Raw genomic sequence first — 72,089 nt, 5'->3', positions numbered from 1 at the left:
TTAGTTTTCAATCGAGATGCAAATTCTGTGTCGCATCATTAATGCGGAGGTGCGTGGGTTACAGTAAACGGGCAGTGTTGCAGTGGGTATAAGCTACTGAAACCCCGGGAGAGATTCCATGCTGTGCCCGAAGCCGCGTTAGTCTTTTCTAGAGAAGTTGGCATGTAGCCAGTGGTATACAATCGCAACGTAGTTACAGTAAATGGGCAGTGGTGCATCGTTTATAATCTGCTGGTTTCTCAAGAGAGATTTCATGCCATGACTATAGCCGCGTTAGTCTCTTGGAGAGAAGTCGACATATACCCTGTAGTATTCATTAGAGATGCAATTTCTGTGTCGCATCGTCTAAGTGAGTCTGCGAGGGTTACAATAAATGGTTAGTGGTGCATCATATACAAGCTGCTAGGCTCCCAGGAGTGTTTCCATGTGGTGACTGTAGACACATTTGTCTCTTGGAGAGAAGTTGGTATGGAGCCTGCACTTTTCATTCGGAATGCAATTTCTGTGTCGTATCGTCAATGTGAGGGTGCTCGGGCTACAGTAAATGGGGATTGGTGCGTCGCATAAAAGGTACTGGAATCGGAGTAGAGGTCCAGGTGGTGACCGTAGTTGGGTTAGTCTCCTCAAGAGAAGTCGTCATGTAGCCCGTGGTATTCAATTGCGATGCAATTTCTTTGTCGCATAGTCAATGTGATGGTTCGAGGGTTACATCAATGGGCAATGGTGCATTAGGTACAAGGTAATGGGCTCCCAGGTGATGTTGTACGTGGTGACCATAGACGCGTTAGGCTCTTGGAGAGAAGTCGGCATGGAGCCTATAGTTTTAATTTGCTATGCATTTTCTCTGTGGCATTGTCGATGTTAAGATGCGAGGGATACAGAAAATGGGCAGTGTTGCATCGTATACAACCTACTGGCTCCTAGTAGAGGTTGGTTTTAGTGGCTGTAGCCTCATTTATCGCTTGGAGAATTGCAGGCGAAGCGGTTGTAGTATTCAATCTCGATGCAATTTCTGTGTCACGCCATTGTCAATTTGAGGGATACAGTAAATGGGCAGTAGTGCATTGGATACATCCTACGAGACCGCCAGGAGACGTTCAATGCTGTGACCATAGCCTTGTTTGTCTCTTGGAGAGATGTCGGCATCAAGGCTGTAGTTGTCAATCGCGATTCAATTTCTGTGTCACGCCATCAAAGTAATGCTGCGAGGGTTACAGTAAATGGGTGCTGATGCATCGGGTATAAGCAAGTGAACTCCCAGGAAAGATAACATGCGTTGATTGTAGCTGCGTTAGTCTCTTGGACAGAAGTCGTCATGGTGCCTGCATTGTTCAATCATGATGCTGTTTCTATATCGCATCATCAATGACAGTGACTGGACCATGGTGCATTGCATACTGGACTCCAGGGAGAGGTTCCATGCAGTGACTGTAGCCACGTTACTCTCTTGCAGAGAAGTCGGCATGAAGTTTGTGGTTTTATACCGCAATGAATTTTGTGTGCCGCATCGTCAATAACAAGGTTTGAGGGTTACCGTAAATGGGCACTGGTGCACTGGGTATAATAGGACACTCAGTAGGGTTTCCATGTGGTGACCATAGCCGCAATAGTCTCCTGGAGAGATGTCAGCATGGAGCCCATAGTTTTCAACTGCGATGAATTTGAGTGCCGCATCGTCAATGTGAGGGTGCGAGGGCTGTTGTGCTTCGGATACAAGCTACTGGGTTCCAGGAGAGGTTCCATGTGGTGACCATAGCTGAGCCGTGTTGCAGCTCGCGTTGGTGCCGTTGGTAGGTTGGCATCGCGTAATAGGGCTTGTGGCGTCTCGTTTTCTTCTTGTGTTTCCTGGCGCCACTACATTTACCAGCGTTGTCTGTCCACGAGCGTCGGCCGCCCGGGGTGGCCGAACGGTTCTAGGCGCTACAGTCTGGAACCGCGAGACCGCTACAGTCGCAGGTTCGAATCCTGGCTCGGGCACGGATGTGAGTGATGTCCTTAGGTTAGTTAGGTTTAAGCAGTTCTAAGTTCTAGGGGACTGAAGACCTCAGAAGTCCCATATCGCTCAGAGCCATTTGAACCATCCACGAGTGTCAGCAACAACAGTTATCGATATCTAGTACGGTGGTACTATCTTTGGAAGGATGTTAGTTGTTTTCTGGGTCGGGTGTGTCGGGGAGTTGGGTTGGGACGGAGTAGCAGTGAGGTCCCACGGCATGATGAACCTGCCGGGGTTGCTGGCGGCACGCAGGCACTGTCGGATCGAGGGGCTGCAGTTGCGAGGGCCACAACATCGTAGTCCCCTGGAAACAGGACGTTTGAGTTGAGTGAACATTAACCCAGTATTGAAACCTCCACTCTTTTGAGAACAGGCCATTTGTTCACGGGTTGGTGCTTGCAGGGTCGCTGAGATGAAGAGTAACGAGTGCAGTGTTTGGAGTTGGCGAAATTGATTAGCCATCCTACACTTCTTATTATTTATCATTTAATTCCTTGTGTTATTATTGGTGAAGTTCAACCAGTGGTAATTTTCTGCGTAGTGACCGCTAACGCCCCAGTTACCTGCCCTGGAGGTAGCAGTGTACCTTTCCTCACCTTGCCGCTGCTGTCCGGTAAGGTGTGTGGTTCGACAGCCTCTTTAATTGCGGTTCGGATATTTTGTTTATTTTGCACAACTCTGGTCGAAGTGGTTCCTTCTGCTTCTGAATGTTTTAAGCACCGGATTCTGAAGACGCAGTGCTGTCCGCTGCTTCCACCTTGACAGGGTCATTCCATTGTTGTATTGGTTATCAGCCGTTAGGTGGATTTTGAAAGAGTGTTGGTCTGTGTTTAAACTGTCACTAGTTTGAATGGTCATCTGGTTAAGTGAATACAACTCTTGGCAGCCTGTCTCATCGTTTATGAAGTTGAGCGACTTTCCCAGGTCGATCCTTGGAGCACTGTCTGAGGCCCACTTACCTCTTGATTTGGTCGAATTGTGATGATTGTTTCTCTGAAATAATTTTAATCTTGACTTATTACTGTTTGGGCCTTCAGCTGACAAAGAGTTTGAATTTCTTGTTAATAAGGCCTTCAGCCATGAGTGTAACTTGTCTTAAGGAATTTTAATTAGACAAAATATATTAACACTGAAATGTTGATGATTGTTCGTTAAATATTTCTCGAAGAAGTTTAATTATTTCTCAAAAATTTGCGTCCAGGCCTTAAGCCGTCTAACTGTATTTGAGTTGTTACTATTGGGGCCTTCAGTCGACAAATAATTTGAATTTCTTGTCAATAAGGCCTTCACCCGTGAACGCAATTGGTCTTAAGAATTTTTGATTACATGTTGTCTCTTAATAGTGAAATTTTCATGACTGTTTTTTTTTAAATATTTTAGTATCTCTTGGAGAAGTTTAACTGGTTCTTAAAACTTTGCTATCCAGGACTTCAGCCGTCAAATAGTTTTCTGAGTTATTACTACTGGGGCCTTCAGCCGACAAATAGTTTGAATTTCTGGTCAATAAGGCCTTGAGACATGAGTGCAACTCGCATCGTCTATGTGAGGGTGTGAGGGTTCAGTAAATGGGCTGTTGTGGTACAACAGATACAAGCTACTGGACTCCGAATAGAGGCTCCATGCAGTGACCACAGACATGTCAGTCTCTTGGTCATCATGCAGCCTTTAGTTTCCTGTGTGTTGCAATTTCTGCAACGGATCGACGTTGTGAGGGTTACACTTACGGGGAATTGGTGCATGAGGTATAAGCCTCTGGACTCCCAGGAGAGCTTCTTGAGGTGACAGTAGCCTCGTTAGTCTCTTAGAGAGAATTCGTCATGCAGCCTGTAGTGTTATATCACGATGCAATTTCTGTATCGCATCGTGAATGTGAGGGTGCGAGGGTCACAGTAAATGGGCAGTGATGCCTCGGATATAAGCTACAGGACTCCTAGGAGGGGTTCCATGCAGTGACCGTAGCCGTGTTCATCTCCTGGAGAGAAGTCCGCATAATGATTGTAGTTTTCAGTTATGATGCAATTATTGTGTCGCATCGTCGATGTGACGGTGTGAGGGTTACAGTAAAAGTGTAGTGATTAATCAGGTATAAGCTACTGGACTCCCAGGAAAGCTTCTAAGAGGGTACAATGGCCGCGTTAGTCTGTTGGAGAGAAGGAGGCATGGAGCCTATAGTTTTCAATCCAGATGCAATTTCTGTGTCACATCGTCAATATCAGGGTGTGAGGGTTACAATAAACGGGCAGTGGTGCTTTGGATCCAAGCTACTGGCCTCCCACTAGGGATTCGATGCGAGGACTGTAGCTGCTTTAATCTCTCGGAGAGAAGTCAGCGTGGTGCCTGTAGTTTTCAATCGTGATGCAATTTCTGATTCGCATCGTGAATGCGATTGTGCCAATATGGTAAACAGACAATGGTGCATCGGGTATAAGCTGCTGAACCCTAGGGAGAGGTTCGAATCGGTCACTGTAGCCACGTTAGTCTCTTGGTGAGACTTCAGTATGGAGCCTGTAGTACTCAATCGCGACGCAATTTCAGCGTCGCATCGTCAATGTGAGGGTGTGAGGGTTATAGCCAATGGGCAGTGGTGCATCGTGTATCAGCTACTGGACTCCTAGGAGAGGTTCCATGTAGTGATCACAGCTGTGTTGGTCTCTTGGAGAGAAGTCATCATCTAGCCTGTAGTTTTGTTGGTGATGCAATTACTGCATCGCATCGAAAAAGTGTGGGTAGGGGTGTTACAGTGTAGGGGCATTGGTGCGTGGGGTATAAGCTACTGGACTGCCAGTAGAGCTACCTGCTGAGACGGTAGCTTCGATAGTCGAAGCCTGCAATATTCAATCGCGATGCAATTTCTATGTCACATCATCAATTTGAGGGTACAAGGGTTACTGTAAACGTGGATTGGTGCAATCGGTATAACCTAGAGGACTCCCAGGTGAGGTTCCATGCGGTGACCATAGCCACGTTAGACGCTTGGAGAGAAGTCGTCCTGGAGCTTGCACTATTGAATCACGGTGCTATTTCTGTGTTCCATCATCAATGTGAGTGTTCAAGGGTTATAGTAAATGGGCAGTGGTGCATCGGATTAGAGATACTGGAGTCTCAGAAGAGGTTCCATATCCTGACCGTTGCAGTGTTAGTCTCTTCGAGTGTAGTTGGCATGGAGCCTGTACTTTTCAATCATGATGCAATTTCTGTGTTGCGTCGTGAATGTGGAGTGGTGCATTGGGTATAAACTACAGGATACTGAAGAACGGTTCCATGTGGTGACCAGAGCTGTAGTAGTCTCTTGGAGAGATGTTGGGATGGAGCCCATAGTTTTCAATTGCGATGATTTTCTGGGCAACATCGTCAATGGTAGGTGTGTGGGCTACAGAAAACGGGCTATTGTGCTTTGGATAGAAGCTACTGGACTCCCTGGAGAGGTTCCATGTGGTTCCGTAACACAGTAGCCGCATTAGTCTCTTGGAGAGAAGGAGGCATGGAGCCGGTTGTATTGAATCGCTATTCAATTTCTGTGTCGCATCGTCAGTGTGAGGGATTGAGGGTTACAGCAAACAGGCAATGGTGCATCGGGTGAAAGCTACTGGAGTCCTAGGGGAGGTTCCAAGCGGTGACCGAAGCCACGTTAGTCTATTGGAGCGAAGGTGGCATGAAGCCTGTAGTTTTTAATCGCTATTCTATTTCTGTGGCACGTCACCAATGTGATGGTTCGAGGGATACAGTAAATGGTCAGTGGTGCATCGGGTGTAAGCTACTGGACTCTGGGGAGTGCTTCAATTCAGCGACCGAATCAACGTTACTATCTTGGAGACAAGTCATCATGGCCTTGCACTAATCAAACGGGAAGCAATTTTTGTGTCGCATCGCCAGTGTGATGGTGCTAGGGTTACAGTAAACGGGCAGTGGTGCATATGGTACAAGTTATTGCACTCAAAGGAGAGATTCCATGCGGTGACCACAGCTACATTAGTCTCTTGGAGAAACGTTAGCATGGAGTCTATAGATTTCAGTGACGACGCAATTTCAGTTTCGCATCGTCTGTATGAGGGTGCCAGGGTTACACTAAACAGGTAGTGGTAAATCGGGTATGAGCTACAGGATTCCAAGGAGAAGTTCCGTGTGGTGACCGTATCCGCGTTTGTCTCTTGGAGAGAAGTCGTCATGGAGACTACAGTTTTCAATCGCGACGCAATTTCTCTGTCGCGTCGTCAATTTGAGGGTGCGAGAGTAACAGTAAATGGGCAGTGGTGCATCGGATACAAGCTTCTGGACTCCCAGGAGAGTTTCCATATGGTGACCGTAGCTGAGTTAGTCTCTTGGAGAGGAATCAGCATACAGCTTAAAGTTTCAAATGGCAATGCCATTTCTGTGTCGCATCGTCTATGTGATGGCGCGAGGGTGCGCGGGTGCGAGGGTGCGAGGGTTAGAGTAAATGGGCAGTGGTGGATCGGATACAAGCTTTTGGACTCCCGGGAAATTTCCATTCAGTGACTGTAACCACCTTAGACTCTTCAAGTGAATTCGGCATGGATCCTGTAGCTTTCATTCGCGATGCAATTTCCGAGTGAGGATGGTTACAGTAAACGGGCAGTGGTCCATCAGATACAAAATACTGGATTGCCAGGAGAGGTTCCATACCATGGCCGTATCCACGTTAGACTCTTGGAGGGCAGTCGGCATGGAGACTGTGGTATTCAGCCACAATGCAATTTCCGTGTTGCATCGTCAATGTGAGATTGTGAGGGTTACAGCGAGTGACCAGTGGTCCATCGGGTATTAGCTATTATAAACCCAGGAGAGGTTCCATGTGGTGGCTGTAACAGCGTTTCTCTCTTGGAGAGATGTCAGCATGGAGCATGTAGTTTTCAATCACGATGCAATTTCTGTGTCGCATCATCAGTGTGAGGGTGTGGGGGTTACAGTAAACGTTCAAAGGTACATTCGATACAAGCTCTCGACCCAGGAGAGGTTCCATGCTGTGACCGTTGCGACGTTAGTCTCTTGCAGAGAAGTCGGCGTGCAGCCTGTAACTTTCAATCAGAATGCAATATCTGTGTCTCATTAACAACGTAATGTTTCGATGGTTACAGTAAACGGGCAGTGCATTGGGTATAAGCTAATGGACTCCCAGGAGAGCTTCCATTTGGTGACCATAGCCGCGATAGTGTCTTGGAGAGAAGTCGTCACGGGGACTGTAGTGTTCAATCGCCATGCAATTTCTGTGTCGCATCCTGAATGTGAGTGTGCGAGGGTTTCAGTAAAGAGGAGTGGTGCATCAGATTCAAGCTACTGGACTCCCTGGAGATGTTCCATTTGGTGACCGTAGCCGTGTTACTATCTTTTAAAGAAGTCGGCATTGAGCCTGAAGTTTTCAATCACGATGCAATTTCTGTGTAGCATCTTCAATGTGATGGTGCGTGGGTTACAGGAAACAACCAGTGGTGCATCTGTTACAAGTTAGTGGACACTCGGGAGAGGTTCCATGCAGTGACCGTAGATGCGCCATGAGCATAGATGCACAATGGTCGAATGACTGAAACATTGTCCTTGAGGCTTATGGAATAACGCAGTACCCGCCTAATGGCGAGACAAGTCCTTTGGTGTGCATTAGTCCCTTCAGGACACTTCGGCAGGGAGCCTGTAATATGCAATGGCGAAGGCACTTCTGTGTCCCGTCGTCCAAGTGAGTGCTCGTGGGTTACAGGAAACCGGCAGCGGTGCATCTGTTAGAACTTACTGGACACCTAGGAGGGGTTCCATGCAGTGACTGTAGCTGCCCGAGCATCATTGATGTACACTAGAAGATTGAATCTGGCAATGTCGTCTAGGCTTAAGCAATTGCGCAGCACCAGCGAATTGACAGAGCAGTTCCTGATGACGGTATTAGTGCAGTGACTGGACGTCCCAGTGTCATTGAGAGGGTGCGAGCGTTACAGGAAACCAACAGCAGTGCAGCTATTCAAATGGTTCAAATGACTCTGAGCACTATGGGACTCAACTGCTGTGGTCATAAGTCCCCTAGAACTTAGAACTACTTAAACCTAACTAACCTAAGGACAGCACACAACACCCAGCCATCACGAGGCAGAGAAAATCCCTGACCCCGCCGGGAATCGAACCCGGGAACCCGGGCGTTGGAAGCGAGAACGCTACCGCACGACCACGAGCAGTGCATCTATTAAGAGCTAATGGACTCCCAGGAGAGGTTGCGTACAATTACTGTAGCCGCACAGTTGTCATACATGTACTCTAGCCGAATGACTCTGACATTGTCCTCGAGGCTTATGCAATAGTGCAGCACCGGCGTAATGGCAAAATAACTCCTGAGGGCGGCGTTTGTCTGTTGGAGAGACGTCAGTAGAGAGCCTGTAGTATGCAATGGCGAAGCAATTTATGTGTACCATGGTGAATGTGAGGGTGCGAGTGTTGCAGAAAACCGGCAGTGGTTCATCGGTTACAAGTTAAAGGATGTTCAGGAGAGGTTGAATGCAGTGACCGTAGCCAGTATCATAGATGTACACTAACAGAATGACTGCGACAATGTTCTCTAGGTTTAAGCAATAGCCCAGCACCCGCCTATAGGCGAGGTGTACCCTAAGGGTGGCATTGGTCTCCTAGAGAGACGTCGACAGGGATCCCGTAGAACAAATTCGCAAAACAATTCAATAACGCATAATCAATGTGAGTGTGCCAAGGTTAAGTAAACGGTCAGCGGTGCATCGGTTACTAGCTAATGGACTCAGAGAACAGGTTCCATGAGCTGACCATAGTCGCGCCAGTATAATGGTTGAACACTATCAGAATGTCTCGGTTAATGTATTCGAGGCTTATGCCCAATGGCGACCCAATTCCTGAGGACGCCATTAGTGGCGCGAACAGACGTCGGCAGACAAACTGCAGTATGCAGTCGTGAAGCAAGTCCGGTGTCCAATCGTCAATGGGAGCCTGCGAGGGTTACAATAAACAGGCGACGGTGCATCGTCTACAAGCTCCTGGACACCCAGGAGCGGTTCCACACGATAACCATAGCCGCGCAAGAATCATATATAAGCACTAGCTGAATGGCTCAAACCATATCCTCGAAGCTTATGCAATAGGCCCACACAAGCCTAAGGGCGTGGCAACAACTGAGGGCACCATTATCCTCTTGGAGACACGTCTGCAGGGAGACTGTAGTATGCAATCGAGAAGCAATTTATGTGTCTCATCGTCAATGTGAGGGTACTAGGCTTACAGATAACCGGAAGCGGTGCTTCAGTTACAAGCTACTGGACTCCCAGGGGAGGTTCCATGTGGTGACAGTAGACGCGTCAGTATCATACATGTACACTAGCAATATCCGACAATATCCTTGAGTCTTATGCAATAGTCAACAAACCGCCTAGTGGCGAAACAATTCCTGAGGGCGGCATTAATCTCTTGGAGAGAAGTCGGCAGAGCCTGCAGTACACAATCGTCCCATCGTCAAAGTTAGGGAGCACTCCCAGCAGCAGTTCAATGCACTGACCTTAGCTGCGCCAGCATCACAGATGAACACTAGCAGTATGACTCCGGCAATGTGCTTGAGGCTTAGGCAACAGCCCAGCACCCACATAATGGCGGGGCGATTTCTGAGCCCGGCGTTAGTCTCTTGGAGAGACGTCGGCATAGAGCCTGTAGTATGCAATTGCGTAAGTTTTTCTGTGTCCTATCGTCACAGTGTTGGTGAGAGGGTTATAGTAGAGGGGCTTGCAAGCTACTGGACTCCCAGGAGAAGTTCCAAGCGCTTACTGTAGCCGCGACAGTATCATAGATGCACACTAGCAGAATGACTCCGACAACGTCCTCGAGGCTTAGGCAATAGCCCAGCACACGCTTAATGGTGAGGCAATTAATGAGGCCAGCGTTAATCTCTCGGAGGGACGTCGGCAGAGAGAGTGTAGTACGCAATGCCCGAGAAACTTCTGTAAGCCATCGCCAATGTGAGGGTGCAAGGCTTCTAGAAAGAGGGCAGCGGAGCATCGGTTAGAAGCTGCTGGAGTCGCATGTGAAGTTCCATTCGGTGACCGTAGCCGAGCCAGTATTGATGTAATCTAGCAAAATGACTCTCACAAAGTCCTCGAGTCTTATGCAATAGCGCAGCACCCTCCACTAACGGCTTTGCAATTGCTGAGAGCTGCATTAGTGCCCTGGAGAGACGTCGGCAGAGAGCCTGTAGTGTGGAATCGCGAAGCAATTTCTGTGCCCCGTCGTAAAATTGAGGATGCTAGGGTTGCAGGAAACTGGCAGCGGTGCATTGGTTACAAGCTTCTTGTTCCCCAGGAGAGGTTCCATTTGCCGACCCTAGCCAGGACAGTATCATAGGTGGACACTAGCAGAATGAAACTTCCTGGCAGATTAAAACTGTGTGCCTGACCGAGACTCGAACTCGGGACCTTTGCCTTTCGCGGGGAAGTGCTCTACCATCTGAGCTACTGAAGCACGACTCACGCCCGGTACTCACAGCTTTACTTCTGCCAGTATCTCATCTCCTACATCGGTCGGGCACACAGTTTTAATCTGCCAGGAAGTTTCATATCAGCGCACACTCCGCTGCAGAGTGAAAATCTCATTCTGGGAACTAGCAGAATGACTCAGACAACGTACTGGAGGCTTATGCAATAGCGCAGCACGCGCTAATTGCAAGGCAACTCCTGAGACTGGCAATAGTCTCTTGGAGAGACGTCGGCAGATAGCCTATAGTACGCAATCACTAAGCAATTTCTGTGTCCCATCGTCAATTTGAGGATACGGAAGTCCCACAAAACAGCTAGCAGTTCATCAATTAAAACCTGCTGAACTCCCAGGAGATATTCCATGCGGTGACCAAATCCGCGCGAGTATCATAGATGTACTCTAGTAGTATGACTCCGACAATGGTCTCGAGGTTTATGCAAAAGCACAGGACCGCTAATTGCAAGGCAACTCCTGAGGGCGGCATTATTCTCTTGGAGAGCCTGCAGTAGACAAACGTAAGGCAATTTCTTTGTCACATCATCAATATGAGGGTGCGAGTGTTACAGTAAATGGGCTGCGGTAAATCTGTTACAAACTACTGGACTCCCAGGAAAGGTTCCATGTGGTGACCTTAGCCGCGCCAGTATCATAGATGTACACTTGCAGAATGACTCCGTGCTTCATTATGGCATAGTATAGACTCCCTGCCGACGTCTTTTCAAAGAGACAAATGCCGTCCTCTGCAATTGTCTCCCCATGAGGCGTGGGCTGCGCTATTGCATAAGACCCTGAGGACATCCTCGAGTCGTATGCAATAGCGCAGCACAAGCCGAACGGCGGGGCAATTTCTGAGTGCGGCATTATTCTTTTGGAGAAACGTCGGCAGGGAGCCTCTAGTAAGGAATCGCGAAGCCATTTCTGTGTCCCATTGTCGGAGTGATGGTGCGAGGGTTACAGGAAACCAGCAGTGGTGCATCTGTTACAATCTGCTGGTCTCACAGGAGACGTTCCATGCGGTGACTGTAGCCGCGCGAGTAGATATACACTAGAAGAATGACACCGTGCTTCATGACTGCATACTAAAGGGTTTCTGACAACGTCTCTCTAATGCCACACTCAGGTATTTCCCAGCCATAGTGCCAATTCCTGAGTGCGGCATTAATCTCTTTTAGAGACGTCGGCGGAGAGCATGTAGTATGCACATGGAGCTACGGTCACCGCACGGAGCATCGCCTGTGACACCAGCAGCTTGTAACAAACCCACCACTGCTGGTTTTCTGGAACCCTCACATTGACGATGGCACACAGAAATTGCTTCGCCATGGCATTCTACTGGCTCTCTGCCAACGTCTCTCTAAGAGTCTAATGCCACCCTCAGAAACTGGCTCGCCAGTATGCGGGTGCTGGACTATTGCATAAGCCACAAGGACATTGTCGGAGTTATTCTACAAGTGTACATCAGTGATACGCACCACTTCCCATTGACGATGGGATGCAGAAACTGCTTTGCCATTGCATACTATAGGCTTCTGCCGACGTCAGTTCCTGTAGGCGTCATTAGACTCTTGGACAGACGTCGCTAGGGAGCCTGTAGTATCCAGTCGCGAAGCAGTTTCTGTGTGCCATCATCAATTTGAGAATGCGAGAGTACAATAAACCGGCAATGGTGCATCGGTTACAGGTTGGTGGACACTCAGGAGCGGTTCCATGCAGTGACGATAGCTGCTCCAGTACCGTAGATATACAAGAGTAGAATGACTCCATGCTTCGTGATTGCATACTAAAGGCTCTCGGCAGACGTCTCTCCAAGAGACTAATGCCGCCCTTAGGCCTAGGAGCCTAGGAGAGACATCTGCAGAGAGCCTGTAATATGCAGTGGTGAAGCAATTTATGAATCCCATCGACAATGTGACGTATTGGTTACAAACTGCTGGACTCCTAGGAGAGATTCCATGTGGGGACTGTAGCCGCGCCAGTATCTTAGATGTTCACTAGCAGAATGATTCTGTGCTTCGTGACTGCATACTAAATTCGCTATGCTGACATCGCTCCAAGAGACTAATGTCATCCTCAGGAATTGCGTCGCCATTGTTGTTGTTGTTGTTGTGGTCTTCAGTCCTGAGACTGGTTTGATGCAGCTCTCCATGCTACTCTATCCTGTGCAAGCTTCTTCATCTCCCAATACCAACTGCAGCCTACATCCTTCTCCATCTCTTGGTCTCCCTGTACGATTTTTACCCTCCACGCTGCCCTCCAGTACTAAATTGGTGATCCCTTCATGCCTCAGAACATGTCCTACCAACCGATTCCTTCTTCTAGTCAAGTTGTGCCACAAATTCCTCTTCTCCCCAATTCTATTCAATACCTCCTCATTAGTTATATGATCTACCCACCTAATCTTCGGCATTCTTCTGTAGCAACACATTTAGAAAGCTTCTACTCTGTTCTTGTCCAAACTACTTATCGTCCACGTTTCACTTCCATACATGGCTACACTCCATACAAATACTTTCAGAAACGACTTCCTAACACTTAAATCAATACTCGATGTTAACAAATTTCTCTTCTTCAGAAGTGCTTTCCTTGCCATTGCCAGTCTACATTTTATATCCTCTCTACTTCGACCATCATCAGTTATTTTGCTCCCCAAATAGCAAAACTCCTTTACTACTTTAAGTGTCTCATTTCCTAATCTAATTCCCTCAGCATCACCCGACTTAATTCGACTACATTCCATTGTCCTTCTTTTGCTTTTGTTGATGTTCATCTTATACCCTCCTTTCAATACACTGTCCATTCCGTTCAACTGCTCTTTCAAGTCCTTTGCTGTTTCTGACAGAATTACAATGTCCACGGCGAACCTTAATGTTTTTATTTCTTCTCCTTGGATTTTAATACCTACTCCAAATCTTTCTTTTGTTTCCTTTACTGCTTGGTCAATATACAGATTGAATAGCACCGGGGACAGGCTACAACCCTGTCTCACTCCCTTCCCAACCACTGCTTCCCTTTCATGTCCCTCGACTCTCATAACTGCCATCTGGTTTCTGTACAAATTGTAAATAGCCTTTCGCTCCCTGTATTTTACCCCTGCCACCTTCAGAATTTGAAAGAGAGTCGCCATTATATTAATAATACTGAATGTGGGAGTATCTCTGTTGTGGTTGCACCTACGGTACGGCCATCTGTATCGCTGAGACACGCAAGCCTCCCCACCAACGGCAAGGTCCATGGTACCTAAAAAGAGGGACAGCAAGTGAAAAAATTTATGTACCGGGTAGTCAAAAAGTCAGTATAAATCTGAAAACTTAATAAACCACGGAATAATGTAGATAGGTAAAAATTGACACACATGCTTTGAATGACATGGGGTTTTATTAGAACCAAATAAAAAAAAAGTATTGCTAGACGCGTGAAAGATCTCTTGCGCGTGTCGTTTCGTGATGATCGTATACTCAGCCGCCACTTACGTCATGATTGGCCTCCCAGGTCCCCAGACCACAGTCCGTGCGATTATTGGCTTTGGGGTTACCTGAAGTCGCAAGTGTATCGTGATCGACCGACATCTCTAGGGATGCTGAAAGACAACATCCGACGCCAATGCCTCACCATAACTCCGGACATGCTTTACAGTGCTGTTCACAACATTATTGCTCGACTACAGCTATTGTTGAGGAATGATGGTGGACATATTGAGCATTTCCTGTAAAGAACATCATCTTTGCTTTGTCTTACTTTGTTTTGCAAATTATTGCTATTCTGATCAGATGAAGCGCCATCTGTCAGACATTTTTTGAACTTTTGTATTTTTTTGGTTCTAATAAAACCCCATGTCATTCGAAGCATGTGTGTCAATTTTTACCTCTCTATCTACATTATTCCGTATTTATTCAGTTTTCAAGTTTATAGTGACTTTCTGATCACCCAGTGCATGCCTTTAGATAACAGATACAATAGGGCTGCAGTTTCATAAGACTAGGGTAATTATGGATTTCCATAGTAGGGAAGCTCTTCGTTTCAAACTAAAACAGCGTGCAAATAATAAAGTTTTAAATTTAGTGCTTCAGGTGTGTGCAAGAGTAAATGCAAAGAAAATGAAGAAAGCGTTTGTGTCAGACAGGTAGAACTTTCCGTATCCTAATTGAAAAACACACTTCACTACGAAATAATTAGAGCCTTTCGAGATCATATAAATGAAATTCAGTGGAGACTTTTATTCAATCCATACACACATTTCCTCAAGTATGTCTTGAACATCGTAGAAGAACATGAAATCTATGGTAATTACATGAAAGAACCGTATAAAATACTCGATCTCCACTGGGGCTTCAGGAATTTCGAGTACGTGTTCGAACGGCCCCATCAACGCACTCTCACCGTATTTGCTACAGTTCCACCTCTCGGCACGCGAAGACCTTAGCAGCTGGTTGCACCTGCAGGAGGCGTCCCAGAGTGACAAAGTGTTCACAGGAAGGCTGAGTCCGATGAACGAGGGCGTACTGGGAAACGATGCCTCAGAATTCCTCACGTGAAAAATCTTTAAATAAAACAAACGTTTTTCAAATTCTGCATCTTTATTCCTCATGTTCACATATACCTCAACAAAAGAAAATCGACGTCCCATAAATGAATGAATTATCGAAATGGGAAGAAAATCGTTAGTTGTGATGTACATGTACGCATGTACAGACAAACAAATGTGTACAGTTTGGGAAAAATGGGATGATGTAGAAAAAGTATGAGCTTCACAAAGAGAACAAGTTAATAATGCGTGGGTTAACCTCTGGCCCTAGTGCAAGCAAGTATTACATCTACATCTACATCTACATCTACATCTACATATCTACATACATATTCCGCAACCTATCATATGGTGCGCGGCGGAGGGTACCTCGTACCACAACTAGCATCTTCTCTCCCTGTTCCATTCCCAAACAGAACGAGGGAAAACTGACTGCCTATATGCCTCTGTACGAGCCCTAATCTCTCTTATCTTATCTTTGTGGTCTTTCCGCGAAATATAAGTTGGCGGCAGTATTAGCATTGACTGCGACATTGTTTGTTGTCCTCGTGAGGGATATCGTGCCAAATTCTGTCTAATTGGCGCTTTAGATCGTCAAAATCACGAGATGAATGTTGAGCCCTTCCCAGAATACTGCTAAATTTCTCAATAGGGGAGAAATTCGGTGATCTTGCTGGGATTTTTGAGAAACGCGAAGACAAGTAGTAGAAACTCGCACCGTGTATTGGTGGGCATCATCCTGCTGAAATGTCAGCCCAAGATGGATTTTTCCTGAATGGAAACACAACTGGGCGCAGAATGTCGTCGGAGAACCGTTGTGCTGTAAGTGTGCCGCGGATGACAACCAAAAGGGGTCCTGCTGTGAAAAGATATGAGATCCCAGGCCATAATACCTCGTTGTCAGGCCGTACGGTGCGCGACAGGTAGGTATTCCACCACTATTCGGGGCGTCTTCAGACATGTCTTCGTGCTGCAATCTCATTGACTGCAGTAGAATTGCCCTGATTCCCGTTTCAAATTGAGCCCCGATGAGCAGCTAAGACGATTCTGCAGACGCTCCACACGGTGGAGGCATACACGAATATGAATGTCGTCCGCCATACGGTCTGACAAGCAGGGAGACGGTCTGGGGTGTCATATCTTTACAGAGCAGGACCTCTTTCGTTACTGTGTGCAACGCCCTTACAGCACAGCGATACGTCGACGACATTCCACGCCCCGTTTTGCTGCCCTTCTTGGAATGCCATCCCGGACTTAGATTTCAGCAAAGTAATGCCCTCCCGCACACGGCGAGAGTTTCTGTTAATTGTCTTCGTGCTTGCCAAACACTATCTTTGCGAGGAAGGTCGCCGGATCTCTCCCAGTTGAGAACATTTGGAACACTATGTGGAGGGCTCCCAAGCCAGTACGGGATTATGACGATCTAACGCGACACTTGGACAGAATTTGGCACGACATCCCTCAGCAGGACATCCAACAACTGTACACTGAGGTTACAAAAGTCACAGGATAGCAACATGCGCATATACAGGGTGTCCGAAAAGACTTTCCCTGATTACATAAATTGATAACTCAGGCTAGAAGTAAGATACAAATATGAAACTTGTGCCGAATTGTTTACAACTATCAAAGTTTTTTTCTGTTTTAGGTTCGCAGTACGTAAGTAGTGGATGAGATGCAGTGCCCAAGAAGCCATGTTAACCAATCAGGAGAAGGCACAGTGTGTCCTGTGGTACTATGAGACACGATCACCAACCACGGTGCAAAGACACTTCCAGACAACATTTGGAAGGAATCCACCTGATGTCAAGATCATTAGAGCCTGGTATGAGAAATTCAAGAACACAGGATCGGTTGCTGACCTTCCGAGGTCTAGTCGACCAAGAACCTCAGCAGACAGGGTGGAAGCTGTAAGGCAGTCTTTTTTGCGAAATCCGAAGAAATCGGTGCGCAGGGCCTCACGTCAATTACAGATGCCAAAAAGCTCTCTCCATGACATTTTATACAAACGGTTATTGTTTCGTGCATACAAAGTGCAAATCGTTCAGGCCTTGTTGCCCAATGATAGTACACGTCGATATGACTTTGCGGTGGAAATTGAGGATGATCACGGCTATCTCAGACGAATTGCCTTTTCCGACGAAGCGACCTTTTTTGTCAGTGGAGTAGTGAATCGCCATAATGTGCGCATTTGGGGTTCACAATCCCCTGGCGACGTCATGGAGTGCACCAGATGCAGTTCAAAGGTGAATGTTTGGTACGCGCTAGTGCACGATCGAATTATCGGGCCATTCTTCTTCGCTGAGGCTACCATCACATCTTCAGTGTGTCTGGACATGTTGCAGCTGTATTTTGTTCCTCAGCTGCTTCAGTATCACCCCGATGTCTTGTTTCAGCAAGACGGTGCACCGCCTCATTGGGGTTTGGACGTCCGTGACTCTCTCGATATGATCTTTCCTGGGCGATGGATTGGTCGTGATGGGCAACGGTTTGGCCTCCACGCTCTCCTGACATAACCCCATTAGACTTCTTTTTATGGGGTTATGTCAAGGGCGTGGTCTACCGAACACGTGTACCAGATCTTGAAACCCTGCGGCAACGGATAGCCACAGTCGTTGAATCGATCCCTCCAGTGATGTTGGCTAATGTGTGGACGGAAATTGAATATCGCCTAGATGTGCTATGTGCTAGCAAGGGTGCTCATGTGGAAGTTTACTGATGTGTGAAAAAAACTTTGATAGTTTGTAAACAATTAGACACCAGTTTTATATTTATATCTTACTTCTAGCCTGAGTTATCAATTTATGTAATCAGGGAAAGATTTTCTGGACACCCTGTTCAATTGGTTCAAAATGGTTCAAATGGCTCTGAGCACTATGGGACTTAACATCTGTGGTCATCAGTCCCCTAGAACTTAGAACTACTTAAATCTAACTAACCTAAGGACATCACACACATCCATGCCCGAGGCAGGATTCGAACCTGCGACCGTAGCAGTCGCGCGGTTCCGGACTGATCGCCTAGAACCGCTAGACCACCGCGGCCGGCAAGAACAGTAGACTTGTAGGGTAACCATGAGAGATTGTCATACTAGAAACTGAGTCCAATACAGTGAAAAGTATATAAATAATTAATAAGAGAAGGTAGGCTTTTGGCCCGCCGCACCCGAATGTGCCTAGCAATCAGAAGCAAGTTCAGTGCAATTGGCCGACACACCCACGGACTGGTACACACTGTACCATCTGCTGCTTGTACCTCACTCTACTTTTCTCCCGTATGTTACTTCGCGTGTATCAAGCTGCATCAAGGCGAGCTTCTAGCAAAATACACCAGAGCCAGAAATATCACAGTCGCCTCAAGACAAAGTTGAAGATTAATCACCCAACTTAGGTGACGTTTTTAAGAAAATTCTTTGGCTGAGACTGATATTTTTGTACCCCGCATTGATGGCGGCCCGTGGGTCTGCTCCTGTGATCTGCAAACTAGACCGAATGAAGGAAGCGAGTAGGAGCAGGAGAGGTAAAGCACTTCGGTACGCCGTTTAAAATTAACGACGTTTACTGTAGGCAAAAACAAGTTACTAAATGGTTACATAAATTTGCGATGATGAACACTAGGTGCGAAGCCGTATTCCCGTCGTAGTAGTACAAAGTCTCAGCAGCACGCCAACACTCACTGAAGTGGAAGCGATGTTTCCAGGCCGTCTGCTCTTGATTAAATGGGCCTAAAGCAGAGCGGCGCTCGTTGACCTCCACAGCATTTCTAGACGACAGGTCCCCAAGATGAGTTTAAGTCAAGAGGAGTTCTATTTTCAGGAAGTATTATTTTGTTTTCAGGACATTTTAGCCTCAAATGAGAGACTAAGCTGACGAAAGGTTTGGGATAATCGAGAGGACTAAGTCTTCGAAATTGGGCTTTATTGGTTTATTTGGGGGAGGGGACTTTCGTAATTGGGCTTTATTGAAAAGTATTTATTTCATGAGCTCTTGGCCTCGAACAGATTTTTAAGCTTTAACAGAATTTAATGTTATAGTTTTGCATAATAAACCTTTTAATTTCTAAGAGGGTCAGCGTCAGTAAGACGTTTACGTTCATTCAGAAAGTCGTTAATTTCATTTTGAGGCACAGCTTGGCACGAAGATTGTCTGTTTTGCCCCCGTTTAGGATGCCAAACCATTACAATAACAAAGACATCGTCCAACTTAACACAGAGAGTAGGTTTGTGAAGGCCTGGAGAGCTAGATAATAACCTAGGCGCAGAAAGCCACTTTGGGGATCGAAAGGCTTCGCTAAGGACAGCATGGAGGTCCTTCAAAAGAGAACCGGGATGGTCGCTAAGCTGCTGCCGATCTCGCTATCACTCCTATTCCGATGCGTCGTCTGATGGTAACACGTTATCAACAGGCGAGATACTTCAAAAAGTTTCTGCCATTTTGTTTTCTCTTTTATCTTCTACGAACGAGCGGATTTCGGTGATCTTCGACTCAGTTCGTTGTCGTACGACTGATAGTACTATCTGAGGAGGAACGACCTATAAAACCGTACCCAAGGTGGGGTTCTTATCCTCTGCTCCGATACTTCGCGATACGTGCTGCTGAGTCCTTCAAAGACCGCTGCTGCTAAGTATCAGAAGTTTTGGAGAATTTGGGTAAGTAATTTTTTTGCCCTTTAGTATTTCATTATGTTGATGCTTCAGGATCATGTCAGTTTTCGATTTTAAACGTTTTGCAGGAACAAATTACGTACCGTAATAGGTTCGTCGCAAGAAGCTCCTCATGATACACTTGTCATCCGTTTCGATGGTTCTCTTTCGTTGTTTTGCTTGTAAATGAAAAACAAAAAAGCAAAAATTACCTGGCATGTGTCAGCTGGAACAACATCCATTCGGATGAACAATCTTCCAGCCAGTACGAAATGTCTCAGATACTAAATTAATTAGCCAAGCTACTGTCAAATGACAAAAACTGTATCTATTTTTGTCCTGCTAAGTGAATTACTACAACCACACGGAACCTTGAATGCTGAAAATGCTTTTCTGAGGCACTCCTCCATGGAGTGACGTTCTTATCTTTTTGCTGATGTTATCTCGTTCCTGACGTTATAGCGTAGCGTCTTAGATCACATGCTTAAAAAATGTAAAATTAATGCTCATAGTTTTCTTTTACTTTCGCGTGCATAGTCAGTGAATCAGACACAACTTGCATACCTTCGAAAGCCATCTGTTCTGTCCAATGTTTCATATTAAAACTGTTCAGAAAAACTGTTTCTCGCACTCTTCTCCTATTCTCATATTTTCCTTCAGAACGTTTTCAAAATTTGCCTTAGCCTGTCTCCCTCTCTCTAAAAAGAAAGTTAATTTCAGAAAGAATGATAGAAATTTATAAAAAAAGTGTTACATATGTGCTGTGGCGCAGTTTGTTTCCCAACGGCGGACAACGTCTGTTGATGAGGTGGGGTGAGCTCACACACATATTGACCTGAGTTAGCCTCTTGGGCTAGTTTATTATTGCAATGATATTGTCGCTATGAGCAAGATGTTATATTTAAGATATTCCGGATATTCGTTTTACTGACGTCGATCAAACGAATGACTCACTGTGGTACGTGTTATCATTTTTACGCAGAAACTTTACGGCGCTCATCATCACATAGTCTCATCACAAAATGGCGGACGCGTGACCTCAAAATATTATTGTCTAACTCATCACGTAATTTGTATAGTCCCTTTTCGATCTTTTTATTTTCATTCGTTGTGTATTAGGTGGGAAATATGCACTTTGCTTATTTTCATTTGCTTTCTGAATGGGAAAAAGATTAGCATTCTCTCAGTCGTATAGAATTTAAATTACTGTAAGTATATTGTTATACATTTGGTGTTCCTCTTTCGGATGCAACGACGAACAAATTTTGTGTTTCGAAACACGCTAAGGCGGTACATATAGTTACCAGTGCAAGAAGCACGATTCTTTTAAATCCTGTCCGATACTCTGGAATGTTTGCCCTTGGGCTCATTTATACTGCACGCTAATCTTGGAGGAAATTGTTGCCATTGAAAGCTGAATGGTAAGTTAGCTGAATTGATTGGAAGTAATGGTACGATTGCTTACAAGCGTTTTCCGTTTCCAGTTAATATTTCCTCTTCTAGGACATCTTTCTCTAACTTAGTTCACCATTGTATCAATGGATGAAAACATTTTTTGCCCATTAAAGCCCATTAAATAATATTCTATGTTAGCTGAACTGTTTGTTGTGTGCATCCCGTCAACAATTGGTTCAAATGGTTGAAATGGCTCTGAGCACTATGGGACTTAACATCTATGGTCATCAGTCCCCTAGAACTTAGAACTACTTAAACCGAACTGACCTAAGGACATCACACAACTCCCAGCCATCACGAGGCAGAGAAAATCCCTGACCCCGCCGGGAATCGAACCCGGGAACCCGGGCGTGGGAAGCGAGAACGCTACCGCACGACCACGAGATGCGGGCTTTTCTCTAAATGGATAAATGCTTTAAACACAGGTTTAACCTTTCTTTTAAGATACGCCGTAGGGCCAGTACTGTCTTGGGTGTTCGTATATTTCTCCGGGATTCAAAGTTATCTTCCCTAAACTCGACTTCTACCACTTTTCCAGTATTCTGTAAATATATTTACGACGATAAGTGAAATATCCAGAGGAGGGAACGAAACGAGTTGAGAACGGATGCAATGTTTTTCAATGACTGCTATGTTTTTTAAATGATTACAATATCAGGTTAAATTTACAAATAACTTCGCAGTATGGGCCCACTTATCAGCACGACTTTGCACCCCGTCTGGCCTGGGGCATGCACTGATCCGGTTGGGAAGAGAATCATAAAGCAGTTGTATACACACTAGAGGCAAGATTGGCGACAACTGTTGAAACAGGTCTTTGATATCCTGGACCACTGTCTTAGGAAAGAGCTAGCGTCCGAAGAAAGTGAGCTGCGAAACAGTCTGCGAGTACCATGGGATCAGTGCAGAGGTTACCAACAACAAGGATGCCAGGAACCGCTGTCGGTGGTGGAAGACCGCAAATGCAGCGGAGTTTAGTCAATGTATCGGACGATGGGATGCGGGACAGGATATTTCGGATGTGTATCTTCCAATAGTCCTGGTTTCTTTTCTTTATTAAAAACTGCACTTTAACCGGGAGTCTCTCGAACGCAATTAAAATTATCCATTGAAGGGTGGCGCTTGTGTCGTTGAAGAGCCCTGCATTGTTCCCTGGCTACCACGGCAGCAGCCGTCGTTGGGATGAGCCGGAGGAGTCTGGCTTTGTTGAGTGTATCAGCACCGAAACATTTAGACACGAAACACAAGCTCGGAATGATTCAAGGATGTAGAAGTGGACTGTGCCCTTCCAAAGGAAACATCCCGGTATTTGGCGGAAGCGCTATTGGGAAATCACGGAAAATGTAAATCTGGACGGTCCGACGCAGATTCGAAGCGACGTCCTCCGAAACGCGGGCGCAGTGTGCTAACCACTGCGCCACCTCGTCGGTTTGTGTTTGTCGTCCGAGATGGACCCACACATGTTCTATTGGGGACAGATCTGTCGATCTCTCTGTGGTCTCGCGTTTCTAGGCGCGCGGTCCGGAACCGTGCGACTGCTACGGTCGCAGGTTCGAATCCTGCCTCGGGCATGGATGTGTGTGATGTCCTTAGGTTAGTTCTAGGGGACTGATAACCACAGCAGTTGAGTCCCATAGTGCTCAGAGCCATTTGAACCATTTGTCGATCTCTCTGACCACAGAATTAACACCCCGCAGACAGTTGATAAAGACATGTGCCGCCTGTGGGCGAGCACTGTGCTCTTGAAAAACGTCACCGCCGTACTATCACTACAGAGGAGACACATGAGTCACTACCAACTGTAGCCTGAAGTCATACGCGGTGTCTCACGCCAGGACTTGCGCAACTGAGCGTCCCAAAAGCAGTGGAACAATGGGATCCTGCTCAGGTCGCCGCCACACCCGCCAACGATGGTCATTCGGGGTAGTGAAGAAACACGATTCAGCGCTGAACACAATTCATCAGCAATCCATGCTTCCCTGTCGCGGTGCCACACCAAACACAGCCGTCTGTGTCGTGGTGTTAACTACAGCCTACACATGGGGAGGTCATTGTGCGTTGGAGGGAGTCCATTACTTGTTCGCAGATGACAAGCGCAAATGTGGGTGGGTGGACAATACGGTGAACCTTCATTGTGGTGGCCAGACGTGGTCTGCCAGAACCTTGAGGACGAGTATACCTGTCGTCACATTTCCATACTGTCCAACATCGGGCCATTGTCACATCCGAGAGCCCCATAAATCTGGATGTTGCATGATTCGACTAGCCAGGCAAAGGGGGACCCAAAATGATGCTTCTTTGAAACTCTGTCAGGTGCTGATAAGGCTGTCTCACACGCATACGAGGAATCTCCGTGTCCTTGACAGCGAACGCGCAACATCTGACGCTGTTCACACACCCCCCCCCCCCCCCCCACCTACCTACGCTACCAGTCCCGGTAACAAACATTAAACAGGACCAAGATTAATGCACTCTGTTGGGCGTTCTACCTGTCGCAGGAATTGCAACTCCGATCACTTACGTCCCCGCCAGTGATATGAGCTTATGCAAAGTTACAGTGGCATCGTATACTTTCCTCGCGGTGCTTCTGTTTTTCTTTTTTTTTTTTTTGTCGGGCTGTGTAATTCATGTTAGAATTCTGCTAGCATTACTAACTAAAGTGATAGTTCAATTATAGCTCACATCTGTCAGCAATTTCCTTCTTTGTAATTGGATTTATTACATTTTTTAAACTCTGTGTGTATTTCTGCTGCCTCATACAACTTCAGCTGGAGGATCTGTGTGATGGGTGGATCTCCCGAGGATTTTAGCAATGTCTAGGTGATGTCGTCTACTCCTCGGGTGTTTTTCGACTGATATCTTTCACTGGAATACAGATTCTTCTCGCAGTATCATTCTCGTAGCTCACCTTCATCTCCTTCCTCATCTTTGCCTGTAATGTTGCCTTTCTTTCCCTTCTACATATTAGTTCCTTATTGAAGCTTACCTTCATTACTTAGTAGCGGTTAACTGTCAGAGCTCGTGATATTCATACAGCTGAATCTCTTTTGTAGAAAGGGGCTCTTTAATTTTCCTATAGGCGACATTTGTCTATGATCCAGTTATGCATATTTCACAATCCTTGCTTTTCTCGTTTATCCATTGCTGCATTGCCATTTTGCATTTCCTGTCAGTCTCAATTCTAAACTTCTTTAGTTGCTGTTCCCTGCTTTAGTTTCCGCATCTTCACATTTTTTCCTTTCGTCAATTATTTTCAATATTTCGTGCGTTATCCACGGGTTTGTGCTGTGATTTGTGGGTTTTGACAATTTGATTCCCAGCTGCCTTCAGTGTTTCATCTCTCAGAACTAACTACTCGTTTTCTATTGTGCTCATGACCACAGTTTCAGCCAATAGTTGCCTAACGCTCCCTTTGAAACCTCAACCTCCTCTGTTACTTTCAGCTTATCCAGATACCGTCTCCTTAATTACCTGCAGTTTTACAGTTTGTTCAGTTTTAATAAGCAGTTCATAACCATTTAGTTATGGTCAGAGTGCGCAGATGTATGTGTAATATTTTGTAGATGTAATACTTTAGACCATTATGCAGATATAAAATCAGAATAAAAAAAATTAATTATATTATGTACTGGGTGATCAAAAAGTCAGTATACATTTGAAAACTTAATAAACCACGGAATAATGTAGATAGAGAGGTGTAAATTGACACACACGCTTGGAATGTCATGGGGTTTTATTAGAACAAAAAAAAAAAAAAACACCTCATATTGCTAGACACGTGAAAGATCCACTTTCGTCATGCTTGGCCTCCCAGTCGGTGCGATTATTGGATTTGGGGTTACCTGAAGTTGCAAGTGTATCGTGAGCGACCGACATCTCTAGGGATGCTGAAAGACAACATCCGACGCCAATGTCTCACCATAACTCCGGACATGCTTTACAGTGCTGTTCACAACATTATTCCTCGACTACAGCTATTGTTGAGGAATGATGGTGGACATATTGAGCAATTCCCGTAAAGAACATCATGTTTGCTTTGTCTTACTTTGTCATGCTAATTATTGCTATTCTGATCAGATGAAGCGCCATCTGTCGGACATTTTTTGAACGTTTGTATTTTTTTTTTTTTGGTTCTAATAAAACGCCATGTCATTCCAAGCATGTGTGTCAATTTGTACCTCTCTATCTACATTGTTCCGTGATTTAGTCAGTTTTCAAATTTATACTGAGTTTTTGATCACCCGGTATATTCCACTGTTATTGGGGAATTTGTAGACCATGCATCCCATGAAAATCACTGTATTTCTCTGACACTCTCATTTGTTCACAGAACAAGACAAAGATGTTCGGAAAGCTAGCCGTACTGTCTCTGTGCGTACCGGCTTGCACGACAGCGGAGATGGCGTGCGAGTGGTACCCTTCGGCGGACTACCAGGACGTGGGACAGCAGTGCTCCGGTATGGCGGTGACTGAGGTGCCGCGGATGCTGCCCAGCGGCCTCCAGCTGCTGCTCCTCACCAACACGGCAGTCTCGTCTCTGGACAGCTCCAGCTTCCGGGGCCGCGTCCTGCCCAAGGTGACGACCCTGAAGGTGACCGGGGGCGCGCTGACCAGCGTCGGCGCGCACGCCTTCTGCGCCCTGCCGGCGCTCACCCTCCTCGACTTGTCACGCAACCAGTGAGTACTTCCGCCCGTGAGCACTTCCGTCACTGCACCGTTTGCTTGACTTCCGTGAATCCACTCCCAGTACTCCTCAAACGTGGTAAAAGCCTTCGGTTTCCAACCTGCCATATTTATTGAAATAGTTTTAAAAATTTTCTTTCTAACCTTACTTAACCTGAAAGTAACGAAGAGTTTAGGTCGTGACAGTTTTGTTCAGTAGCTAAACGTAATGCTGTTGAACACGTCCACGAGACTCAGAGGGCCATAGACACGTGTTCCCAGGTAGATGCCATGTTTCTTGACTTCCGCAAGGCGTTCGATACAGTTCCCCACAGTCGTTTAATGAACAAAGTAAGAGCATATGGACTATCAGACCAATTGTGTGATTGGATTGAAGATTTCCTAGATAACAGAACGCAGCATGTCATTCTCAATGGAGAGAAGTCTTCCGAAGTAAGAGCGATTTCAGGTGTGCCGCAGGGGAGTGTCGTAGGACCGTTGCTATTCACAATATACGTAAATGACCTTGTGGATGACATCGGAAGTTCACTGAGGCTTTTTGCGGATGATGCTGTGGTATATCGAGAGGTTGTAACAATGGAAAATTGTACTGAAATGCAGGAGGATCTGCAGCAAATTGACGCATGGTGCAGAGAATGGCAATTCAATCTCAATGTAGACAAGTGTAATGTGCTGCGAATACGTAGAAAGATAGATCCCTTATCATTTAGCTACAAAATAGCAGGTCAGCAACTGGAAGCAGTTAATTCCATAAATTATCTGGGAGTACGCATTAGGAGTGATTTAAAATGGAATGATCATATAAAGTTCATCGTTGGTAAAGCAGATGCCAGACTGAGATTCATTGGAAGAATCCTAAGGAAATGCAATCCGAAAACAAAGGAAGTAGGTTACAGTACGCTTGTTCGCCCACTGCTTGAATACAGCTCAGCAGTGTGGGATCCATACCAGATAGGGTTGATAGAAGAGATAGAGAAGATCCAACGGAGAGCAGCGCGCTTCTTTACAGGATCATTTAGTAATCGCGAAAGCGGTACAGAGATGATAGATAAACTCCAGCGGAAGACTCTGCAGGAGAGACGCTCAGTAGCTCGGTACGGGCTTTTGTTGAAGTTTCGAGAACATACCTTCACCGAAGAGTCAAGCAGTATATTGCTCCCTCCTACGTATATCTCGCGAAGAGAGCATGAGGATAAAATCAGAGAGATTAGAGCCCACACAGAAGCATACCGACAATCCTTCTTTCCACGAACAATACGAGACTGGAATAGAAGGGAGAACCGATAGAGGTACTCAAGGTACCCTCCGCTACACACCGTCAGGTGGCTTGCGGAGTGTGGATGTAGATGTAGATGTAGATGTAATGAGGTGAGAAAGTAAAAAAAAGCACTCCGTCATCGGGACCATCCGACCGCCGTGTCATCCTCACAGATGAGGATGCGGATAGGAGAGGCGTGCGGTCAGCACACCGCTCTCCCGGTCGTTATGATGTTTTTCTTTGACCGGAGCCGCCACTATTCGGTCGAGTAGCTCCTCAGTTGGCATCACAAGGCTGAGTGCACCCCGAAAAATGGCAACAGCCCATGGCGGCCTGGATGGTCACCCATCCAAGCGCCGGCCACGCCCGACAGCGCTTAGCTTCGGTGATCTGACGGGAACCGGTGTATCCACTGCGGCAAGGCGGTTGCCTGAGAAAGTAATTACATTAAATACCCGACATCACTGATACAAATAATTGTGCACAACGATACTGTAATACGTGCAGCCAAGGTTTTACAGATATTCACTACTGCAGTATCTGTAGCCGACAGAACCGATGTCACCAAAATTGTTGCTAGTGCGTTGACGCACTTAGGTCCTTGCAGAGTAACGGCTGATTTAAAAATGAGGGAACTAATTTATTCTGCTTATTTCCGATCACTACTGACTTAGAGTAGAAATATTCTGAAAATTAGACCAGTACTGATTTTTAAGAAAACTTCTCTTAAGTTCGCTGAACTTTGATACTTTTCCACAGCATTTATCCCTATCTTCTATCTTTTTACTCGAAATATATTTATAAAGCGGTTGCAGCACAAAGACTTTAAACAGTCTTTACAAAAAATTTATAGCATTGACAACAATTCGGATGGAAATGAAACACATGGACTGGATTCGATAACTGACGACAAAATGTGCAATACTTCGCTTGAAATACAGTCACGATCAGCTTCTTCATCACACTTTGATTCGTTACTCAAATTGTAAAACAAAATCACTGTTCACTTATGGCGACAAATGCTACATTTCAGTAAATGAATCGAGTTTAAGAAGAAATTGAAAGATATTAAGTTGTCCAGCTTCTTCTAGATGATTAAGTATTACACTCAAATGGATTACAAAGATCGTATGAAATGCCTTAATATTCTTCTAAATCTTAGATGTAACTAATCCGTACAATAATTTTTAGGATACAATAAGTCACTTTTTAAGTTATGCTATAGTGTAGTGCATAAACGAGGTAAAAGCCCTTGTAGTGTCCAGACTTTCCTCTCAGTGCAATTTACTCGCGAATGCATGCCAGTCTAACACTCAAAAGCTGTTGCATGTTGTATTTGCTATAAACTGCATTAATAATTAACTTTTAGTAAAAGCAATAAACGTTTGGGCTTACTTACACTAAAACAAACATAGAAAAGTTAGCAAGAAACATATTACTTTGAAGAATCTGCTACTTCCATAGATATAGAATAGCCTGATATTTATGTCGATATGAAGACTTTAACATTTATCATAGCAGAATAATTTCCTATATGCTCATGAGAATTTAGGTATCCACACAACATACTTTGTAACTTCTCATGCAGGTAACAGAAGTCCTCTATCCTTGAATGTCAATAAAAAGACAAATTCAAGAAACAGTGCGTTATGGAATAGATTTTTATTTTTATAGAAACAAAGAACATACGGAAATTACATGGTGAGGTTAAGTGGCAATTCACGTCTAACAGATTCTTAGTGATAACGAAAAATATCATTAAGCAGTAAATGTGTGGGGAGGAGACCATGAATTCAATCTTACATTGTTTGCGTAATACTTTTTTTTCTGCTTACTTTTGCTGAATTAGTGAGTTCGTTATTTACCGTATCTGCATTGTCTCTGGAGTTAATTTTACAAGAAGGCAAAGACAAAACCACTCAAAACGGACTAACATTCCGATACGCAACCCAGGACAGTACGAAAGACTTTTGTGTTCTACGCATCCCGAAGTGAGCTTCCTCTTGTAAATTTATTCACCGTTTAACACTGTCGTCCATTTAGAGTCGATTGGATTTCACACGTAGTCATGACACCTGAGAAGTTACGTTGAGAACCTATATTACAGGGATGCAAATACCAAGGGAGGTAACTTAGCTTATAGTGGAAATAAACTCCCAGTTGCCACATACTGATATGTACAACCGCCAAATTGATGCAAGAAGTCAGACTCGAAAACTACAGACGATCTTCGGCATCTTAATGAAATTGTTTTCTTCCCCAAATCGGACATTAAACTAAATTAGTGGAGTAAGTACGAAACTAAAGAAGTTACCTCTCCTCTCTACTTGTGTATTGAAATCAACAGAAATTTGACCGAGCGAGGTGGCGCAGTGGTTAGACACTGGACTCGCATTCGGGAGGACGACGGTTCAATCCCGCGTCCGGCCATCCTGATTTAGGTTTTCCGTGATTTCCCTAAATCACTCCAGGCAAATGCCGGGATGGTTCCTCTGAAAGGGCACGGCCGACTTCCTTCCCCATCCTTTCCTAATCCGATGAGACCGATGACCACGCTGTCTGGTCTCCTTCCCCAAAACCAACCAACCAACAGAAATTTGATTTGAAAATCTAAAGAGTTACCAAATATAAAATTAATTTATATAACAAGAGGTGCTATTTTGTGCAGTAATGACATTCCTGAAAAATGCGATTTTTTACAATATTCAAGTTGTCTGTAATGCATTATAGAGGGTGAATCACGAGGTTTTCCCCCTGTTGCTGGAGGTTGTGCTTAGGTTATTTGGAACAAAAAATGTAAATACAGTACTGTAATCAGATCCATAATTAAGGAGCTACAACAGAGTTCCGAAACTTGCCACGGTGTATGGATCGCTACGCTTGTGTTCACAGGTCGTACGATCAGTCAGGTAGACAAGTGCAGCGAGTGGTACGTTTCCATAACAACCACGTTGCTGATACTGCAGTCATTATTTACTGTTATTGTCTCCTGTGTGCAAGTTTTCATCACAGGAGTATGGAGAGATTGCGTACATTTTGGGCTTCTGTGATGGTAATGCGAAAGCTGCTGTTGCCGAATATCACCATCGGTATACTAATCGTAGGATTCCGAGTACCAAAACATTTAGTGGAACATATCGAACATTGCCAGAAGTTGGTACTCTTCCCAGTATTCGTATTCACTCTGAAAGACATCGTGACGTTAAAGAAGAGGAAAACATTCTTAATTCGGTAGAGCGCAGTCCTCGTTCAAGTACAAGACGCCTAGCTACGCGACTGAACGTTTCACAATCTGAGCTATGTAGGATTCTTCATGAGAATTGACTGTATCCTTTTCATGTGCAGAAAGTTCACCATTTAGAGCCACATGATTGTGCCAAACGTTTGCACTTTCGTAACTGGTTAAATGGAAATCGGCAGCTCTGTCGCTTCCTAATGTTCAGTGATGAAGTAACATTTGCAAGAAGTGGCATCAACAACATGCATAACATGCATGTGTGGGCAGACGAAAATCCCCATGCCTCGGTAGAATCTCAGTTTCAACGCAGATACAGTGTCAATGTCTGGTGTGGTGTTGTTTGTGACCAGTTACTTGGACCGTTTATTCTCCCGGCAATTTTAAAAGGTCAGATGCACGGTAACTTTTTACAAGAAGACTTATCGCAACTTCTTGAAGATGTTCTTCTGGAAACAAGATGCGACATGTACGTTCAACATGACGGGACGCTTGCACACTTCCACCATGTAGTAACAGCCTATCTTAATCAGCAATTCCTACACCGATGGATAGGTCGCGGGGGCCCTGTCAACTGGCCTGCCAGATCCCCAGATCTGGGGGTGGATGGCAGACCTCGTCTACGAAGTGAAGGTGGAAACACGAGAAGAATTGATATAACCCATTTTCGATGCCGCAGCGTCAATAAGGAACGAGCATGTGAAACTACGAAATGCTGCTCGCGCGGCTCACTCCCGTGCGAGTCTTTCCTTCAGATCCAGGGAGGAAATTTTCAACATTTGCTTTTAATCCACTCTGAATGCAAGATACTGCTACAAATTGTTTAATTTAATTATTATGTGCATTTTTATAGTGAAATCCTACAATAAAAGCTTCTTCTGTCATTTTCCAGCCGGCCGGTGTGGCCGTGCGGTTAAAGGCGCTTCAGTCTGGAACCGCGTGACCGCTACGGTCGCAGGTTCGAATCCTGCCTCGGGCATGTATGTGTGTGATGTCCTTAGGTTAGTTAGGTTTAATTAGTTCTAAGTTCTAGGCGACTGATGACCTCAGCAGTTGAGTCGCATAGTGCTCAGAGCCATTTGAACCATTTTGTCTTTTTCCTGAGTTTTCCAGTTACTGCAGCTCCTTAATTACGGATCTGATCCCATTACTTGATTTACATTTTTTGTTCCAAATAACCTAAGGAATACCCTCCAGAAATCTGGGGAAAACCTCGTGACTCACCCTGTATACTATATCGGTGAAATATACACCTGAAGCCCACTATCAGTCAGAGATGACGTAAAGTAAGATTTCTTGTGGCACTTTTGATGTTTTCTCGTTAAATCTTGCCACCCAGAAACTAGCTGCTACTCGTATACACCTCATGCAAGACGTGTAGATGATGGTTCAGAACCAATGATTTTGGGACTGTTGTACGTTCGCAATCACGAGCAGTGAAGGAAGTCTTACCATTTTGTGAATCACTTACATTATTCAACATCTAATGAAATAAATGTACACATTATACACATGCACATAGCTGTCAGTTTGCGTGTATGTGGGTATGTTCGTGTGTGAATGGGAAAACCGAATGTAATGTCGTTTCCTTACATTCAATTCAAACAAATAATTAGTGATTCAAATAATTAATTAGTGATGTAAACACGTTCATTACCAAAACTCTTTTGCATCTAATGTGCAAAGTTTAATGCCAGATCTAAAAAAATCAGTTGGTTTTTGAGCAAAGTATCTGGAGGTGGCAATTTGGACATCATACACATTTTCACATTATTTTGCCTCTTAGCAAATGTTGTAGCGATCGGGATAAATGGAAACCCGATAGCGCAATATCGGGCTAGTATGGTGGGTGAAGTAATAGCTACCAGGTAATTTTGTCGTGGGTTCGTCTTGCGCAGTGAGGTCTTGCATTACGGTGTTGCAGAATAACGTCTTCTTTCTTTTATAGCCACGTCAGTTCAGAGTAGAAACTCAAGTTTTTGAAGATTATCTCCATCGCCTTCGTCAGGAGCAACTGACTGTCAAAATGCCGCTGTGGTGTCCTTACGTAGCCCATAGACAGCTTCTGATTGGTCGGTAATTACGTAATACTATCGCACGTGGTGCGAATGTCTGCGCTGGCGGCGTCACAGCCCCAGTAGTATCGTGAACATTGCGACGAATATCTCTGCCTCCTCTTTGCACCGCGAGCTCGCTTCCATGCACCGCTAAGATTACATCCGCTGTCACGGTTGAAGTTCTTTTCGCACATTGTCATTCCTGCCACCTTTATAATTACAGAATCCCTGTATGTAGGAGCCTGGGACAAAGCTTTTGTTTCGTCGAACCGTATCTCCTGTTTGTTTGTGAGGCTGTGCTCGGCAACTGCAGATTTCTTCACTTCTCGAGTTTTAATACGCCGTCGATGTTCTGCACAGCGGCCGGAAACGGTGCGGGTGGATTGACCGACGTAACTGGTTCTGCATTCAACAGGGATGTTATAAACCCCAGGGATCCTCCATCAGCGCGGGCTCTGGAAGAAAGAGTCCATTGTTCTAGGATGCCAAGCTCACTGATAACTTGAGATCCCCCTCCCACTAACCTATGGCGAGGCCAGCGAACCACTGGGCTGGTTCTGGAACAGGTAACACCTCCTCTGGGCCGACAGGGAACAGGCTGCCCCTGTCCTCCACCGGTTTGTTTATTATTGGCGGTAATTTGCCTCAAACGCCCCCCTCGTCCTTTTATAACTAGAGCCTCGTCATTTTGTTCCATTCTCCGTTGTGAGAGGAAGCAGAGCTATGCAACATACTAAGTAGTTGTAAATACTACCATAATTACTGATATAAAATAGTTTGGGATTAACATGTGTGACTGAGAAACCATAAAAAAATGACACCACGACATTTACTGTAAGCATCTTAACCTCCCGTTGCTATTTTCTATAATTTTAACCACTTTTCTCTGAACTCCCACACCTCCGTTCTAAGACTGAAAGCGTTATTTTAATCTTTTAATCATTATTTCTGAGGATCTTTTTATTTCAAAATATACTGATAAAAGCACAGTATGATATTTTAAGAAATACACCTGTATCCCAACTAAAAAAATCCCGCGAAGCAACAGAGTAATTGTGATGCCACTATTATAAACCTGTGCTTCAATACAACTTCCTCTCCCACAACCATAGGAGAGGAATGCACTTTCGTTTAAAAACGCAATCGAAGAACTGCTGCCTGACTGTATAGGACTCGGTGCCCAACATTCTGCCGTCCAGCCGCCCCTGCTTCCCTTGTGACCTGTCTCAAAGCGGTTTCGGGCGCCGCTTCGCACCGTAGCCTTCGTGCTGCTGGTAATCAGCCCAGCTACTAGTGGTACAATCACCCTTCACGGGTGTGCCGCCGGAGGACGTTGTGCAAATCCCACAATATTTCCTCGGAGCAACTGTCCAACATCATCAGGTGGTTGAACCTCGCTGATGGCTAGGTACGACTGACAAGATCCGCATATCGACGCCGCTGAAGATTGCGCAGGCGCGGGAACCACGCATGCGCAAAAATTTGCAGATAGATGGCGCCAGACTCAAACGCCCTCTGCCGCGAAACGCAGAGCGGCCGTTCTGCGCGAGCGCTGACGCTGTGTTTACTAACATGCTGCCAAAGTTATGACGAGTCTATTATCGTAAGCTCTTTGCTTTCTCGTCGTGATTTAACAGCAGCCAATGCAAGGTTCCAGGCTGTACTCAACTGAAATCCCGCGTCCCTGTTGATAAGGTTATCAGCTGTACGGATATGTATTGCTTCCTTAATGACGCAGTCCCAGAAAGAGGAAGCTGGGGATAAAACTTCCGTCTTTTCGTAAATCATGTCCTGTGTTCAGACACTGTTCTGCAATTGCTGACTTCTCCGGTTGGCGTAGGCGTGTATGACGCTGATGTTCGTCGCAGCGTTCTTGTACTGTGCGACATGTCAGGTTCCTCAATTTTGCAGATGGTCGGAAAACACATTTGATGTCATATCTTTCGAGGACTCTTCCGATTCTTGACGACATGGCACCAAAGTTCGGCAAGAAGGCCAAGGTGGTGGGTTTATTCGTATCTTCATTCTGCTCCATAGATTGAACTCGCTTGGTCCTGAATGCATTACGTATCTGTCTCTCAGAATAACCGTTTTCACGGAAGACTGTCTTCAAATGTTGCATCTCACTCGGCAGGCTTTCAGAGTCAGATAGCACACGCGCTCTATGAACTAGCGTACGTAATGCACTACCGCATTGTGCTCGATGATGGCAGCTTGTGGCCTGCAAATATAGATCTGTATATGTTGGCTTGCGGTATACACTGTGTCCCAAGGTTCCATCTGCTTTCCTTCGTACCAAAACATCAAGAAAAGGTAAAGTTCCATCTTTTTCCACTTCCATAGTGAAGTTAATATTCGGATGGAGCGAATTTAAATGTTGAAGAAGCGTAGGTAGAATATCCAGTCCGTGTGGTCACACCACAAACGCATCGTCAAAATACCGCAGAAAACAAGAGGGTTTGAGAGTGGCTGACTGTACTGCTTTATCTTCAAAGTCCTCCATAAAATAATTGGCCACCACAGGAGAAAAAGGACTCCCCATGGCGACGCCGTCCACTTGTTCAAAATATTGGTCTTGAAATAAGAAGTATGTTGAAGTAAGCACATGGAGAGGATCAGATTTCCTGTAAAACATGTCTGAGTGGCGTTTTTCGTCAGACCAACCGTATGCCTGTAACTTAGGGTGCTGCGGTTGGCGTAATTTCGGGTTCAACGCCAAAACCCAACATCATCAAAAGCTATGACTTTCGTTCGAGCTACAAAATGAAAGCTTTCATCACATCCAAAATTAAAATGCTTTCAAACGACGTATGTAAAAGACACAATAGTTATGATTTCTTATTTGGTAATAATAATAATTATTGTAATATTACAGATACGTTATTAATGTAATAATTTTAAAGCCATTCCAAAGCAGTCTCACGCTCTCCTCGATTCGCGCTCCTCTAACCCCGTGTTCACTTGAATCGTCTGTAGAATGAGAATATATAGGGGTATGTTACAGCTGACAGTAAGTAAGATAATACTAGTTTCTGTTCATACCAGATAGTAGGTAAATAAGAAGAGTTGAAACCAATGTACAGTGCTTCTTACAGTAATAAGGTCATGAGATTTGACAACAGGAAACTATAATAACAACAATGTGGAATATAGCTTATCTTTATCTGTAGCAGTCCTTGTTTTTCTGTCTTGCTATTAGATGTGGCCGACATTCTCGCAAACTGTATGGCAGTTGCAGCAGAGCTTCGAGCAGTGCAGGTCTATTTTTCAGTAGTTTCAGGAGTAGGCAAGACACCCACTTCTGTATTTTCATGCGATATAGGTCAGAGTAACGTTGGGCGCTGGTGACTGAAGCATAGTGGTTCCAACCAGCCGCCAGGCGATGCTTTATCATCGTCAAGACGCAGTACTCAGGATTCTCATTTTTTCTCAGCCTGTGCTGTATCTTGTGGTATACTCGGAGAATATGCTGACAAGCAGTATCCTCAGTTTCTTGCAGAGAAGCGATGTTGGTAGTTGTTTTGTTGCCAGTCTGATGCATCTTCTGTATCTGAGGTGGTTCAGAGACTTTTTCGGTTACATGACCATGCAACTTGATGAGGAATCCTTCAGCACTCTCTACTATGGCCTCCCTTTCCACATTAGAATCCTTAAATGTTTGCATGTCACCGCCTCTGACTGCATGCGAGAATAGGGTATTCTCGCGAACAGGGTGACGAATTCCCTGAGGAGAGTGAACCTGATGTGGGATTTTCCTTCCCCTTGGCTTCACCAATACTACAAGACTTTCTTGATTGAGGCCTGTTAGAATGATGAGAAGGTCCTCGTTTCCCCCCAAAACTATGACGATTGAATGTAGTGGAGTGTGAGGGTGAGGGGTGGGGGGGGGGGGGGGGGCGAGCGGCTGAATATATGGCGGTGTTGATAATCAAGGTAGGCTGTTGGCAACTTCCGCTGCTTGCTTGGAAGCTATGCCTGATTTGGCCAATTTGTACATTAACACGTGTTCTCCGAATCAGAGAGGAGTTTTTCCAGAGTGACACTGGGTACCATCGTTTCGTTAAAGATTATTTCTACATAGTCTCGTCCGGAGGATCTTCTCGCTCACTCGTTCTCCTTGGTGCTGGTGCTCAAGACAACTAACAGACACTACAACAGATCTTGAACTGTATGTTGACTGAATGAAAGCGGTGTAGCTGTCTCAGATATCTGAAAATGACTGCTCACTGTGTTAAACAGTTCGACGAGATAGGCATCCTCCATTGGGAGTGGGAGATCAGTGCCATCTCACAAACATCTCACTACTCCACCACCGCAGGCATCAACTACCAACCATTCCAATAACATCGTGACAGTACTGGAGGATGAAATTCGGCAACGGAAGCGCAACAAAACGCTGCGACGAACGTCCTGAGTTGACCTGTTTCCTCAGCTTTGAAATCACTCGAAGTTCAACACGCACCACCCGTCGTACAGTTGGTCTGACGAAAAACGTCTCGCAGACCTTTTCTCTATGAAATTTAACGCTCCTTATTTTCATAAATAGTCAGCTTTGGCGAAAATTGCGGCGTTTTTTAGTTATAAGCGAAAACTCAAAAAAAAAAAATTAAAAAAACTCCAAATCTTCTTTACATTTTTGACTCATTTCTGGGTCGAACTTTAGTGGGACTTTCAAAATTCAAATTCATCGACTACAAAAACGTATAGAAAGCTTGTCAAAAAGACCTCTACGAAACTTGCCGCTATTTCGCCTTTCTGGGCAACATTTGACTGGACTATAGTGCATAGGATAGGAAGTAGTAGAAAAACGCACTTTATTTAAAAACATACTAAAAACTAAGCTCGAACGAGTCCACACGGCCCTCACTCGACCGTCTGGTTGGCGGTGTGTTGGTCTCCGTGTTCTGGGCGTTCACGCAGCGATCACTTTCTTAAACAAAAGTGTTTCCTCTGGAAAGATCGGAGGGGAGAAATTGCTTTAAAGCGTAGTTTTTTCTTTGTGTTATGAGTGGATTTTTTTTCGAGTCTACTCTAGGAGCCTTACACTGGCATCACAAATTGTTAGTGCACGGTACATTTTTGATGCATTGCGGAATTGTTTTACTCAGTTGTAGGCGTATTTGTCAATATACTGAGTTACTAATTTATCGGTGTATTTTGTTAAAAGTAATGCACTCTGGAATGGTTAAACGTTGAAAGTCAGTTTTTTTTCTTTTACACACAACTGTTGAATTTGGGCATGGGTATTTGAAGAAAATCGGTACGATTGTGGCAAATAGCTACAGGTGGTGCGAGTGCTTACAGTAAATGTCTTGGTGTCATTTTCTTGTAGTATTTCATTCACACTCTGTAGCGTCAAAGAGCCTTACCTCAGTAATTACGGTATAGCGGTCGTTCAAAAAGTTTCCGTTCGAAGACCGTAACTTCAAAACTGGTATGTCTATCAGGCAAACTCGCCGTGAGCTTTTAGGCAATCATCCCACTGATGCACCGGGTTGAGGATACCCGTTTGGTAAAACACAGTGTGTCGTGCTGCGTGAAGAAGTCCGTAACTGCCTGCTTCATATCCTCCTCCATGAGGAATCGTCGATCCTTCAAAGAGGAAGGATGAGGACTATAGGGCCGGAGTTCGAGAGTCCCCAACTTGAGTTGGCATAACTTCTGCATAACAATATCTGCGATAGGGGGCGTGCCTTACCATGTCTTTTTGGCCCGTGGGAGCGCTGCCTTATTATCTGTTCCAGGACGGCACAGTACTTTGGTGACCTCGCCATGCGTTGAGGACGGAGACGGGTCTCATGAGTGACCATGGTATCCTAGAATAAAGGATCCTCTGTTTCCGAAACCAGCACTGATGCACTGCCTACCTGTACCTTGCCATCCAAGGTCACCTGGCCTCGCTCCACTGGTTTTCTCTGTCGTAGGTGATAGGGGAGTGTACAGCAGGCCCATTGATAGTGTTGAACAACTGAAGCAGAGAATTGTACACCTTACCAAAATTTGTCTAACGTTACTGAGGTCTTTGAAATAATTCATACGTTACTGTAGAGACGGGTGCACTGCTGTATCCAACTGGTAAAGAAACACATGGAAGGCCTCCTTAAACACCCAAGAGTGCATAGTAACTTGTGTAATGTGCCTAGGATGTATTGCATTTCTTGTTATGGTAGGCCATGGGCTAATTTTGAACTCGATTGGATGGGCATTTAATGAACAAGTCCACGTTTCAAATACACGGGAATTCTGTTTTGGAGAGTTGAGGTTCAAACATGTGTCCGCTCATTGTGTTTCAAGTTTCTTATAGTTTCCCTCAATTACATGAGGCATGTGCTGAGATGGTTTCTTAAACATAGTCCCGGTCAATTTCCTGCTCCATCCCTTCCATGCCGCGTCCGTGTTCAGTCTCTAGATACCCCGATGTTGATGGCGTATTCAGCACTAATCGTTACTTATTTAGCATGAAAATCAAAGCGCAAACTGGCAAGCCAAAGAGATGAATTACACGATCAAATTACAGGCGTAGAAAAAAGCCCTGGGAAAATACCATTGAGAAAACGGGATAGTTCCGTATTATATGTTCTAAGACGTAGTTTAATTAGACCGCAGAAGTGACAGTTACACTTAAGAACCGTAGGCAGAGACGTAAACGAAACTTGAAATACTGCCTGCAAGACACTTGGTGTAACAAATATGAGAGCTCGGGGCGGAACGGGATACTTGATCTTTAACAATTTCTTTAAAATAAGGGAACACAAGCAAACACTTCTTAAAGTGATAAAAAACTCCTTGTAGTGTAACCTAATTTACCTTATTTTAAAATCACTTAAAACAATACGTTTTGCATTTTTTACAATTTTTCAAAGAAAGTCTTGCATATTTCCCGTTCCGCCCCACCCACGGGGCAGAATGGGGTAAGGGTACTTTTTGTTAAGTTATTGCATAAACGTTGAATTTGAATGACGAATATCGTATTAAACTATGTTAAAATGGTGTGTAACAGGCAATTCAGACTAAGGAATGTGTAATTTAAACAATTAAAAAGTCATTCTTCAAAATAAAATATTTTAATGTCATTCTGAAAAATGTAAAGTGCTTAATAACCATCAAACCACTAACCACTAGCCCTTTCGACAATAGTCACAAATCAGTATTTCCTCTTCATCTTCACTGTCTATGCCAGCACATGAATTGTGTGCCCACTCTGGCATGCGACACAGCCCTCATTAGAAACGGAGTAGAAGTCCCCACAGTAGAGACACGCAGCATCCTTTCTCTCTCTCTCTGATTCTCTCTTCTCCATCATCTTTTTCATTTTTCTTAAGGTCTCTGATGTCCTCTGCTTTGGTTTTTTTGGGTGTACAGTTTGATATTTTTGCCTTAAGTTGCATTGCACCTGACGTCTCTGTCCTGACATTGTTCATATTTGTGCACCCTCCGCCTTTCTGTAGGCCTACTTTACGTGCGACAGCATTCTGCAGTTCCTTCTTATAAGGATAATCTGTAAATACGACGGTTTTTCCTTTTCGTGTTGTAGTCCGCCGAGTATTTTGACAGATCAGTGGGATTGGAATGACAGCTTCGGGGAATATCTGGAAAGCTGAGTTGTTCGGCGAACATAGCTGGTTGGGAGAGTCTGGCATCCATGAACATCGAGGCTGGGTTTGCTTTCTACTTGCATCAAAATATGACGGGGCAGAACGGGACACCATCCCATTCTGCCCCGTCCCGTTCCGCCCCAAGAGTACTTTTGAGTTTAACAACTTTCATAGAGTGTAATAACTGACGTATTTAAACGTATTAAATATCTAAAGTATAAGAAATGCCATGCAAGTTAAGGGAATGTGTCATTTTAGGGTATACAATTAACAGTTAACAGCTTACGTAGCGTTGAAATTCACCAAAAATTAGGACAACTCAAGCGGTAACGTGAAGGACAACAATTCACTTAGATCTCGCACTTCAAATTAAATCTGAATGGCTGCCCTCACTTCCCTTCCATTCGGAGAAATAGTTACATGCCCATACAATAGGTTGCAACACTGTCCAGTCTACAAAAGAGCAATTGCCCATTATGCCCCGCTATCCCGTTCTGCCCCAGTTCCCCTACTCAGAGGAGAGAGAAAGAGGTCATAAATAACATAGAAGCTGCTGTTAATCCTCTATCTTCACCTCCTATTTGAACCTGTTCAATTATTCTTAGCAGATACATCGTTATGCAGGATTCAACTATGTCGATTTTGTTTTATTCGTCTTCCAAATGCTTTGAAACGTATCACCGCAAGGATCAACTAATTTTTCTCATGTTTCTTGTTTCAGGTTGAAATTGCTGGACAGTCTGAGCGTCAGTTGCAACAAATTTTTAAGAACTGTAGTCCTGGTGGATAATCCCAACCTCCAGCAGTTTCCGCGAATGGTCAGCTCTTCAGTGGAAGAACTGTACCTGGACAACTGTAACCTTGCGAGCATCGACGTTGGGATCGTCGAAGGGATGCCCTCCCTCAAGGTTCTCTCTCTGATTGGTAATCGACGTCTCCACTGCCCGTCCCTGAAAACTCAGTTTAACGTGGTTCGGCCCGATCTCCGGGTCGACTGCGAAGATTCTGCTTCGGATCTCCCTTCCTCTATCTTTCCTGATGACCATAAAGCCACTCCAGAAGAATCGCTCAACGAATCAGATACCACTGGCGGTGAAGAAAGCACTTCAGAAACATCACACAATGAATCCAATGAACCAGATTCCGCAGTCGAGAACAAGGAAAACTATGACACTGCAAATGCTGCGTCCAGTATTCTACCATCATTTGCAACCATTGCTGTTATAGCTATCGTCATAATTATTTGAGTTTTATGATGCTTCACTATTGTTCCGGAAACAAAAATAATTCGAATCCCGCGGTTCCGACCCAGGTGCTCTGGAGGTTTCTCTAGATCATCAGGCTAACGCTGGACTGGATGTCCCCTGCTAACTATTCCCCACCCCACTCCCAAACTACTGTAGTACTTGACTAAAAACAGTAAATTTCTAGAACAGCCCGCAGAACTCTAAGGAGGAGGGAATGAAAGTAGAGAAAGAAAGCTATTGCACAATTAAATCATGGTTCTTCAGGATCTTTAAACTAGTTACAACTCGAAATTTTCATGATATTATTAATTTTTGAAACCAGTTTAAGTACTAATCCGGTAAACTATACCAAGCTACTTTTTTAAATTTTCATTTATTCTCATACAACAGTATTCGAACCTTTTCAGGTTCCGACATGTATCTCACATGTTATCATCCAAAGATGAGCCTGAAAAGCTTTATACATTGCTACGTTCATATTCAGTGCATAGTCACGGATTATAGACAACCTGTAAAGGATAAGCTTATTCGTGTAGGACCCGACGGAACTAACGTTTTAGAATTTAATCAGTTACGAAAATTTCTCTTTCTTATCGAGTGTATACGGAACAGACATTTTGGAAATATACCCATCACTCCTCGATGCCAATCAGAGAGAACGAGAACCATACTCTTACGAAAAATACAAAACAAGCAGATAACCAAAAAAAGAAAGAAAGAAATTAGCAGCAGCCTGTCTTTCGAGGACTCGGCAGAGATATGTCGCGAAGTATCGAAACAAAGTGACACTCATGGAGTCAAGGCAGCAGGCCTAAGTGTATGAAGTAGGTTGATAAAATGATACCAACGCATCGACACCTTTTTCGGCAGGCGTAAGTATCTTTTTTTTTCATTTCTACGTACTAACATAGATCTGTTATTAATAAACGTTTAAAGGCAATTCTGAGTCAAGTCATCATACATTGTGAATTAAATCAAGCCATTTGTAGCAAACAATTTGCTTTGTACGCTTGGGCGCGTACCCGTACATACCCAGATGCGCTACAGGCTGTTTTCTCGACTTCACAGTCTACTAACCTTGTCCTATCAGACTGTTAGTGAAAAGTCTGGACATTGAAGTAAAAACCGACAAGTATTTCACAGTTCGCTGCGTGTAGCTGGCCCTGTTAATTGCAACAGCAGTGCACGCCAAACTCTTGGTTTTTCTACAGACGAATAACCCTGTTCGATCATCTGCGGACGTCCGTAGCAGCACTCGCCGTCGGCCTAGCCATACACTGAAAATAGCAGCACAAAAAGCCGTGCACATTACGAAACACGTTCATTTTAGTGAGAGCATTTTTGCCTCTTATAAACACAAAACATCCGGAGAAGAAAGAAAACGTGCATGTTACGTTTTACTCTAAAAGATGTTTGATATGAGACAGTCTGATAAAATACAAAATGATTAGGTTGTGTTAGTAATAGATGAAAATGAAGAATTCAGATGTTTATTTAAAATTCTCGCTAAAAACATGAAGAATATAGTTCGCTTCTACAGTTGGTAAGACTTCCATGTCGCATCTAATTTCGCTCTCGCATCGTGGGCCGCTAGCATAGGCGCGACCACTGTACGCAGGAGGCGGTACTCAACGTGGGCCCACACGAGTGCTTCTTGACCGAGCAAGCTGCCGAGTCGAGTATCAAGTGACTGCCTGCTGGCCGGTATACACCGATCAGCCGAGACATTATGACCACTGCCCACCGCGACGCTGCGGTCACATGACGCGGTAACAAAAGAGTGTAAGCGGAGCAGACACGGACGGCGGATCACCCTAGCCAACATATGGGCATCAAAAGGGGAAACCACTGAGATATCGACTTTGACTAAGTACAGAATATTATTACACAAAGTCTGTGAACGAGTATCTCGAAAACGGCGAAGCTGGTCGAATGTTCACGTGCTACTGTCGTGAGCATCCACGGAAAAAGGTAGAAGGACAGCGAAACTACCACTAGGCGCTAAATAGCTGCATGTCGACGACTCTTCGCAGAACGTGGGGTTCTGAGGCTTGTGTGCTCTGTAAAGTAGGATAGATGTTGATCGGTGGCATTCTGCCGAAAGAGCGTATTTCTGGTGCACACACAAGTGTATCGGAGCACACCGCTCATCGTACAATATTGAACATGGAGCCAGAATGAGATTTTCACTCTGCAGCGGTGTGTGCGCTGATATGAAACTTCCTGGCAGATTAAAACTGTATGCCGGACCGAGACTCGAACTCGGGATCTTTGCCTTTCGCGGGCAAGTGCTCTACCAACTGAGCTACCCAAGCACGACTCAGGCCCCGTCCTCACAGCTTTACTTCTGCCAGTATATCAGCGCACACTCCGCTGCAGAGAGAAAATCTCATTCTAGAAACATCCTCCAGGCTGTGGCTAAGCCATGTCTCCGCAATATCCTCTCTTTCAGGAGTGCTAGTTCTGCATGGTTCGCAGGAGAGCTTCTGTAAAGTTTGGAAGGTAGGAGACGAGGTACTGGCAGAAGTAAAGCTGTGAGGACGGGGCGTGGGTCGTGCTTGGGTAGCTCAGTTGGTAGAGCACTTGCCCGCGAAAGGCAAAGTTCCCGAGTTCGAGTCTCGGTCCGGCACACAGTTTTAATCTGCCAGGAAGTTTCATTGAACATGGAGCTCCGCAACAGATCACCCCTACGTGTTCCCATGTTGACCCAACGAAATCGTCAGTTGAGGTTGCAGTAGGCCCGGAACCATCGGAGTTCCAACGTCGATCAATGGAAGCGTGTCGTCTTTTCGGGTGAACGACACTTCTGCAACACTAGGTCGATGCTCGTCGCCACAAACGCCGTCATCGAGGTGAATGGCAGCTCCAGACGTGCAGCGCGCCACGGACGCAGGCTGGTGGGAGTAGTATCACGCTATGGTAGACACTCTCCTGCGCTTGCATGGGTCCTGTGGTAGTAATCTAAGACCAGCTGACAGCTGCGAACCACCTGCATTGCTTCATCCCTCATGCCTCCTCGACGGCGCTGTCATCTTTCAGCAGTATAATTGTCTGTGTCTCGGAGCCAGAACCGTTCTGTAGTCGTTCGAGCAGCGTTCTAGTGAACTCACACTGATTTCTCGGCAACCAAATTCGCCTGGTGTAAATCCGTAAATCCTGTGAAACCCATCTGGGTCGCTATCGGGCACCATCACCGCATACGCAAATCAGCGGCCCGTTATTTACGCGATTCACATGGCCTGTGCGTAGACATCCCATATCTCCACAAAACTACCAAGAAACATCGGATCCCTGATACGCAGAGTCAGTGGTGTATTTCGTTATAAAGACAAACAAAGAAACTATCAAGCGGGTGGTCATAATGTTTTCGCTCGTTTGTGTCGTGTGAAACTGTGGTGCACTATCTAGAGAACACGTTACGAATACTTTGAATTAATTATCAAATCTACATCCCTCCACTTTAACATCTCATACTCAGAGAAACTAATGTCGTCAGCGTCTCTCTGCTGATGCCTGACTTGACCTCTCATGTGTTTTGTTTACACTGCCTGGCACTCGTAGGTGACAAAAAAGTTTCCTGCAGTTGCCGCTGGACCGGGTGACACACAGTGTCACGACGTGTAGGTAATTCCAGGACGCATCTTATCATAGTCGGCACTTAGAACCCTGCCGGCCGGAGTGGCCGTGCGGTTCTAGGCGCTACAGTCTGGAACCGAGCGACCGCTACGGTCGCAGGTTCGAATCCTGCCTTGGGCATGGATGTGTGTGATGTCCTTAAGTTAGTTAGGTTTAATTAGTTGTAAGTTCTAGGCGACTGATGACCTCAGAAGTTAAGTGGCATAGTGTTCAGAGCCATTTGAACCATTTTTGAACTTAGAGCCCAAATGTTTCCGTGACAAGATGAAGGAAGAAACAAATTTTGTAATGAGGGCTGAAACATGCGTAACCCACAATCTGGTCATTTTGCGCATTTGAGTCTTACAAAAAGAAGTAGTCAGCTTTTCTTAAACAGATAATAGGAAACAAACTGAAAAATAGTGGAATTATGTGAATGCGCTTAAAAATTGTCAAGGACTGGACGGGGTTTCGATCTAAACGTACATCACAGTATATCACTGGGGTACTCGTTATCTTGATCGCCTTCGATGGGCCCTCATTTTCGTTGTCTGCTGTTGTATTTCAGTTTCTTAGCATCTGAACTTGTGCCCTTACACTTGTCAATGACTTTTCTCTGTAAGAATGTAAAAAATTTATCACAAGGACGTTTATTTCTTGTTTAGTTAATACTACTACTTTCTTTCAGTATCGAGGATCAATACATGATGTGGACTCACCGCTGAGCGACATACACCTCAGGATAATGGGACTCTGGTGTTACCCGAAACACGAAGAACACGAATTCTTTTTGTTTCCTCGCCGCCGATGATGTACGATGAAATGAGAAGATGACGCAAAAGCTGGAAAATGACACAAGGAACTCAAGATCAATAACTTAATGAACTGAGAAACAAATACAGTACATATGACAAATAAAGTGTCTATAAATGTTGAAAATCTCAGAATTTATTTTGCATCCAATTTAAAAAAACACACTACGTACATACGTTTTAATATATGACAACTGCTACTGTTGATGTAAGAAAATTTGTAAGGTAATAACAAATTTTCGAACAAAGAAACACACTAAGTCACGTTGATTTGCAAAAGACGTTCTATCAGTCATAAACTGCATGACTGAGCGAAAGCCTATTAAATTCGAGACAAATGACGCAACATCTCAAAACGATTCTCATACATACGAATTATTAGCATACAAATAAATACACTAAGCAAATGTGTATAACATGTTCATAGAAATAAAAAAAGTCTGGGTAACAAAAAATGAAAAGAAACCATTACGTTACAAGGTAATGGTGTAAAACCGTTATTTATTTAACAGACATTGATAAAAACTAAAAGAAATCTTTCATTAGCCTTAAAAAATCTCTGTGAATAAACCCTTACGTGTTATACAGAAATTCACGCATTTCGTTTTCTGCCAACTACAGAAACTACATTTTACGACCGTTGTGCAACAAGATAAGAACATCTTCTTCATTTGAGACCATATAAACCGGTTCCCAAAAGATGACGTGCCTAAAGAAAAGTATCCAGTTATTACTTGCTATCATTTCTATTAAGCAGCAAATCACACACACTGATTTGGGAACTACAACAACAACCATATGGCAAGCTAAGTAAATACCTTATAAACTCTTACAATGTGTATTTGAAGCAGTGTCTTTCCTATTTCCAATGTTTTTTATTCCAGTCTGTGATCACAATATCAATTCTATTTCCATCGTTCAGGACGTAATTTACATGTCAGTTATCATGTTAATAAATCTTTAACAACTGGTGTTTGTAGGAAAGTTCATTAAGAGTAATTTAATGAAGTTTATTTTTACTTTTAACATAGTAATTCTGTTGTAACTATTTTAACGACAAGATAGAACAATCATTAACCGTGTAACCACTAGACCAGAATGTTTGAGTATACTTCTCGCTAAAGGTGGTGGGTAGATTTACAGTATCAGTGTTCAAGGAAGGCTGCACAACAATTCCGCGGACTCGGCCTGTATCTTGCTCAGATGGCTAAGAAATGAGACAAAAAGCATTTGTGCATGTATATAGACATAGACATTTTTCCTTTCAGATGCGGTGACAGAGAGGGTAACTAACACTTATACGAAATGTCCTTTGCCATGTACTGTATATAGACTTAAGATGTATCTATGCAGCTGTAGATGGCACAAACGAGGCTCATGACAATGGTAAAAAATTACGTTAATTTTAAGTATAAGCGAAATCTTGCATCAAAAAGGTCACATCTGAAACAATGGTAGAAATATAAAAAGACATCGAGTGTTTGATAGATCAGATTAGCTCTATGTGCAGTCTCTTCATGAAAAAACAGAGCAATATATAAAGCAAAATAAAAAGAAGACAAAAGGATTTACAAACAGGACCAAAGTGTTAGGAACCAAGCAGGACAATAAAATTTACACATTTATTCTATTTCAAGGAATAATCAGAGTACCGTGGATGTAAGATGGGATTCAGTGATTAATGTTTTGAACCATAACAGAATGCCACTGGACAGATACAAGCTATGAGTAATGAGGTAGAGTGCTGAAGTAGATGTTTATAAAGAAAAAGGAAAATAGTTCTATAGTAATCGAATCGAAGGAGAGATTTGCGAATGTGCAGGATTGATGAATTCATTAATATAAATCTAGACAAGATTTATGTTCATATTTAAATAAAAAATTAACAGTGAATAGTTCTTAAAAGTAAAATATGGGGTGGGGGAATACATTGTGTATAAAATTCTATAGCATAATGTCAAAAAATATCCTAAGAATTGGGTCCCTGAAATTAATGTAAATGTGGGAAAGCTGACGTTTAATAATGGAATAGGATTGTAGTCAACAACATGAAGGTAAGGAAATCAATGAAGAACCATTATTTAAAGCAGAACAAGAGGAAATCATTGAAAAGTACCATAATAAACCAAAAGCCAATAACAAAGAAGGAGAAGATTTTGTTTTACGCTAGATACATGTAAAATGTATCTGAATAAGTTCAGGCGTTCCAAACTGTTTTGGCATGTCAAAGGACCATTGGAGGTAATAAATATTTCAGACCTTAAATTCATTTTTCTTAGTTTATGAAAATCTAGAGAGAAGTTTGGATTTTGAAATTATATTGATCTAAAAACATGCAGAGCTACAATTGACAACTGTAAAAACTTCATTTTATTAGCGACGCTGTTAATAGAAATTGTGTTTAGGACATCGGTAATGACAAACAATAAATGACTAATAAACATGAAAGTAGATATGCAGATGTGATATAGTATTAAAAATTTAACTAACATTTACATTATTGAAAGTTTTAAGATCACATATGTGAGTGTTTATTCAAACATACACACTCAAGTTATCAATTCTTTTAAATTGACTACAGGGTACTACGGTTAATGCTGTTTATGTTCTCATCAAAAAATAAATTGTAGAAATCCATCCCTTTGATATTAAACTTATCAGCAGCGTATTCATAGATCTTCACACATGTAACATATTACCTACAATGTATGGTGACTTGGATTCTAGCTCAACACCTAGTCCATCAACAGTATGGAGAAACTAACATTTCTTGCAATTATATAAGAAAGGAAAAATCTCATACCAGTCAAGAGCAGCATACTCTTAACTTTTTATGTAGAATAAATATTTTGAAATAATATAATTTCAACATGTTTATATTCATAGTAGCATTGAAGTATAAGTATACCTGTAAAATGTAGTTGGGGCTTGCACATATATCCGCACTTTGTTGTATGAAGAGGTAATTAGAATATGCTATAAATCTTTTCTGATAACGTCGCTATACCACGACACGAGAAATGCCTGTGTCACTGCCTTCCACACTATGAGTGCCCTCTATGACCTAGAAGTTCATTTAACCCAAAAAAGCTTTTTCAAGTCTATACTTTACACTTATTTACGAGCTAGAACCTATCTGGAAAGTTACCTATTCGAAATCGTAAAAGTCTTCATAATGTGTTTCAGAATCTTTCTTTTCCATAGTCATGTGGAGTGTCCATTGTTACACTTCTAATGTAATTTGTGGAGTACCCATTGCTCCACAAATTATATTATAAGTGTAACAGAGCCAAACACTCGGCGATGTAAGGAATCAGAAAAAGAAATGTCGGGTACGGCCTTACTGCCATACATTCCCAAAGGGACGGACAGAACCGGCCGTATATTGCGCTAACATCGCGTAAAGACGATTTTCAAACCGACAAGGAAGATCAAAGAGAGTCTTAGATCTGCAAAGGAGAAAAGGGACCCACTTGCAATGTCGATAATATACCGTAGACCATGCACATGCGGAAAAGTCTATGTCGGAATGACTGTACGATCAATCAACACCAGGACCAAACAACATAACCGACATTGCAGGTTGGGGCAGGTGGAGTAATCGGCCGTGGGAGCAGAGCACGCACTGATTGAGTCCGAACACGTAATAAAATTCGCCGACACGGAAGTTCTGGCTGTAGAGAAGCATAGTCACACGCGCTTGTTCAGAGAAGCTGTAGGAATACAAAATCACGAGAACAGTTTCAACAAGAAAGACGAAAGCCTTAAGGTAAACGGATCCTGGCTTCCCGCACTGCAGCGAACGTCCGTCGCAGGTAGCAAGAGGAGAACCGCACCGGAAATGACCGCGGAGAAGCCTTCGGATGTTGGCGCGCTAGGTACATATAGTCTGCTGCCACGAGCTCGGCTCCAGTTCATCACCGGGAATGGAGAGTGAAGCTTTGACAATGTCAGTCACTCGTGCTGGCGAAACGTCAGTAAAATCATTAGACGAACGTCGGCCGAAGAACCCGAGACAGAAGCCAATAGGCAGTTTGTCAACAAGTGGCCACGAAAGCCTTAACAATTTTGTAACGACTACTTTGCTGTGACACTGAGCTACACAAACGTTCACAGAATCTGGAAACTATTACATTTTCAGATACTTGGCTTACGCAGTTCAGGATGAACACCTGAGAAGATGTGAGACGCATATTGCTAATGTCAGAATTATTTCGAACACAAGTTGATGCGATCGTTATTTCTCGATGTGTCTCTCTAAATATGGATCTCTGTTCAGTAACAGCGAGATAGTTACTGGATCGTTTATTATTCTCCTTACTTTCACTTCTATTGTCGAATGTTGCAACAAGGGAAATAACTGTTTGTGTGCTTCCATACAGTACCTAGTTGTTATCAATTACGTCTTATCGTTCTGATTAGATAGATATATCGAGGGTAATGCAGCGTCAATCTGTGATATCGATCTTGGAAAATTTTTCACTTTCGTGAAACAAAGTGTGGTGCGTACCTCTTGCAACATTTTCTTTCTAGTAGAATCGAGTATCTCCTTCAGACACTCGTTGCATACCGACATCTTTTCTCCAGAAACCACTATGAACTGGATGGCAGACATCACTGAGGATGGTACCACATGTTAGAACTACTTCAGAGCGGGGCAAGAATGATTGCTGAAGCGCCGCTGTGAGCAGTCTGATGTTATCCCTATGGTCCTTACGGGGGTGATACGTAGTTGGCTGAAAACTATTTCTAGATTCTTCACTTAACACTCTTTCTTCGAACTAGATTTTCACGAGATAATGTTGGCTTCCGTCATCAATAGTCTGTTGTTTCCATGACTCACTCTCTCGGCAGTCAAACAAGTCTGCGAGCATTGTTGGTGCCTTTCTTCCTGTGTGTCCAATGTCATTTGTTAGTCGTATCTACTATGTGTCTCTCCCACTTAATCAGTATTCTAAGACGGGTCGCGCAAATGATCTGCTAGCATTCTCGTTTGAAGACTGACTGCATTTAAACAGTATCCCTCCAAAGAGCCAAAACCTGTTACGGACTTTACCTCCGGTTGATCCCATGTGATCATCCCATTTCACATCCTTACGAGCTGTGACACCTAGGTATTTCTATGAGTTGACTGATTGCAACTGTGATTCATTTTGCCGGCCGCGGTGGTCTCGCGGTTAAGGCGCTCAGTCCGGAACCGCGTGACTGCTACGGTCGCAGGTTCGAATCCTGCCTCGGGCATGGATGTGTGTGATGTCCTTAGGTTAGTTAGGTTTAAGTAGTTCTAAGTTCTAGGGGACTGATGACCACAGAAGTTAAGTCCCATAGTGCTCAGAGCCATTTGAACCATTTTTTGTGATTCATTTACGTAAAGGTCTCACGATATTACTGTCCTGTAGTTTTTGAAAAGCACATTTTTACATTTATGAACGTTTAAATTAAGTTGCCATCATTGTACACGTTTCCCTGGCTACGCCTGACGTTACAAGTAAAAGTAATGTATCTGTATTAGATTGTTCATTGGCGCAAGCAACTTATACAGCTGCTGTGAGGAAGTAATCATTGAATTTGATGGCCAGTACTTTGAAAGTGTCACAATTTCTGCCAGAACTATTTTCTGGAGACTTGATTTCATTTGAATCAGTATGAATAGTTTTTGCCTTATTTTCTGAATGATTTAGTTTGTTCAGCCAAGTCATGAGATTTACATTTTGTTTTACAAACGTATTGTTAATGGAACTTCCAATCTAGACTATAACTTCTCCTTTAATCATGGTAATTAACCGCCCCTTACCACTGCTTCTATTTGATCTTGCTTTTTTGTTTATTTATTTACTTCTTTCATCCAAGGTCCATTTCAAAATGATACAGGAGTTGTCATTGTAAAACAAAGATGACTAATCGCTCAAAATATACGTACATACAGAATACTTAGTATGGTTTATGGTGACAGAACAGGTGGTCGGCCGTGGCCTTGAAGAAGGAACCATCCCTGCAATTGCCTGAAGTGATTCAGGGAAACTACGGAAAACCCAAATCAGTATGGCTGGATAGAGCATCTCTATGTACTGCTGTACTGCCTCATTTGGTTGGTCCTTAATGTACCACAGTTTGTGTCAAATGACGTGAAATATGGAACAAGGTTTTGTTCTTCCCTGTCTCACACACTAAGGATAGACAGTTACGACTCCTGGACCGTTGACACACAGCTATGCTCGTTGCACTAACTGCAGCCTCTTCGGAGTCAATGCCCTTGAACATTCGAGTATGTTTCACGGATATCTTCATGTTCTCCCCCCAGTCAACCTGAGAAACTCAGTCAGCGTCGTCTCATGATGAGTGACATGCTTAACTCAAGAGAGGGAGAAGACATTTCTGTAACGAACTTTACATCTTGACTTGTGATTTTCTTGTGAAAGCAGTAAACTGTGATTACTTATAGAAATGTGACGCGGTATTGTGTATACCCCTGCCATTGCTCTAATCCCTATACTCATAGAAATGTGACGCGGTATTGCGTATACCCCTATCATTACTTGCCACTGCTCTAAGCCCTATAAATAATTTCAAGTGTGTAGTATATATTACTTATGATCATTGTTTTGACTGCCTTCTGAAACAGTTGTTTCCAATAACAATTTACATGTCCTTCGGCATTTTATTATACTATAATATTCTCCGATAGGAAATACTGTTTCCAGTTTATTGTTTGTTTTTACTTTGTAAATGTGACCCCAAACTAGCTCCTGTTCCGTTATTATGTGTTACATTATTAGTGAAATATTTATTAATGTTTTGCACAATATGTGTCACACACTGGTAGATTTTCTCATTAGAGTTGTGACAGCAGATGCCCTCTTTTGTAGGAGGTTTAAATAAAGCTTCACCAGTGTCTCACGGCCTTACTGTCTTGGTGGATAGTAAACCTGTTCCATTTGACAACGATGTCATGCCAAAGACATCACAGGAGTGCACATTGAAGGTGTGGTGGTGGGACTTGATGTCCCATACCAGCCTCCAGCGGTGGAAGATCAGGTCGCAGTCAAATATTAACCAAGTACGAACGACATTACATATCAACATTGGTGGTGATGGTCTATACCCATTGAGTGGACAAGCCAACACTAACGCTTGTTTAGTAGCTGTAACAGTGTTATCGTTAGCCATGTTCAGAATTGGAGTCCTCAAGGATGGTGAGAGAAACTGGGTGTCAGTGCCAGTGCGGAAGAGGCGTTGTGCCAATGTTTCGTAAGCCAGCGACCGTGTCTCGTAGGGCGTCTACTTTGGCATAGAGACGCCTTGCCTTCTCTCTTGAGGGGACGGGCATGCAGGCTCCACCGAAGCACCTTATTCTGCAGTCGCTGGAGGGTCTGCATCCATGAGGCACTAATCGTAGCCCACGCAGTGGACCCGTAGGTGATGGAAGCATGGACATCCAACCAGTACAGCCGGCGCTTGGTGTCGAGGTGCAGTTCCCTGTTGGTGAATATTGGGTACAACGCTTTTATCAGCTTGAGTCCTTTTTGGGTTACATATTCAGCATGGCGATATAAGAGCAGTTTTTTATCCATCTGGACACCCAGGTAATTGGTATCAGGGGACCACAGGACCTGGACGCGTGCAATAGTGATGTTATGGCGGAGGATGGGGCGCCGTTTAGTGGACTGCCGTGGTTTTGGTGGCATGGAGGGCAATCTTGGTGGGCGTCGGCGCACCGACATTAGCTTATTGATAATAGTACTCCTCCAGGCCCATCTATGACAACATGTTCATTAATATGGAACACAAAATCTTTTCTACATCAGTAGCCAGCCCGCTCTAAGGCTAAATGAATTTAGCGCCAAACTAAACCATAGTTTATATGGTCCTGCAAGAAATCTTGTAACGTGTCATTGGATTTGTTAATTTTGAATGCGTCAAAGGATAACGTTCTGACTGTCTTCTCGAGCCCAAGGTGGTAAACAGACATTCCACATAGCTATTAATTCTGGCCCTATCTCAAAGTAATCAAAAATGATACTGCGAAATTTCAAGAATACATAAATTGATAGTAATGACTAGTTTGGGATTTAACCTAAAATGATAACACAATCTCTCCCTTTTCCACACTACATTTAATTTACCAAAGCTCTCAAGAATCAAGTTACAATCAATAAGCAAGTTTAATTGCTGCTTCTCTCAATAAATCAATTAATATTTCAACACTTTGTATGTAATTAATGAAACTATATCTCTGTATGTGAAAATGTTATCAACTGAAACAAGTAAATCTTTAGCAGTGAAAATTACACCTATGACATAGCTGTAAACTGGACTAAGTTGGGGGAGGATGACTTTACCTTATCTATTCTCATGTACTCATTGGAGGTTAGGTTAGAAACTAGCTCTTGAATTTCTCTATTGAAAGCGTATACATGTTGGAGTATGGAACTCTCGAAAAATTGGACTCACCATTTAATTTCGCCAAAAGCGCTTCACACATTACCAAATGGCAACTGCTGCGGCATTATCTCCGTGCTGGATGTGAAATCGCTAATTCCCTACCCTGGCCTTGACTGAAAGTAATCAGTCTCAAACGCTATGCGTTCTGTGGAACGTTCAAATTTCCCTGGTCGAAATTAATGGAAATTGCACACTCGCTTTGGGTTGAAGCGACATGCGCAAAATTCAGAAAAGATTCCCACAGGAATATTTAACTATCGCTTTACGTTTGTCGCCACTATACATGAAGCGTATCGCCCTCGCTTCGCAAACGTAAAGTAGAGTCAGAGTCGCGCCTTTACCACACGCAGGTGTGTGGCCGGCCGCTAGACGTGAGCGCCCACTCTCTCTGTCTCTGTGTCTTAACTGAGTTCTCAAAGTGCTTTTATATGACGTCATCACCCTCACCTCGATTCTACTACGTCACACGACCGCTCCCACGTTAAAGGTAAATTCTTATTTTTCTCGCTCGGGTCTCCACTCGTTAATGTAATCTGGCCACTTACTTGCGTCTGGGCCGCGTTTATTCTGATAGGTATTATACTGATTTTCCCTTATTTCTTTCTGCAGTGCACCGGGGCTTACTTAATTAGCTTTAACAAAAGAAAGCCTAGGTGCATTGCAGAAAGAAATAAGTGAAAATCAGTTTAGTACCTATCAGAATAAACACGACCTAGACGCAAGTAAGTGGCCAGAGTACATTAGCGTGTGGAGACCCGAGCAAGAAAAATAATAATTTACCTTTAACGTGGGAGCGGTCGGCTGAAGCCAGACGCGTGACGTAGTAGAATCAAGGTGGGGGTCATGACGTCATGTAAAAGCACTTTGAGAACTCAGTTAAGACAGAGAGACTGTAGTTCCAATGTCATTAGCCACCTGCCCTGTCCGTCTCCAAGCTGCGTTCACTTTGTTATATTACTCATGCCCCTGTCGTTAAGAGCGTAAATCGTTTGTTATTCTGCACATGGGATGGTTCTAATTATTTCCTGTTGTCAACAATATCGTTATTTGCTCGGGATTTTATTCGGTATCGTCATTATACAGCTTATGTAAGGCCCGAAAATGTGAACATCTAACAATCTGCTGGGTGTTGTGTGATGTCCTTAGGTTAGTTAGGTTTAAGTAGTTCTAAGTTCTAGGGGACTGATGACCATAGCTGTTAAGTCCCATAGTGCTCAGAACCATTTTCTAACAATCTGGGTACGAATGCAATCTCCGAAGTGCAATGTTTCTAGTTTCTTATAACAAACCTTCGCTGGTACGTAAGTTTGTGGTGTTTATTTTTATTTGCAAACGGCGTTAGAACGAAAGGTTTATCTTATATTTTATTCCTGTAAACAAGAATAATTGTGTATTTTTTAACTGATTTGCGTTTTTAAACAGTAGTGTGTACAAAAGGCTGTTAGTGAGCACAGCAATCATCACGCAGCTCACACGGCAAGTGGGTTTGCAACTGCCTTTCACAGTGTTTTTATTCATTGTGTTTCATGTTGGCCAAATATTAGCCAACACTGTATGAAGAAGACCAGTAAAGTCTGTAATCTAAACTACACTCCTGGAAATTGAAATAAGAACACCGTGAATTCATTGTCCCAGGAAGGGGAAACTTTATTGACACATTCCTGGGGTCAGATACATCACATGATCACACTGACAGAACGACAGGCACATAGACACAGGCAACAGAGCATGCACAATGTCGGCACTAGTACAGTGTATATCCACCTTTCGCAGCAATGCAGGCTGCTATTCTCCCATGGAGACGATCGTAGAGATGCTGGATGTAGTCCTGTGGAACGGCTTGCCATGCCATTTCCACCTGGCGCCTCAGTTGGACCAGCGTTCGTGCTGGACGTGCAGACCGCGTGAGACGACGCTTCATCCAGTCCCAAACATGCTCAATGGGGGACAGATCCGGAGATCTTGCTGGCCAGAGTAGTTGACTTACACCTTCTAGAGCACGTTGGGTGGCACGGGATACATGCGGACGTGCATTGTCCTGTTGGAACAGCAAGTTCCCTTGCCGGTCTAGGAATGGTAGAACGATGGGTTCGATGACGGTTTGGATGTACCGTGCACTATTCAGTGTCCCCTCGACGATCACCAGTGGTGTACGGCCAGTGTAGGAGATCGCTCCCCACACCATGATGCCGGGTGTTGGCCCTGTGTGCCTCGGTCGTATGCAGTCCTGATTGTGGCGCTCACCTGCACGGCGCCAAACACGCATACGACCATCATTGGCACCAAGGCAGAAGCGACTCTCATCGCTGAAGACGACACGTCTCCATTCGTCCCTCCATTCACGCCTGTCGCGACACCACTGGAGGCGGGCTGCACGATGTTGGGGCGTGAGCGGAAGACGGCCTAACGGTGTGCGGGACCGTAGCCCAGCTTCATGGAGACGGTTGCGAATGGTCCTCGCCGATACCCCAGGAGCAACAGTGTCCCTAATTTGCTGGGAAGTGGCGGTGCGGTCCCCTACGGCACTGCGTATGATCCTACGGTCTTGGCGTGCATCCGTGCGTCGCTGCGGTCCGGTCCCAGGTCGACGGGCACGTGCACCTTCCGCCGACCACTGGCGACAACATCGATGTACTGTGGAGACCTCACGCCCCACGTGTTGAGCAATTCGGCGGTACGTCCACCCGGCCTCCCGCATGCCCACTATACGCCCTCGCTCAAAGTCCGTCAACTGCACATACGGTTCACGTCCACGCTGTCGCGGCATGCTACCAGTGTTAAAGACTGCGATGGAGCTCCGTATGCCACGGCAAACTGGCAGACACTGACGGCGGCGGTGCACAAATGCTGCGCAGCTAGCGCCATTCGACGGCCAACACCGCGGTTCCTGGTGTGTCCGCTGTGCCGTGCGTGTGATCATTGCTTGTACAGCCCTCTCGCAGTGTCAGGAGCAAGTATGTGTGTCAATGTGTTCTTTTTTCCATTTCCAGGAGTGTATTTATGTATGGAGCGTTCTGGACATAATTATGACATACACCGCAGTCTGCTGTATAACAACTGTAAACAACGGCCTCTGTGTGAACTGAAACATTGACCTGGTCAGTATTGTAGGGGCTATTTGTATAGGCAAGCGATAATGATGATATGACTGGCATCTTACCGGTATGTTACTGTATCATCTACTCTGCTACAAAGATTATACAAAAGAATCATAATATTTTCAACATTTCGCTGCCCTGTCAGCAACTGTATCAATATTAATATTAAATTAACAACAGCCTCAGTTGCACTGTTTACCTAGATTTACCTAGGTTTCAGTTGGGATAACCCAGTCTTCTTCAGAATAAAAGGAACAACGATTTGTCCATAATGGACAACGTCAAAAACTAGAAACTATAATATAGTAATACATCGTCATATTGCGATAACGTATCTGGGAAACAGCCTCGGCCCCACTTCACGACCGCAGTACGGCAGCAACGGATGTCGTACTGGAACTGTCTATAGCCTCGAGAGCGCATGCGCGATAGTGTATAATTTTTTTTTTTATCAGTAGCTAGGTGTGGCTAGCGAAATAGCTGTTTACGTTGTCGTGTAAGGAACAAATATATATATCGATTGACTTTACGTTTGTAATAATTTGTTGGACGTCAAAAGTGAAGGGAGCAATGCATTTAGTATTTTAAGCCGACATAGCATACTCGGGCTAATCATGGAACTTGACCGCATGAGGATAACCACGGGTTTGACCTACCAGATAATCCGAGCTATTCAACAAACGGGAGTGCTAAAAACGTGTTGACAAGGGTATAATGATTACTCCCTAAAATTATGGCGAATGGAATAACAGCTGAAAACCTTCCATAAAGTTTTTATTTAGCAGCTGCAGGTGCTCGTTAAGAAGGTTATTTTTGTCATATAGTAAGTGTTTAAAAATTTGCATTTCTTCCAAAATATCCAACGTCGCAACCTTCACTTCACAATTCATCCAAGGCAAGGAGAAAAGGATAGGACAGGGCCCCCATGGTCCTGCAAATTTTTGCATGCAGCGCCCTCCCATTGCAATGCATAGCCAGCATGTTGCTTTCCTGGGAGCTAGAGTCAACTGCAGTTCAGATGGTTACCACGATATTCCACAGTTCATGACGTCAACACCGCCTGCACCCCCACATCCCGACTCTAATGCATGACCGATGGTGTGCAAGTTTAAATTTATATACGTGTGGGTTGCCAGCATAGAGCACCTACCAACCGATATGCCCCCACGTGAGCCTATGCTATATTTTGCGGACGCTGTTATATCACACTGAGAACACAGACATGCGTCATTTTTTTATATATAGCATCAGTGCCTCCTTATCATTTCGGGGACACAGACCTCCCCCCCCCCCCATTAATTTAAAGTTCTCAGACTATATTATGATGTCGCAAACTTGTCACATCTGCAAAACGTAGGTGTCTCATACACACCAGGGTAATGTATGTAAGTGCTCAGGTATTCGTTACAACAAATTATTGATACACCAAACGATCGGACGCTGTAACACGCCAGTATAACTTCAAAAACACGTGTAATATTTATCAACAAATGACAGTATCACCAATGACAAGGTAACTATTGGATACAATTTACCGAACTTCCTCCACCAAAGAAAACGAAATAAGTATTCCAAAATTCCAATCGAGAACAATTGCCAACGTGAGTAACTTAAATATCCTCGGTGTAGCGGAGCACCTTAAAGCAATCAATAAACGCAACCGGTCCAGATAACACATCAATAAAGTTCCTTTCAGAGCGTATTGACGCAATAGCCTCATACTTAGCAACCACGTATAATCTCTCACTGCACCAAAACACTAGATAGCTGCACAGTTCACACCAATATTCCAGACAGGAAACAGGAATAATCCGTCGAATTACACAACCGTATCAATAACGACGATTTTCAATAGCATTTTGGAGTGTAAGCTACGTTTGAACGTTGTGAATTACCTCGAAAGTAACGGTCTATTGACACACAGTCAGCACAGGTTTAGAAAATGTTGTACTTGTGAAACACAGCAGTAAATGCTATCGACGGGTGATCTCAAATTGATTTTGTATTACTAGATTTCCAGAAGGCATTTGACACCGTTCCTACAAGAAACTTCTAATAAAACTGCGTACGTATTGAGTATCGCTTCAGCTGTGCGACTGGATTGGTGATTTCCTCCCAGAATGGTCACAGTACGTAATAATCGACGGAAAATCATCGTGTAAAACGTAAGTGATATCTGGCGTTTCCCAAAAAAGTGCTGTAGACCGTCAGCTCTTCCCAGTCTATATTACACCACCACATACAGGTAAATGATACAGAGTACAGTGAACATATTGCGAATGCTCTTGCTGTCGACACTGCAGTAATCGTATTAGACGACCTACAAAAGCATAACGCACACACAAGCTGAATCTGTGTGGATGAGGGGATACGCCACTCTAACTCCCCCTCCCCCCTCCCCCCCCCCCCCCCCACGTCCAGATGTTCTATGAGCTGCTAGGGAGCAAGCAGTGTTTAGCGCTCTCCCGCAGACGTAATCAGTTACCCAGCTATAGCAGCTCATGTGTAGCTGCAGCAGTATCATTAGTATTAGTCCGATTGTCAGTGATTTCGCACTACAGACAATCTGTTTGTTAGCCGGCCGGTGTGGCCGTGCGGTTCTAGGCGCTTCAGTCTGGAACCGCGTGACCGCTACGGTCACAGGTTCGAATCCTGCCTCGGGCATGCTCAGTGCTCAGAGCCATTTGAACCAATCTATTTGTTGCAAAAGTAATAGCATTACAGATGCTGCATGATGATCGAAGTAGTATGACTGCATCTGGTGCTCCTATGTTGCATCTGACAGAGCTCTACCATAAGCTGGATGTAGGTTCTGCAATATGACTAATGGTTAGTCACCACAGGCACAGTATGGACTCGGCTGGCACGCCATTGGAGATGGTTTTGGTTCTAAACAGTTACTCCAGCAGAGTGGTGTGTCTTTGTGAAGTAATTGGAGAAAGTGAAATGGGTTACAGACATTTTGCCAAAATCTGATGTATCTAACACTGAGGACGAGAGGTGCCCCTCATTCCTGCGTTCCGACGGAAAATATCTGTCTACAGAAATGAAGCAGTGACTGCTGAATTTAATGTGAAATTGTTGGAACATTGGTGGCGTTGATAGTCGTTCGTATATGGTAGAAATCTAATGATTCATTATATTGAAGGGGTACATGGAAGGAGCCTCCACGAAGATTGCATAGATTTCCGAACAAGATTAGACTTGCAGTCGGGCGTACCCTGGGCGTCAGGTTTCTCTGGCGGCTGAACCTTTCACACCAGAAACATCATCCTCGTCCTTTTCAGGACCACAGTTGACCATCATATCGGCGAATATAGAAGGTATATCATCACCAAAAGAAGAACTATTACAAGAGCTGTGGAGACAAACCAAGTGTGATGTCCTCTGCATACAGGAGACCCACAGAAGCTGTGAAATGCGCAGACCAAAAATAAACGGAATGCGACTGGCTACGGAAGTGCTATATTTGTCCAACCAGATATACAGATAAGATCATCAGGTTTTACTGAAACAAATGATATTGAAATCTTAACTTTGGAAATAAAAGGCTGTACAGTCACATCCGTATACAAACCATCGGACGTTGATCTCAAAATCAATCTACCTGATAACTTTTATAGTCAACACACACAAATAGTGACTGAGATCTGAGGCATTTATTAGCCAAGCAGCATGATATTCAATATGCAGGTTATTTTACTGTGGATCATTTTTCCCTAGTTATTGATTTCGTTGTACTGTTGTTATAATAAAGGAGTAGCAGATTTTCGGTGAGAATAGTACTAGAATGCTAGTCTTGTAGGGTAAGGAGTGTCAATAAGTTGCATTTATGCCGTATTCTAAGTTAAGGTGTAGTGTAGCATTTGGAAAAGTGACAAGAGCAATGACTCGTTACTCGTTGAGGTTTTCATAGAGGACAGTTATTACTCAGTTAAGGGGCTCCGGAACGCCCTATACTTGCAATGTTAAAATAACGCTTATAAATTACATCTTTCCTCACAAAGTATTTGAGGTAGGAAGTTGAACTTTTTACAGATTATTTATTGGAATAAGGGCTACAACTTAACACAGGGATTTTACAAAATTTTAGTTCAGTTATTAAAGATGATTTTTTTTCAATTGTAATGAAAATTCACAACATTTTTTGCAATTTTTTATTTATATATTCAAAAATATACAGTTTTTTGGAAAAAGGCTGTTCATAAATTATGCAGAAGGTACTGTGTAACATTTACTGAAAGTTTGAAACAAATATGTTTGGAAGATCCTTAGAAAACATGTAATTAGTATGATAAAATAAAAGTTTTGGGAATCGAGCGACAAAGATTGGATTAACTTTTTAGTGCATTCCAGGTCCATAGGATGGATTATCTTCATCCTCTGCAAACTCCTCCTCCAGCTTCCTCTTGTTCCTCCCCGTGTTTACTCTTGCTTGTATTTCTAGACTCTTTACAGCCCTGTCTGCAGCCCGAAGGCGTTCCTTGTCTAAAGCAAGCATCGCTTGTTTTTGTGTTCGTAGATTTTGCTACCATTTTCTTCAGTTGCAGTTACTGCAACACTGTTCCAAAAGGTGGTCATGTATGAACACTTCTCACATTTCAGTTGTATTTCACTAGCAAGTCCTACGTGCTTTATTATGGAGAGTTCCAGACCAACTTCACTACAATGAATACATCTTACACAGTTTGAAAAAATTCCTTTGAGGACCGACATATCAAATATTTCATTCACATCCGATTCACCCATAAAACATTCATAGTTTTCACTCATTGAACCAAGCTTCTTCTGTGAAGTATTTTCTTTCCCACTTTGACTGCTATGGGCAGGTGTACTTGAGAGGTTAGGTTCACTCACTTGGTTATCGTCTTTATTGTTTACAGTAATAACACATACCTTTGGCTTTCCAGCATTTCTCCTTTTCTTAAAAGCCTTCAGAGGATTTCTAATAACTTTACTTTTACTCATTATTATACTTCAACAAAACAGAGACTCAAGAAACAGAATTAATTACGAATATTTTCGAGATAACGACAGAGTAAATAAACATGAAACAATCGACAATCACACCAGCGATATATATTGAACCATCACAGGTTTAAAAGACAGAAGGCCATCTCGTAAAATTTCTTTAAATCAGGCTGAAGGCCCAAACAATCTCACGCCTTAAGAGCAAAACAACTTTAATTTAAAATCAGCTAGAAGCCATACGTAAACAAACAACAAGGAGAAATAAGAAAAGGTAGCGCATCAAACTGCGCTCAGAAGTTTCCAAGGGTCGGCCTGGAATTAAAATATTAACGATCGCTTATGTGAGACAGGTAGTCGGCCCAACAATTCTCAATCTGACGGCAACCCAATCGACAGACAGTCAACGGACCAAGAGACAAGATAACTTCCGCTCCACGCGACCAGCACACAACAGGGAGTTCAATGGAACAACGGAGAAGGTCTCGGCGCCCACAACGAATTACACATCAGCTGTCAAACTACACGCCATGCTGGACGGTCACAACACAACGAGGAAAATACGCTGCCTGAATTTTCGTCAACGTCCAGGGCAGGTAACTGGAACGTCAATGGCCACAAGGCAGATAATTCCGCTGGTGCACTTCCATTCCAAAATAATCAAGTTAAGGTAAACTCCACAGGATGGCGGCTAGAATTTCGTCAACTTGAAAACACACGTTGTTGCTCGCAGGAATGTTCCAACAGCCCACAACGAAATTCAGACCACACAATGCGAACAATTGGGGCCTGCTGGTAGATTAAGCAAAGACTCAACTTTCTTTTCTGGGATTGGTGAGCCATGGACCTCGTAGCAATGGGAACAGCCCCACACACTCCGACCGCACGTGGACGCCGCCAGCGGCCCCAGCCAGACACGTGCCACAGAGACTTCCTCGCTGCTCCACGCCAAGCGACCAACTGCCTGCACACGGCACACACGGAAACTATCAGACGCTGCTGCTTCCACTCGCGAAGAGAGAGGATAACAGCATAATCGCGATAACCGTGGGAGACTAATCACAGAATAGCAACCAAGGTTTAATGCAAAGCATAACACGGGCCAGCCACGGCCCATAGTGATTAGTGCAGTGTTTTTGCAAAACTGATTTGATGAAGCAAGTTACAAACTTTGCGTAACACTTGATGAAACAATAGCATAAAATTAACTGGAGAATTTCCGGGAAATTTGCAGGAATCCACAAGAATATTTTTGTCGGACGAACATATCAACAGCGCTGACGTTCGGCAGCTAGGCTAGGTACCATCCCTACCACAGCTTGTGGTTCACTGGAGTCGATGTGAAATTTTCGTGTAATGTTGTTAACCAGTTTACTGTCCGTCGTATTGAATATTCATTTGCTAACCAATTTGTGATTACATAAAACGAGATTTCCGAACTTTTCCTGCGACTGATTTGGAATCGAAACGCTGTTGGAATCAGTGATTTCAAACTTCCGTACTGTGAACTATTCATTAGTCGAATATTCTATACTGTGTTCGTTATAAGAATAAACCCGATGTAAACATCACACTGTGTACTCTTCAGCTTTTGCTGGAATCCCATTGGATTTCGCTTCACGTTGAACGGAAGCCCAGGTGTCTCGAGTACTGTCAATTACGATAAAATGGATATGTTTTACGCTGTACGTTACGCGCACATCGACTGAGCAATGCTGCGAGACAACAGCTTTAACGGCACATTTAACTTGGAGAGCACAGGCCAGCGAGCTGGTCAAACTAACCTGCAGTGATGTGAGCAGTTGGAGTTAAGACGTAAAGTGGGTCGCGTAGAGAAACAGTAGGTCCTATAGTTTCGAACGTCATATAATTTTTAAACAGAATGCAATAATATTCAACAAAATTCTAGTAATGTCGCACCACTTCTTATGGGAACAGATGGAAGTCATAGCATGCTCTGGTTCTTGGCTAACATAGTATTGTAATCAACGACAAGAGTAATGAAAAATCCTAAGTTAAACACAGGGTGACTCAAAGGCGTATTGCAGGGATTTAGTCGTACAGTTAAATGCTGAAGCCACTGCAGGTGTCACTTACCGTCAACGTCAGGTAATTCAGAACTCCTTCCATATCCGAATCCGACAAAAACATTTCAGTACTGGAACTGTTATCTGCTACGTTAATAACGAGCCGATCAGCAACAGAATCCCCGAAGCTATCCAAGCGCCACATTTTCTGCTCCTCTTTCATGACGTGCCGTTCTGTGTCCCTCCAGCATTCGGCAGTGGTGTGTGACAAAGCGTCTTGCGTTAGTTCCACTACGTCTGGCAGCTAAAGTGTCTTGTTATTTCTCTCGACAAATCTCTATTGGTTTCAAGTCAGCTCTGTTGGCTTCAAACTGCCGTTTCCCTGTGCCTATTAATATCTGCGAATCCTTGGAACGACTCTATCATTCGGTATACGGGCAAAGCATCATTTATTGGATAGGACTGTATCTGACAAACATAGTGAGGGAGGGTTGGTTCAAAGCTCAACCCAGGTTCTTATTGAAACATACACTGAAGAGCCAAAGCAACTGGTACACCCGTCTAATATCGTGCATGGTCCCGGCGAGCACGTAGAAGTGCCGCAACACGACGTGGCATGGACTCGACTAATGTCTGAAGTAGTGCTGGAGGGAACTGACACCATGATCAATGGCCGTCTATAAATCCGTAAGAGTACGAGGCGGTGGAGATTTCGTCTGAACAGCACGCTGCAAGGCATCCCAGATATGCTCAATAACGTTCATGTCTGGGGAGTTTGTTGGCCAGGGAAAGTGTTTAAACTCAGAAGAGTTTTACTGGAGCCACTCTGTAGCAATTCTTGACGTGTCGCATTGTCCTGCTGGAATTGCGCAAGTCCGTCAGAATGCACAATGAACATGAATGGATGCAGATGATCAGACCTGTCAGCGTCATATGTAGACGTATCAGGGGTCTCATACCACTCCAACTGTACACGCCGAAAACCATTACAGAGCCTCCACCAGCTTGAACAGTCCCCTCCTGATATGCAGGGTCCATCGATTCATTAGGTTATCTCCATAACCGAACACGTCTATTTGCTCCATGCAGTTTGAAACGAGACTCGTCCGACCAGGCAACATGTTTCCAGTCATCAATAGCCCAATATCGGTGTTGACGGGCCCAGGCGAGGCGTAAAGCTTTGTGTCTCCGAAAGCCCATATCGATCATGTTTTGTTGAATGGTTCGCACGCTGACACTTGTTGATGGCCCGGCATTGAAATATGCACCAATTTGTGGAAGGGTTGCACTCCAGTCACGTTGAACGATTCTCTTCAGCGTCGTTGGTCCCATTCTTGCAGGATCTCTTCTGGCACAGCGATGTCTAGGATTTGATGTTTTGCCGGATTCCTGATATTCACGCTACACTCGTAAAATGGTCGCACGGGAAAACCCACTTTTCATTGCTACCTCGGAGATGTCGTGTCCCATCGCTCGTGCGCCGACTGTAACACCACGTTCACACTGAGTTGAATCTTGATAACCGTCATTGTAGCAGTAGTAACCGATCTAACAACTGCACCAGACGCTTGTTGCCTTATATAGGCGTTGTCGACCGCAGCACCGTATTCTACCTGTTTACAAATTTCTGTATTTCAATACGCATGACTATACCAGTTTTTTGGCACTTTAGGGTAGAGTAATTATAGATATGAGTGCAACAAATTTTTCCCTGCAGACTACGTTTTTAAGAATAAATTTTCTACCATTTTAACTGAGTACCAGAACTCTAATGTAGTATATACAGACGGGTTAAAACAGGTGGATACTGTCGGTTATTCTGTCATTTATCCTGCCCCTGTCTTCAGGTTCCGTCAGCCAAGTGAGTTCACTCTCTTTGATGCCGAACTTAAGACTGTGGACCTGGTGAAACGTGAACTTGGATCAAAATTCCTCATCTACTCTGACTCGGTTAGTGCAGTGCAGACAACCCAGTCTATGTACCCAGCAGACAAAACTGTTCAGAACAGCCACAACACCATACTGTTCTTGCACAGACAAAAAAGGAGGTCTTATTCTGCTGGGTACCGGGACCCGTGAGAATCAGTGGGAATGAGTCAGCCCCTACTGCTGCCAAGGTGGCATGTACCCTGTCCAACAAAACCGACCGACCTATGCCCTTGCGAAGGTCTGTCGTGTATCTTTGGGGAAAGACTGGCTGGGCGTGACGGAAAGTAAGTTGCGATCAGTAAAAGAGGCGTTGAGGCCACGGCGCACCTCTTTCTGGCCAGTTACAATTGATGAAGTCTGTTTAACGCGATTTCGGATGGGGCACAGGCCCCGACCTAGACGTGAAGAACCGCCGATTTGTGAAGCATGTGGCGTGTTCATTACGGTTCGCCTCATTTTCTATAATGAAGAGAAGGAACGAGCTGGCTTTAGGCGTGTTACTGCTCAACCACAGCTACTCAAAGGAGAAAGGAATCTAGGGATCCTTGGTGACGGACAAACTTGTAGTTGGTACACAATTTTAATTTCAACTACAGGACAAATTTCATTAATACAGAATTACAAGATCACAATAACAATATGAAAATTTAATTCGGGCCTTTGTTGTCTTAAGAATATATACAGCTGACTCTAACCAGAAAACTATGTGATTGGATCATGAATTAATATAACAGACAGTATTTTAAAAATAATAATTAGATCTGAATGCAAAAGGTTCACATACGGTCACCACCATAAGCACACTAATAAGTTCATTGCTTACGTAATCAAAATTTTCACAACACTAATGATTCACCTCGAGTTACTTAAGAAAAGATCTCGTCCGTCCCAGCGGACAGGCCGGATACTTAGCTAAAAGATGGAAGCGTGGCTTATACACGGTTGTACTCGGAACAAACGAGCAGAAAGCAACCGTCAAGTAATTTCGAAGGTGATAAGGTTGCAAGCCAGGGCAGAAAACACGCCGAACACACACACGATCTCAACCTGCCCGCCGAGGCGACATCTGCCCCACATACCAGACCATTTCTGTAACAGAAAATAATTCACGCGGCAGACAAATTCAACCCGTGATTCGCCTTTTTCTAGACCATGCGACTCTTACTACCTACGTGACTATCTTTAACATAACTGGAAACTAAACTCAGACATTTACCGAATAAAAGAACAATTAAAATTACACTGATTTAACAAAAGTTCTGGCCATCTTAAAAATGGTTCAAATGGCTCTGAGCACTATGGGACTTAACTTATAAAGTCATCAGTCCCGTAGAACTTAGGACTACTTAAACCTAACTAACCTAAGGACATCACACACATCTATGCCCGAGGCAGTCATATTAAAAGAAGTCTAAAACCAAAACTGCGCTAAGAGCACACTAATTAAGATACTACATCAAATTAACACTGCAAGGAACCTTTAAAACAAGCAGTAAAACTCTATTCCCTTTTCACTTGCCGAAATAATTAAACTCCACTCCTCGGAAACAACACTTCGAAGCCTTGGACTTCGGAAGTTCAATACAACATTCTCTTACTCAGAACCATGCTTAACTGATCTCCGGCAGATACAACATGCCACCACAAGTTTCACAAATCTTCACAGGTTAACAGCAGAATACGAATTATATGTAACTTAATGCATCCAGTTACGCGATGAGAAGATGTCGAGTATGAGATGACGGACTCGCCACCGTTTCGCACGCAAACGCGTCGACTTATCAGTACCGCACACCCGGCGCCCGGCAAAACGGCGAGGACGGCGAGACGCAGGCATAGCTGACAGAGACGAGGGCCTGCCTTCAAAACATGTTGCCTCGTTGAACGCCGACCGGGCGGGAAAACCACAGGCGGAACAGTCAGAGATACAAGAGCAGGCGAGTGTCGATATCAGCGACGCTCAGGTGGAGCCTAAATAGCGCCAGTCGCCACGGCTCGGGCTTACTGAAAGACCTACCCTCAAGTTTAGGTGATAATGAGCTGAGTGTAGCACCTGTTTAGGATGTTGTGTTTTGTCTTCCCTTCTATCTGAGGTTTTAGTTTGTTAGAGGTCAACTGGCTCATCCAGTTAGTATTTTCGTGATCACCCAATCTTCTTTTTTGCACTTGCCTCTTAGTGGCCATCCAGATTTGATATCATTGTTGTAATCGTCTGCCTTGACTCACATGCTCCGTTGCACCATTCAGAGGTGTGCGTTCATATTAAAAAGAGCAGAAGGTAGCGTATGTGGCGTTCTGTTGTATTTTAGGCTATCCTCATTCTCTGTACTCTAGCCCGTTCGTGTCGTGCAGTCAACGTACGGGCGCTGATGACCGCCATGTTGAGCAGCCTAAAGATGCAACAGCGACAACTCATATTGCAGTGGTGCGGTACAAATTGCAAAATTCAGCATTTGTGCGGTATGCTCGATGCAGTAAAAAACATTGTTTTCCAGGTTTCTACGACGCTTACCACTCTGGCTCGTGTGAGACGACGCCTGTGGTATAAGCCAATGAAAAAAGTGCAAATAAAGAGTATCCGATATGTAATTATTGTGCTAAAATTTAATTTGTTACTTGTTAATTTAAACAGTGTTAGATATTGAAGAATTTATATTAGCAATGAAAACTGGAATTCTGCGTGCCGTACTTGATTAGAAACAAGAATACGTGCATTTTTCATAAAAATCATAATTAGCTTTGTACCAATTAGCATTTGATGAATTTTATCTTTAAAAGATGGAGGTATTCCAAATTGAACAAAATAAATAGATAAATAAATAAACTAAGAAAACCGAAGTGGGATTTGACCCAGTGGTCTATGGACTAGTCTAACAGTATGATTGTAATACGCTATCGATTCAACTATGCATTCCCCGAACAATACCACCTTGAATTTAGTAAATAAAGTCATGGTGAAACTCCAAAGTTGGTCCCCCTCTGTAAACTTGTGAAAATTATTGAGAACAATCTGTTTCTCGTCACTTTTCAACGACGGTCCACGCGTGTTTCACTACGGAGCAGGAAGCAGCAGCCATTTTCACGCTACGTATCAACAGCGTTACAATCAGAGCACAACAGCACAGACACTCTGACTGCACTTTATTTTTTAAATAAAAACTTTATAGCTAAAGTATGGGCAAGAAAAATGTTGACGGCCGTCAACACATTATAGTATCTTACAGTTTCATTTGCCATAACATACCAACAAAATATCTGATACATAAATAGGACCTGCCTCCCAGACCTCAACAACGGCAGTGTACGTGTGCCGTAGCTGCTGACCAATCACTGCGTTTGTCTTTATTTACGTATATCGGGTACATTCTGTAACGTCACAATAATTTCGTTACATAGTTAAAATCAGTGTTATGTTGCTATCAGCTGATAGACATTATCAGCGTAAATTAAATTACTTTACATAATTAATGAACAGTGAAATAATCTCAGCCCCAAATTACATGCATGTAGAAACAATTATCGATCAAAGTCTTTTATTCTCATTACAATATGCACGTCCTGTGTCCCTATTTACATTTCCCCACCTCTCCCTGAAGTACGTGGTCAGGTGTGAATGTTTTGAGTGTGGTAGCAGACAAACCAGAGATGTAGTGGGTCTCAGAATCTTCTACCAACTTTAACACAGTCAGTGGAAGGCAAAGAGCAGGAACAGGATGGTTCGACCAGAGGCGCGAAAGTCTAAAAAAAACGTTTTCTTACCAGAGGTTGGTCATGGGCCTCGCCCACCACCTCGCGCTGCTCGGAAGAAAGAGCCGCGCAACGGTTACGGGGAGTTTTTTGGAAGACAGGTGAGCGACCAGACGTTCCTTCAGAACGCTGCGTCGAAATCAGGACAAAGGTATTTCAATGTTTAAATATGTTTAATGTTAACAATTTATTTATCAGAGGCTTTTTTCGCGATTGATTAATTAAGAACCATTTATTGATTTCTGTTCAATTTATCCGATATAAGAATAATCTTCTCCGTTCGAGATTTCCGTTACGACAGGCCACGTGGTGCATAGTTTCAAACTGCAACCGCCGAGAAAGCTAATAGAGGGGGTTGTAGCCAGTTTTTGCGATTGCTGAACATTTATGCTAGCGTGTGTCGATGTTTAACAACTTATTGAAAATTTGGTGACGACTCTAGCTTTTCTAAGATGAATCGTTTCGTATTCAAGCACTTCGCGCTGGAGATACTAGCCACGAGTCCTGCTCGGTGCCAGCCACTGTTCATAGAAAATCTGCATAGAGAAATAGTTACGATATTTGCATTTAGTTATAAGTTAGTGCATGTGCATGTATCAGCATAGTAGTAGTGATCACGTGCTCTCCAAGATTTTCCTTCCCCACACAGGACGATGCAAATCAAAGGCAACACGGCTTGTAATTCAAAGGAGATATAATCTATGTGCATAGTTAAATAATCTTTGTCCATAGTTAAATGAAAATTCAAAGCAGAATTAGTGAAACGTGTATTCAAAAGATTGTTAAGAAGTAACTTCGTAAATTTGTCTAATGTTGGTTAAAATAAAATTAACTTTGTTTTTCGAAGTAATTTCCGTTCTCGGCTTGCTCATTTAAACCAAACCTAAGAAAAGAGAATCATATCAATCACGCTGCCCCTTTGCCAAAATTTTCTCTGACCATCACCATAATTACAATTGCGTTATCCGTTGCGATTTCAAATTCAATCGATAAGATTGTATTCTGAACTTTGATGGGCCTAAACATCAATTCTAAAGCGGGCAGAATGGTCAGGGAAGGTTACGCTGCCGAGAGAGAAAAAGTGTGCATAAGATCCTTCCCCACAGCAGGCTTATATAAAAATGAATAAAAGTAATCCCTGCTGATAAAATTAAGCAAACTCCCTTCTTAGCCTGCCACAGACAGGGAGAATTGACGACATTTACGATCTAAATACCAGTCGTTGGTAGCTTGCAATTCTTATGAGGAATGAAGTATACCATTATTACATAAACCCGAGGGCTTAGTTTTCCGGTGGCCTTCGCGACCACCCGTCCTCCCAAGAGTGAGAAAATTTGTTTAGGATGTCAAAGTACCTGGCCTAATAGTGAATACCACATCCCAGTTAAGAGGGGACCTCCGTAGAGCCGCTCCCCTCACATCTTACTTCTGTATATTGCTTTTGAAATGCTCCAGAAACACAATGAGGTTCCAAATTAAATATTACCACACAAAGACACGCGACAGATAGCGCATGACTCGAGACGAGTGACGTAAGTCTCGTGACGCAACACGGATGACGCAAGATGCTCCCGAGAGCCGCCCTCACGACGCCTCGCGGTCCGGTGGGCGATGCTGCGCGGTGCGTCCAGAGATGGCGGAACGTTATGACCAGCGTAATGCCAACCGAGGTCGACAACTCGCCAACCGCCCGACTCGGCGCCAGTCCTGTCGGCACGTGCGAGCACCTGCTCGGCCGCGTCTGCCTAGTACATACGTGCACGACGCCACTCGCATTTTTCGCTCGCGCTAAGCACACTGCATGAGGCCACCATTTTAAAGCTTCGCGAGAGAGCTGACCGGTTTACCTCGCACTGTTAATATGAACTTCCAAATCAGGTGGGCACGCCACAGTCCGAACGTCAACGTGATTCAGACACTAATAGTACTACTTACCGGATGTACACCATGTCTTTGAGTTTTCTGGTGAACCTTCTTACAAAAAAGACACCCACTGTACTTTACGACAGATACGTATTAATTTGTGAGTCTGACTCTAGATGTTCGCGCTTTGTTCGTAATAGCTGCCTCAAGTTTAATATTTGACAAAACGCTTGCATTCGTCTTTTTTTTTTTTTTCGTTCGACGCGCCGTATCTACAAATTTAGTGCCCTTTACACAAAACGGAACCACAGAGTGTGTGCTACCCGCGAAACATCCACTTTCGACGCTGAAGAACAGACCAAAAGTGAAAGCAATAGAGAGACGAAAGGAAATCACACGTTTAATCAAAGACTATAACCA

At 43.9% G+C, this 72,089-nt stretch overlaps 1 protein-coding gene across 1 annotated transcript; it reads left to right on the top strand.

Moving 5' to 3' along the window:
* Positions 1–19,560: 19,560 nt before the first annotated feature.
* On the top strand, positions 19,561–45,722 carry LOC126228020 (leucine-rich repeat neuronal protein 2-like). Its single transcript, XM_049942265.1, has 4 exons — positions 19,561–19,644; positions 25,424–25,770; positions 40,643–42,040; positions 45,472–45,722. Exons 2-3 carry the CDS (start codon positions 25,436–25,438, stop codon positions 41,166–41,168), a joined length of 861 nt encoding a protein of 286 aa, XP_049798222.1. The 5' UTR covers positions 19,561–19,644; positions 25,424–25,435; the 3' UTR covers positions 41,169–42,040; positions 45,472–45,722.
* Positions 45,723–72,089: the final 26,367 nt, after the last annotated feature.

This window comes from Schistocerca nitens, unplaced genomic scaffold (assembly GCF_023898315.1).
Source record: "Schistocerca nitens isolate TAMUIC-IGC-003100 unplaced genomic scaffold, iqSchNite1.1 HiC_scaffold_351, whole genome shotgun sequence".
Lineage (NCBI taxonomy): Eukaryota > Metazoa > Arthropoda > Insecta > Orthoptera > Acrididae > Schistocerca > Schistocerca nitens.
The sequence above is the reverse complement of the archived record's forward strand: the minus strand, read 5'-3'. Positions and strand labels throughout refer to the sequence as shown.

Coding starts and splice junctions, on each gene's coding strand:
- LOC126228020 (XM_049942265.1), top strand. CDS start 25,436: ATGTTCGGAAAGCTAGCCGTACTGTCTCTGTGCGTACCGGCTTGCACG. Junction 25,771..40,642: donor CTCGACTTGTCACGCAACCA/GTGAGTACTTCC, acceptor TTCTTGTTTCAG/GTTGAAATTGCTGGACAGTC.